General features: G+C 39.3%; 1 protein-coding gene, 1 long non-coding RNA gene and 1 pseudogene across 2 annotated transcripts; 2 read left to right on the top strand and 1 right to left on the bottom strand.

The window, feature by feature from the left end:
- The first annotated feature begins 4,995 nt into the window (after positions 1-4,995).
- On the top strand, positions 4,996-5,853 carry LOC140498482 (proteasome subunit alpha type-3 pseudogene; annotated as a pseudogene).
- A 26,121-nt stretch (positions 5,854-31,974) lies between these two features.
- Positions 31,975-49,362, bottom strand: LOC140501530 (uncharacterized). The gene is made up of 4 exons (XR_011966218.1): positions 48,153-49,362; positions 46,469-46,519; positions 40,288-40,394; positions 31,975-33,369 (listed from the first exon to the last, which is right to left on the bottom strand). It is a non-coding gene; the product is annotated as an uncharacterized lncRNA (long non-coding RNA).
- On the top strand, positions 49,345-59,913 carry C4H18orf21 (chromosome 4 C18orf21 homolog). Its single transcript, XM_072605282.1, has 5 exons — positions 49,345-49,642; positions 49,865-49,887; positions 54,962-55,161; positions 56,800-57,014; positions 58,966-59,913. Exons 1-5 carry the CDS (start codon positions 49,566-49,568, stop codon positions 59,117-59,119), a joined length of 669 nt encoding a protein of 222 aa, XP_072461383.1. The 5' UTR covers positions 49,345-49,565; the 3' UTR covers positions 59,120-59,913.
- The last annotated feature ends 12,176 nt before the right edge of the window (positions 59,914-72,089 follow it).

The following is a 72,089-nucleotide window of genomic DNA, read 5'->3' as shown; positions in this document are numbered from 1 at the left end:
GAACCAGCCCTGTAGTCCTGGTATGAATCCTACCTGATCATAATGTATTAATCTCGTGATAAGATGCTGTATTCGTTTTGCTAAAATCTTATTTAAAATTTTTGCATCTATATTCATTAGGGAAATTGGTCTATAATTTTCTTTCTCTGTTTTGTCTCTTCCTGGTTTGGGTATCAAAACCATATTTGTATCATAGAAAGAATTTGGGAGGACTCCTTCTTCCCCAATTTTCAAGAATAGTGTATGTAGTATTGGAATTAACTGTTCTTTAAATGTTTGATAGAATTCACTTGTGAATCCATCTGGCCCTGGAGATTTTTTCCTAGGGAGTTCATTGATGGCTTGTTCAATTTCTTTTTCTGAGATGGGGTTGTTTAAGTATTCAACTTCCTCTTCTGTTAATCTGGGCAATTTGTATTTTTTAAAATATTCATCCATCTCGTTTAGATTGTCGAATTTGTGGGCATAAAGTTGGGCAAAGTAGTTTCTAATTATTGTTTTAATTTCCTCCTCATTGGAGGTGAGTTCACCCCTTTCATTTTTAATGTTAGTAATTTGGTTTTCTTCTTTCTTTTTTTTGATCAGATTAACCAAAGGTTTATCAATTTTATTAGTTTTTTCATAAAACCAACTATTGGTTTTATTTATTAATTCAATAGTTTTCTTTATTTCAATTTTATTAATCTCTCCTTTGGTTTTCAGTATTTCTAATTTGGTATTTACTTGGGGATTTTCAATTTGTTCTTTTTCTAGCTTTTTCAACTGCAAGCCTAAGTCATTGATCTCCTCTTTCTCTATTTTATTTATGTAAGCATTCAGAGATATAAAACTTCCCCTAATAACTGCTTTTGCAGTGTCCCATAAGTTTTGGTACGTTGTCTCACTATTGTCATTCTCTTGAATGAAGTTGTTGATTGTTTCTATGATTTCTTCTTTAACCCAATCCATCTTTAGAATTAGATTATTTAGTTTCCAATTGATTTTTGGTTTCTCTTTCCATGGCCTTTTATTACATGTAATTTTTAATGCATTATGATCTGAAAAGGATGCATTGATTATCTCTACCTTTCTGCACTGGATTGTGAGATTTTTATGTCCTAGTACATGGTCAATTTTTGTAAATGTTCCATGTACCGCTGAGAAAAAGGTATATTCCTTTCTATTCCCATTTAATTTTCTCCAAAGATCTATCATATCTACCTTATCCAGAGTTTTATTTACCTCCTTAACCTCTTTCTTGTTTATTTTAAGGTTGGATTTATCGAGTTCAGAGAGGGGGAGGTTGAGGTCCCCCACTAGTATAGTTTTGCTATCAATTTCTTCCTTCAACTCCCCCAACCTCTCCTCTAAGAATCTGGATGCTATACCACTTGGAGCATACATGTTTAGTAATGATATTGCTTCATTGTCTATGGTGCCTTTTAGTAGGATATAGTTTCCATCCTTATCCCTTTTGATTAGATCTATTTCTGCTTTTGCTTTGTCTGAGATTAGGATTGCTACTCCTGCCTTTCTTACATGAGCTGAAGCACAATATATTCTGCTCCATCCTTTGACCTTTATCCTATGTGTATCCCCCCGTTTCAAATGTGTTTCTTGTAAGCAGCATATTGTTGGATTATGGCTTTTAATCCATTCTGCTATCCGTCTCCGTTTTATGGGAGAGTTCATCCCATTCACATTCACAGTTATGATTACAATCTGTGTATTTCCCTCCACCCTCTTTCCCACCATTTGTGCTTTTAACTCTCCCGTCTCCCTTCCCCTCCTCAATAGTATTCACTTTTCTCCCCCTCCTCCTGCAGCCTTCCCCTCCTTCTTTTAGCCCCCCTCCCTTTTACTCCCCTTTACTCTTATTGCTTCTTTCCTCCCTTTTAGCCACCCTCCCCTTTCTTCCCCCTTCCCCTCCTACTACCTATAGAGCTAGTTAGGATTATCTGCTTAAGGTTATTGTTCCTTCCTTTGAACAAATCAGATGAGAGTACCTCTCAAACAATGCTCATCTCCCTCCCCTCCTTCCCTCTACTATAGTTTTGTACTTCTTCCTGTGATATAATTTGCCATATTCTGCTTCCCCCTTTCCACACCTCCTATTACATTCCCTTCTCATACTTAAATCATATTTTTGCCATGACATCATTTACTTTATGCCCGTTCCCTCTACATATATCCCTTTTATCATAATAGCTGCACAGTTCTCAAGATTAACAGGTATCATCTTCCCTTACAGGGAGGTAAACAGATTGCCCTAATTGAGTAGCAAGTTTTTGTTTTTGTTTTTTCCCCTCTGTTTACCTTTTTATGATTCTCTGGAGACCTGCATTTGAAGATCAAATTGTCTATTGAGTTCTGGTGTTTTGGTCAGGAAGCTCTGGAAATCCCTTATTTCGTTGAATGACTTTCTCCTTGCCTGAAATGTTATGCTGAACTTTGCTGGGTAGTTGATCCTCGGTTGGAGTCCCAACTCCTTTGCCTTACGGAATATTGGGTTCCAATTCTTTCGATCTTTTAATGTAGAAGCTGCAAGGTCCTGTGTGATCCTGACTGTGTGACCTTGATATTTAAATTGTTTCTTTCTGGCTGCTTGTAGTATTTTCTCCTTCACTTGATAGCTCTGGAATTTGGCAACTATATTTCTTGGGGTTTTGAGTTTGGGATCCCTTTCCGGTGGGGAACGGTGGATTCTTTCAATGACTATTTTGCCCTCTGAGTCTAGTACTTCTGGGCAGTTTTCCTTGATGATTTCCTGGAAGATATTGTCCAGACTCTTTTCTTCATCATGGGTTTCTGGCAGGCCAATAATTCTTAGATTTTCTCTCCTGGATCTATTTTCCAGGTCAGTTGTTTTTCCATTTAAATATTTTAGATTTTCTTCTATCTTTTCATTCTTTAGATTTTGTTTGACTGATTCTTGTTGCCTCATTGAGTCATTAGTTTCTACTTGCCCAATTCTAATCTTGATCGTATTGTTTTCTTCAGTTAGCTTTCGCATCTCCTTTTCCATCTGGCCAATTTTTCCCTTTAAGGAGCTATTTTCTCCATTTAATTTTTGTACTTCTTTTTCCATTCGACCAATTTTCCCAGTTAGGTTTTGGGTTTCCTTTTCCATCTGATCAATTTTCCCTATTAGGTTTTGAGTTTCCTTTTCCGTGTGATTAACTCTTCCTTTTAGGGAATTATTCTCTCCAGTTAATTTTTGAACTTCCTTTTCCATTTCTTCAATTTTCTTTTTCAGATTGATGTTCTCATCAGTGAATTCTTTTTTTATAGTTTTAAAATCATTGGCCAGTTTTTCTTTTATATCCTTCTTCAGACGTTCCAGGTAATCTAGTTGTGCTTGCGAGAAATTCATAGTCCCATCTGAGGTTTCAGATGGAAGTACAGTCTCAGCTCTGACCTCTTTGGTGTTTGTGTTTTGGTCCTTATCCCCATAGAAAGATTCTATGGTTTTTTCACTTTTCGTCTGCTTTTTCCGATTCATGATGTTGGCTGAGTGTTGTAGCTTTTGGTTCTTTCAGTCAGAAGGTACAGATCTTTTAAGTTGAGTTGATGTTTGTCTAGGCTAAAAGCAGGCTTTTTGTTGTTGTTGTTGTTGTTGTTGTTGTTGTTGTTTCCCAGATCAACCCTGGGGTTAGCTTGATAGGTGTGTGGGAGGTGTGGTCTGGTCTCAGGATATCTCCTCAGCTGGCCTGAGGCAAAGGCAAGGTCCGGGGATGGTGATCCCAGCTTCCCTATTGTCTTCCCTTTTCCCCTGGAGGGCTGGCGCACGCCTAGAGGCTAATGCGTGTTCCCGCCCCTCCTGGGGCTCGTCTCCTGGGCTGAGGCTTGCTTCGGTCTCAGTGCGAATTTTTCTCTGCCCTGGGTCGTCTGTCCCTACAGATAGCCTCCACCACGGTAGGAAGAATCCCCCTTTGCCACCTCTCCAGCCTCTGGTGTTATGAGACCACCCGCCCCCTTCTGCTGCTCCCACTGATCCAGGATCAATCTGGGGAAGAATTTTATGGTTCCCTCACGGTCATCGGGGGGGAGGGGAGAGCACTTACTGATCACTCCGGCATCCCAGCTTCTGGATGTTCAAGTATTGACCCACTGAAGTCCCGTCTTTAGGCTGAAGATTTCAAAGGCTGTTGCGCTGATATCGTTGGCTCGGCCTGGCTTATCTCCTGCTCCGCTGGTCTCGCCCGCCACTCTCGGGCCCCTCGGGTCCCCTCCGCCCTGCCGCGCCGACCGCGCTGTGCTGTGCGCCGGGGTCTTACCCCCACGGAACAGATCCCTCCCGTGGACCTTCCAGTCCAGCCTGGGCTCCGAATCTGTCAAAGTCCGTCTCCCACTGGATTCTACACCTCCAAAGTCTGGTCAGACTCTCCCCCCAGATATATCCAGAGGAGTTTTTCCAGGAGCTTAGGTGAGTCGTTGCTTTCACTCCGCCATCTTGGCTCCGCCCCCCATAGCATCATTTTTTGAGCTAGTGAAAAACTGGAAACAAAGAGGTTCATCAATTGGAGAATGGAAAAACAAATTGCAAAATGGAATATTATTGGGCCATAAGTAGGTTTAAATACGAAGAATGCAGAGAAATTTAGGAAGACTTGAATGAAACAATACAGAGTGAAATGAACGGAACTCTCAGGCTCTACAGTGACCCTGACAACATAAGGAATATATCACTGAAAGAAATCAGAACTCTGATCGGTGCAGTCACCCAGCAAGGTTATAAGCCATGGACTTAGAACGAATGAATGAAAAAGCACTTACTGCATGCCAAACACAGTCCTAAGTGCTGAGGACACCAACGCAAAATTGAAACAGCCTCTGCCCTAATCTAACAATGAAAGAGGACACATACAAGAAAGTGGTGGTCAGGAAGGCTTCTTTTATTTTGAGAAATTTCAAGGACTGTGAGTGGTACTATAGGGAGTTTATTGACACAATCTCTTTAGAAACAATAACAGTATTGACTCAAATAGAATTACAAGGATGAAGGGGAGGGGGGCGTAGTTCGTTTGCGCCGGTCTGTGGCGTGAGGAGCGGCGGCGCTTTAGGCCTGGAAAGGTTTCTCCTCGTCTCTGTGGTGGCTGGGCGCCATGAGCTCTATCGGGACCGGGTATGATCTGTCAGCCTCAACTTTCTCTCCTGATGGAAGAGTTTTTCAAGTTGAATATGCTATGAAAGCAGTGGAAAACAGTAGGCAGTAGCAGGTTTGCTAGCAGATGCTCGTTCTTTAGCGGACATAGCTAGAGAAGAAGCCTCCAACTTCAGATCTAATTATGGCTATAATATTCCACTAAAGCACCTTGCAGACAGAGTAGCCATGTATGTACATGCTTACACACTCTACAATGCTGTCAGACCTTTTGGCTGCAGTTTCATGTTAGGGTCTTATGGTGCAAATGATGGAGCACAACTCTATATGATTGACCCATCAGGTGTTTCTTATGGTTATTGGGGATGTGCCATTGGTAAAGCCAGGCAAGCAGCAAAAACAGAGATAGAGAAACTCCAGATGAAAGAAATGACTTGTCGGGATGTTGTTAAAGAAGTTGCAAAAATAGTCTATATAGTACATGATGAAGTTAAGGACAAAGCTTTTGAACTGGAGCTCAGTTGGGTTGGAGAAGTAACCAAAGGAAGGCAAGAAATTCTTCCGAAAGATATAAGAGAAGAAGCAGAGAAATATGCCAAGGAATCTTTGAAAGAAGATGATGAATCAGATGATGATAATATGTAACAATGAGTGCTATACTTTTTTTTAAAGAAATGTTTCATGTGTAAACTATGTAAAAGTAGTGTATTGTGGATTACTGCAACGAATTACCAGTTTATTAAAAATTTATCTTGTAAAAAAAAAAAAAAGGATGAAGGGGAGGGGGGAAAGAAAAATGGTTTGTAGAGATAGTGAACAGGGAAAGGGGTATATGGGTAAAAAGTGGCCAGAATGAAATATGAAGACTGACTTCCTATAGTGTACTACAGACTATGGAATGCCCTCCTCCACTGGGACAACAAAGGTCCTACTATGCCAAGTCTAGAGCCAAGAGGGTTTAGCCCCAGGGCACAGTATCTGGACTAGAGGATGCAGCAGCAGGCAGGGCAGATGGCAAGATGATGTCCACGGTAGAATGTGAAGCAGGGCCGGGGCCAGCTAGATAAGGTTGGCCACAAGTGAAAATGAGACATCTGTTGTCAGGCATAGCCAAAGTATTGGTTCATTTTGCTTAACACTATTTCTTTGTCATAAGGAAGGGCATTTCAGGGGAGCACAGGTGAGAAAAGTGACAACAATGACAAGGGGAAAAAAGCTTAAATCTCTGATGGTGTTTTCCAGCTGAGTGGCTTACGTTAGTCAACTACTTTAGCTTCACTAAAAGTGTCAACGTTAACAAGATTCCAGCAAATTTAGAGCATCATCTGATCCTGGCAGAGAAATATTTATATCAGCACTTGCAAAATAATATAGAAGGAACAGCAATTCATTGAAGGAAGCATCATGTGACACCAGTCACACCAGTCACAGTGCCTTCTACCAGGTTCTGGAGGTCATGACAAAATGTGGTCTCAGACTGCAGCTACCCACCCACCAAATGATTAACTTATTTTGTGGGGGGAGGAAGTAGAAGGGGAAATCCTGTGGTTCACTGAGCAGAAGATCAAGCTAAGCCAGGAATAGTCTGTCCAGTGACATGTAGGGAACATGGTGAGAGCCATATGTAGAGAAAGCTATCCTTGTGTGGTTCAACAGGAGGCATCATAGACATCTCTAGGGTCTTTTCCCCCTACTCTTTTCAAAAAGAGATTTTCATTCCTGCCTGGAGAAGAAGCTGGAAGTCAGAGCCAGAGACCACTCTGATCTCCTCAGAGAGAGGGGGCAGTAGACTAGAATTATATCTTATCTGCTCCTTTAAATATTGTTCTTCTAAGGGATATGATCAGGCTCAATCTAATTTCTGATTACTTTGTCATTTGGGGGCAGGAGGAAATAGGGAATTCCCAAGCTCTATATCTAGTGCTTGACCCCTTCACCAAATACCAGTTCCACAATGAACACACATAACAACTAGTAAAGAAATCTCTTTATCCAATCAGAGAAGGTATACCTAGGAAAATATTTACCAGACAATAAAGAATGAAGGAGTTCTCCCATTGGAAGTGAAGTAACTCAGATCAATCAAGAGAGATTGTCTTTGACCTCACCTAAGGAGAAACTGCCTAATGCCCCCAGTTAAAGCAAGTTGGGGGTAGAAACATAATGGAGACTGTGAGCTCCATTTGTGCCTTCCCAGAATCTTTTTCTTCAGCAACCTCAGGTGGGGCTGTGTTCTTCCATCTCCTTTCTCAAAGCTGGAAGTCAGAAGGACCTGAAACAATTTGACACCTGAAGAGTCTCAAAGAAGACTCAAAGCTTGAAAAATCCCCAAAAAGGACTGGCCCTTGAAGAGTCCCAAAGAGGACTGGAAAAAGCTAGAGCTCTCTGGGTCCTTCTTCAGGGCAGGCCTTTACCTCCACCAATTAGGAGAAAGTCCCATACCAATAGGCTTTGGGATAGGGATTACCTAGACAAAACAACAACAACAACAAATAGAACTAAGGGTCAGAGAGTACAAAATACAAGTGGCCTATATGATGTGCCGGAGCACTCTAATTATATTGAGGCATCGACTGACTGCTGGATTTGGCTCTATTTATCATCTGCCCCACACTAACTCCAGTGACCAGCGACATTCCTAGTTAGCCTTCAAGCAGCAGCAGCTACAAAGTCATGTTTCTCTATGATCCTTCTCCATCATTTTGTTTGTATCCCCCTTGTCCCTCTCCATGTCTGCTCTTTTTCCATCCTCAACTTCTTTCCCTTTTTACTTCATCCCAGATCTTTCTCATAGGACAGCCAGGTAGCCAGTGGCTTGGAATCAGGAAGAATCATCTTCATGAATTCAAATCCAGCCTCATATATTTACTCATTGTGTGACCCTGGGCAAGTCACCTAACCTTGCTTGCCTCAGTGTCCTCATCTGCAAAATGAGCTGGAGAAGGAAATGGCAAAACACTCCAGTGTCTGTGCCAAGAAAACTCCAAATGGGGTCACAAGAGGAGGACACAACTCAACGACAAACTTTTCCTCATACCCCAGACTGATGTTCCCTGTTTTCTTCCCTATTACAAAGGCACAGATGTTCTCCAAGGTCTTTGGAGTACACTCCGGTTAGTCATTTATTCCTCCAATCTTCATTCAGCTTGATCACAACACATTGCAATGAACATTACAAATATAAGGCCCTGGTTCATGACATTACACAGAATGCTTAATTCAGGCTTCCCTGGTGTGATTCCTGCTTCAAGTATCAGAATGACATCAGAATACTTTAGTCCCTAGATGGGAATTGCACAGTCTAATTCAATAAATATTTAATAAAAACCTACCAACTGGCGAGCACTATACCAGACCCTGAGGAAGGTGCCAAGTTTATATAAACAATCTCTGCCCTCATGGAGTTTATAGTCTGGAGTGGTGAGAGAGAACGGAGACAAAATATATCTAGTGATCCTGTCCTAGACATCAGTCACAGTCATACGCAGGGAATAGATGATGCTCCTGGGAATGGGAATTTGAAAGAGAAAGCTGAGAGGGAGGGAGGAGGAAGGGCATCCAGCCCACTCCAGCTTCCTTTTGCCTCTCTTCCCATCTGCCTTTGAAGGGACCTTGACAAGGAAGCTGGCCTTCTCTTTGTAGACACCCAGCTGACTGTTGCAGGACTAAAGGGAAGGAGGTCTAGATCAGTGCGGGAGGAGACTGACAAGTAACCAAAGGGAAGATGAGCCTGATGACAGCGGCCGCTCTCCTTGCAACAGTGTGCGCACCGGCTTTCTGGAGGATCACCGCGGCACCCCGCGGGTACTGCACTCATCCGCACAGTCTGAGCACCTGCCCTGTTTGTGAAGGGACCGCCTTCTGCTCCGCTCCGGCCGGGAAGCATCGGGAGCGCAGCTTCCAGACTTCTTCGCCTCTCCTGCTGCTCAAGGTCACCGTCTGAAGGACCCACGGATCTGATCACGCTAGCATTCTAACTAAAAGCTATCCGAAGTGAAGACGGAGAACAGGTGACTCTTGGTTTGAAGGTGTGGAAGGGGCTTGGCTAGTGAGCAGAAGAGAGAGATTTTGATTGGTAGGAACAGACACACCCCTAGGTCCAGCTGTGGGAGCCTGCACGGTGGGAGGAGCTAACAGGAAGGACTTCCAGATTCATTGAGAAGCGACTGAGCTTGAGGAGTAACTAGAAAGATCATTACATGTGGGACTTTGCTTAGGGGGAAAAAATCTCTTCAGGGCAGTGGATAGAGAGCTGGGCCTAGAGTCAGGAAGACTGATCTTCCTGAGTTCAAAGCTAGCTGTATGACCCAGCAAGTCACTTAATCCTGTTTGCCTCCGTCTCCTCATCTGTAAAATGAACTGCAAAAGGAAACAGCAAGCCACTCCAGTATCTTTGCCAAGAAAACCCCCATTGGGGTCACAGAGAGACGCACACGACTGAAAACAAACAAGAATAGTTTGTTTCCTGAACAGAACTGCTATTTTTCATTGCATCTAAACTTTGTGTCATTGGGCGGATATTGGACAATCGAACAAGACTGATATTAGACAATACACATGAAGCAGACCGAAAAAAATACAGAATCTCATTGGCTGACAAATGGGCTTTCAAGCTGACCTTAACAGACCTATCTTGACCTTCTAGGAGGTCCTACCAAACTTGACAAGCTCATGGGGTTAGGTGGATGAGCAGATGTCAAAATATCTACATGAGCCCATGGGCTGGTAGAAGGACTGGTCAAAATCTGGCAACCAGAGTCACTCATTGGCTTCTTGCTTACGGTCACCTCCCCATGTTGGGGCAATAGAGGAATGACAAGACAGAGGGGCAACAAAAATAGTTAGAGGATTTTTTACGTAATTGAGTCACCTCCATCACATTGGGCTGGTTACCATAACAAGGACAAACAAGGGTGGAGGTCCTCTAGTTAGCTTCCTATGATTAAGCAAGTGAATTTATAATCTGCAGCTCAGACCTTTGAGACCTACTATCAGAACTTATAATCACCACCCCTATGGAACCATATCTAACTGATTAATATTGATTGGAATAAAATAGGAGTCCAATAAAATAGAGGTGCAAGTAATCATCTATCACAAGGGTCACACAGCTAGTAAGGTTCTGAAACTGAATTTGAACTCAGTTCTTCCTGACTCCAGGCCCAGCACCCTATATCATTCTTCCACCCAGCTGCCTGAGTTGCCTGTGGTTGCATAATTAAGTATTCATGTTTTTTGTGTTGTGTATGATTAACACTAAAATTTTTTAAATGGCTACTAAATCTTTGGAGTGTTGATATGAAGTATTAGGTTTGACTCCTCAAAGGAAACTTCTTGTTTTAAGAGGTATCTATTAACTTTGATATGAGAAGGCATTATGTGATGCTGTGGACAATCTGAGATGTGAAACACCAGCATATACTAGGAGACAGAAAAACCCTTCCCAAGTTCAATAAATTAGCTAAGTCAGTGGTACATCTCAGCATCCCTGGATGTATAACATTTGGGAAAAATGTCTGGAAACTGGTCATTAGACTTCCCACTGAGTACAAGAAGATAATAAGGAGTCTTAAAACCTTCCTGGAAAGAGAGGGATTATCTGAAGATAGAGTGAGATACCTGAATGAGAAATAAAACATCAATAGCAGCTGGAAATGAGCTGCCAGTAAAACTGCCAATACAAATTCAAGGAATTCACTGTCCCAAACTCATGATATTCCCCTGGCACACTATAGTGGTAGCAGGAAACTGAGGTGGAAATGTACAGGAGATTCATGGAAGGCCTCAAGGAATCAAAATTCTAATCATGAGATACTGAGTAAGTAACACATGGGATACTGAGAATATCTGCAAAGAGCAGAGAGGTGGGGGGGTTTTTTGTGACCTAAAAAGTGTACAGCAAGCCTATGTCCAGCATGTATCTGTAGGAGAGAGAGAAATCCTTTAGGAGTTTGGCTGTGGATGGAAAGGCTGTTTCAAAAGTCTGATAGTCACAACAGTGAAAATCAAGAGGGTAGCATCAGATTATCCCAGCAAGGCTGTGAGTTGCCCGATAAAGAGAAGTGTTGAGGAAAGTGGAGGGCAGATTGTATATAACCAGTTGCTGAAGAGATTACATTTTTCATAGGTGGTCAGAGGACAAGTAGAGAGGTTAGCAATGGAGAAAACCATTTTTAGCTGGTTTAAGAACATCTTGTCATGTCAGGGACATAAAAGGAGAATGAAAGACCACATCGAGTTGCTCAGATCTAAGTGCAGGGAAGATCAGAGGAAAAACAGCACAGTGGGCACAAAGCAAGAGGCCACCAGTAAGGGCAAAAAGCTTCAAAAACAGCACCAGTGGAGACTATCCTGGGAAGTGCAACTATATTGTGCGACAGCAGCAGAGTACATTCAAATGCTTAAGTGACATGTGCTCTTAAGACAAGAATTCAGAGTTGGTGTGCCAGGAACTCTTATGTGATCCATCCAGCTTTAAGAAACAGGGATCAGGAATGGGAGCTCTCCCAGAACCCCACAAACTTTAAGCTTTGGTTACAACCCACCAACACCCTTTTCTGGGTTCTTTTGTTCAAGATTCACAAGCTCTTATACAGAGGTAACTTTGAGGATGGAAGCAGCATTGGGGATCCCAAATGACACTCACATCCCAGTCATTTTGCCAAAAGTGTTTGTACAAGATACCTCTCTAGCCTAGACCTCTGTGGGGTGAGTGAAGACTCCCCACATTTGGGCTACATCATTTTAACATGAAGTTCTTTGAAATAGTCATGGGTGTCAGCAGAAAAGTTGACATCATAGCTGTAGTATATCCACACCTGGTCCACACCTTTAATGTCTTGGGACTGATTAGGACCCACTCCAGTTGCTTCTGGCAAGAATTCTGCAGACTAGGTGCTAGTATTCAATTTCTGAATACGCTGATAAGCCTCATGTCTCTCTCATGGAAGCCCCTGAGACAATGGGGACAAAGAGCACTAAAAGAACTTTGACTTCTCTACCTTGGAAGTGGATCCATTCAAGTCCATTCAAGTCTTCAATGACTAACCCTCCTGAGCCCCCAAGGTTCGATGATTAGGTATTCAGATTTGTTATGAGGGATGAAAGAATTGTTGGAGAAACCCAGCCTCCATTTTTTGTCTATTAAATATAAATAATGATACCAGGAGTACTTATCTCACCAGGCTGTTGTGGAGCTCAAATGAGATGTTATATGGAAAGACTTTAAAAACATTAAAGCTCTATAGAAATGTCAGTGATGGTGATGTGCATTTTTGGCATTTCCAAGTGAGTCAATCAAAAAAACGACAGAATTTCAGAACCATTTTGTTACCTTTTTTGAACAACTTATTTTTGAGCACAGCACAGCTTCTCAGGGATCTTAGGCAGCTTGATGATGCAGCGCATAGAGTGCTGAACTTAGAGTTAATAAGATCTGAGTTAAAATCTGAACCTCAGATACTGGCTGTTTGACCCTAGGCAAGTCACTTAATCTCTGGGAAAAGGAGTTTCTCCATCTGTCTAATGAGAATAATAGCTCACAGAGTTATTGTGAGGATCAAATACCATATGTAAAACACTTTGCAAGCTTAAAGTGCTATTATTATTCTTATTAGCACTATTTTGAACCCAGTCACCAAGAGGTAGCTAGCATGTGCTCCCTGCTCCCCACAAGGAGGGAAGAGGATAAATGAGAACAGGCTGTGCACATGGTAATGCTTTTGGTTCCCCCAAAATTCAATCTTTGGTGGACAGAAGATCCAATAAACTAAATAATTATTATGATTATTATCATTCATTAAATGATTATTATGTGCCAAGTACTGTGCTAAATCCTGAGTATTTGCTGTTCTTGAATTGTTTCAGAAATGCCCAACTCTTTGTGACCCCAAGTTGGGGTTTTCTTGGCAAAGATATTGGAGTGGTTTGCCTTTTCTTCTTTAGCTCATTTTAGAGATGAAGAAATTGAGGCAAACAAGGTTAAATGACTTGCCCAGGGTAACACAGCTATTTCGTGTGAGGACAAATTTTGTCTGAGGGCAAAATTTGAACTCAGGTTCTCCAGACTCCAGGGCCAGCACTCTATCCACTGTACCGCCTGGTGCTAGGGATACAATTAATAAAAAGACAGTTCCTGCCCTCAAGAACTTATAATTGCATACTCTTTGACCCAGCAATACCACTTCTAGAGCTGTGTCCCAGAGAGATCACACAGATAGGAAAAGGATGCACAAAAATATTTACAGCAGATCTTTTTGTGGTGGCCAAGAATTGGAAATTGAGGGGATGCCCATCAATTGGGGAAATGGCTGAACAAGTTGTGGTATATGAATGTAATGGAATATTATTGTGCTATAAGAAATGATGAACAGGTAGACTTCAGAAAAACCTGGAAAGACTTATATGAAGTGATGCTGAGTGAGGGAAGCACAACCAGGAGAACATTATACACAGTTACAGTCACACTCTGTGGTGACTAACTTTGATAAACTTGGTTCTTCTCAGCAATATAAGGTTCTAAGACAACTCCAAAAGGCTCATGATGGAAAATGCTTTCCACATCTAGAGAAAGAATTACAGAATCTGAATGTAGATTGAAACATACTATTTGCTCTTTTTTTTGTTTGGTTTTGTTTCTTCTCTCTCATGGTTCATTCCTTTGATTATAATTCTTCTTTACAACATGACTAATGTGAAAATATGTTTAATATGAATATATATGTAGAGCCTGTATCAGATTATATGCCATCTTGGGGAAAGAGGAGAGGGGAGGGAGGGGGAGACAATTTAACACTCAAAAGTTTGTGGAGCTGAATGTTGTAAACTAAAAATAATTAATTTTTATAAAAATATCTTACAATCTAACCTCTGAGACAAAACATAAAAGAAGGTTGGAAAGGAGGTGGGGGTGGAAACTGAATCTTTTAAAGATATCTCACATTCATCTTCTGGTTATAGAGCCCAAACTAAGATACATGCATACATACATACATACATACATACATATATATGAAGAAATTTTTTTAATTGCATTATATCTTTGAAATTATAGTGAAGGATAGTGAAGGATTTTAAAGTCGTAGATATGTCTAAGGACAGCAAAGTTGTTCTATTGATAGACAGTTCTGAGAAAGCAGGGTTAGCATATGATAATATTTTTATAATCTATTGCCTGCCAGTGTTCATCTCATTGAATCATCCTATGGACCCTCTTCAGAAAATGTTTTTATAATAGGGTTTTATAAGAAAGTTACCGAAATTATGACAAAGTTTTCAGTGTCTTTAAAATATTACAGGTGTGATTTTAAATGTTGCTTCTGTTTGGAATTGTGTTAAAAGTCAAAATGTTAAGAAAAGCTTGAAGAAAAATGCAATCTGATGCAAACCTTTACTGAGTGTCCTTTCATGATGAGATGGCAATACAAGAATCTATATGCTTTGGAGTAAAATACACTAGCAAGCATGCTGGAAATGATAAGAGATGTCTCTCCTTCACACCCTATCAACAAATTGAATGCAAGTGAGATAGAAGAAATTCAAATGGTGCATTGTGGCCTTGGCGCAGAAATCATAAACAGTGTTCTGAATACTACTGAAAATTAAAAGAAGACTGATAAAACAGAGGAATAGGAAGAGGAGTTGTCCAGAAGGATGTGAAAAGTTTCAGGAGTCTGCAACTCCAGTTTCTGATTCAGTATTTGATTTTGCAGAAAAGCAACCAGGTTGCATTGCTTAAGTGTGTCTTTTGTGGCACCCACTTTTCTGTACTTTTCTGAGGAAAGGAAAAAAAGAAAACTACAAGGAAACAAGGTGATGTCAGGGATTTTCCAGAAACAAAGTTTCTGGTTGGTACATAGTTAGTCCAATAGTCCATGCCATCATAATATAATGGATAATACTCAATTACAAAAATAAAGGAGGATTACTGTAAAATGCTCTTTGCTAAGGTAAGGGAGTAAGCATTCCATCCAAAAGGAGGGAAATCAAACAGGTTGAGCACTTAAAGGGTTAACTTCAGTTATTCAGAAAATCTTGCTGTCCGGGGGAAGTCATACCTGTCGGAACGCAGTCATTTGTGGTTGATGACTGAGACAGTTTGGACTTTTTGACATCATGAAAGTATCCCTATCCAGTGGTAAGAGAGCTAGCTCTGTAATCAGAAGACCTGGGGTAAGACCTGAATCCAGGTCCTTCTTTTTACACTTCTGCCTATACAACCTTCAGCAAATCAATTAACTTCTCTGGGTCTCAGTTTCCTCATATGAAAAGAGGAGGTGAGGTTGGACTAATTGGTCTATGTTGTGTCTCTTAGTTCTAAGATCTACGTTTGGTGAAAGAGTCAAGGAGGTGACAGACAGGAGAAACCGGGAGTGTGTTCTGGGAAGCCTAAGAACATTGGGCCAATTAGGTTTCAACCAGGGTGTTGAATGAATCATGCTCAAAGGGGAGGAAGGACCACCATATTACAATTCAGAGTAATAATATTAACAGGTAACATTTATATAGCACCTACTAAATGCCAGGCACTGTGCTAAACACTTTGCAATTATTATCTCATTTGATCCTTACAACAACCTTGCCAGCTGGGTGCTATTATTATCCCTATTTAACTGAAAAGGAAACTGAGGCAAGCAGAAGTTAAGTGACTTGCCCAGGGTCACACAGCTAGTAAGTGTCTGAGGCTGGATTTGAACTCAGGTCTTTCTGGTTCCAAAGCTGATACTCTGTCTACTGGGCCACCTAAGCTGCCCTCAAGTCAGAAAGACCTGACTTCAAATCCAGCCTCAGACACATACTAGCTATGAGACCCTGGGCAAGTCACTTAACCCTGTTTGCCTCAGTTTCCTCATCTGTAAAATGAGCTGGAAAAGAAAATAGCAAACCACTCCAGTATCTTTGCCAAGAAAACCCAAAATGGGGTCACAAAGAATCTGATATGACTGAAATGACTGAACAACAACATCTTGACTCCAGACCCACTGCTCTATGCAATGAACCACCTAGCTGCCCCCAGGATAAGGGATGGGACTTGGTAAAGCAAAGAAGTAATTTGAATGGTTCGAATCATCAGCCATCCTAGGCAGAGGCCAAAGAAGAAGAATGCAGGGGAAAAAAGTGGGGGGGAGCCGATTAATTTTAAATTTAAATCTATGATCATATAAATATCCACAAAGGCCTTAATATAAAAAGTTCTTCTGTCTCCCCACCCCCTCCTTTGCATAAAGGCTCTCAGTCCATTTGTAGGTCACCCCTGCTCCACATACTCCCCTGTACATGGGGGGGCCCCACGGACCCTTTACTCCCTAATGGACATTAAAGAGAATAACACTCATGAGTTTAATTGTTTTTAGGTTAAACCTGGGAGACTATAGAGAAATAACAGAATAAATACCAGGACACCTTCAGGGCAAATGCATTATGTGCTTTCTAAAGCGTCCTTGCATCCCTAATTGCCTGATGATTGTAGCTTTCCAAAGCTTTGGTCGCATTTACGCTGGCCACATTCTTCTGTGCAGTGGGATGGCTTTTCAGCTTCAAAGTTAGCCCTGCACCTTTTATCTTTCTTATACATTTCCTTCTAATCTTCACTCGGCATTCCGGCACTTCTAGCTGTAGGCCCTTTAATGCCTTACCTCCTTTTCAGCTCTTCCAAAGAATAAACACTGATAAGTGAAGCTAAAATGCTTTATGTAGGCTTCAGTTAGCTTTATTTGGCAATTACAGTCCTGGAATAGAACCAGAGAATCGGAGCACAGTCCTTTAAGAGGTCATAGACCTTCCTAATCTCTCCTGGATACACCCTGTTCTTTCCACCTTCACAGATACCACGCAAATCCAGGCCCTCATCACCTCGCATCTGGTATTAATAGTCTCCTAGTTGGTCTCTGTCTTTTGTTCTCCCTTCCTCCTCCACCTCCCCTCCCCAACCTCACCTCTCCCCAACCTTTCTACTCATTAATGCCTATTCATGATTTTTCTTAGCTCAATCTCTGGGATTGGCTGCAACCTTTCTGACTACGCATAAGTCAAATTGAGGAGGAAAACCCCAGAGCTGGGAATCAGGAGACTTGACTTCTAGTTCCAGCTCTGCCACTAACTATTTGTGGGAATCTAAGCAAGTAATTTAACATCTTCAGACCTCAATGTCTTCATGTGATCTCTAAGGTCTCTCCCAGTTCTAAGGGTCTATAATTCTTCTTTTGGTGTATTTGAAAGGTTGTGAAAATCCACACTTCCAGCCCTGGATCCCTTGAGTAACAGCTGAATTCGCCCATACCTAAAAGGGAGAGGGGATCCCAAAGAATTGTACCACCCCCTGTCCATCACAAGCTTCTTCCCTGAACTCTGGAAATGCATAGATTAGCCCCATAGGGATTGCTATGCTCTGGCCATAGTAGGTGACTTTGGGAGACACTGATTCACCTGTAACAGTGGGTCATAGTGGGGAGGTGGGATGGGCTCGGGGGAATGTTGGTCTTGGAGTCAGAAGACCTAGATTTGAGACACAGTTCTTCTGGTTGCTACTTGAATGACCCTGCCCACATCAATTTACCTCTGAAAGACTCAGTTTCCCCACAGGCAAAATGAAGATAATTATAACATTTGCCACCATTTTGGAGTTGTTATGTTATGTTGAAAGTTCTCTGTAAACAGTAACGTGTCATATGAATTTGGACTAGTGTTATTTACCAGGAAGGATATTACTCTCAGAAATTCTCACTAGTTACTCATCACTAAGTATAAAGCCTACAAATTGTAAATGCAGTCATTGTAAAATCATGAAAAACCTGATTTTTAGATGCTTTAGAGTCAACTTTCACAGTTAAGTATGGGTATATCCCACTTAAAGAAAACTTATGTAAAGTTTTCATTAAAGAAGTAGTAAGTTGTTTAAATACAGGAGTATCCCATGAAGAGCTAACAAGTAAGTCTCTCCTCTCTTTTCTGTTTCATGCTCTCGTTAACCTGGGTGAAGGAAAAGTGCAGGCCCTTCTTTTGGAAGCAAAAGGAGGCTGATGTTGCAGCTTCCAGGGTTTCCCTGCGTAGGAGCACAAGTTAGGGAAATTTTTGAAGCAAGTCAGACATTGAAATGCCCTGAGTCTCCCTGGATGGGGTACAGTAAGCCAGAGAGTTTGTAAAAGGCATACCCAAAACCCTGCCTCAGTCTTCACATTAGGAAGAATAAAAATACCAGGGTTATAGGGAAAAGTAATAATTAAAACATAAAATCCTTCCATTTACTGATAATTAAGGGTTGATTTTGTGCTTCTGAGAACCAATCCCAGGGTTAACTGTGATGACTGGCAGAACTGAGGCTAGGGGTGGGCAGAGGAGGCACCCAGTGAAGCCAAGGGTTCTTTGTGGCATGGAGCCCATTGGCAGTCTGGGGAAGACTATGGACCCTTTCTCAGATTAATGTCTTTCCACGAATAACATGAATGGTGTTCGACTCCTAAGGAAAATAGTTGTATTGAAATACAATTATCAAAATCTTTTTAAAAGAAAACCAAGTTCATGATTTTGAGGCTAAGATCCCCTGAATTAGAAATAGCACATAACATCACAATTAGAAAGGCTGGGCAATTGAGCTCTTGGGAAGATGGCAGCCCCTACAATAGCCTGCTTCCATATTGGGACTAACAGCACATAAAAAGAAGGAGAACTGACTGGTGTTTAAGAAGAAGAAGAATAGTAGTTAACATTTATATAGCACTTACTGTGTGCCAGGCACTGAGCTAAATGCTTTACGGTTATTATTTCATTTGATCCTCAAAACAATCCTTTGAGGCAAGTGCTATTATTACTCCCATTTTGTAGTGGAGAGAAACTCAGACAGAGTTTAAGTGATTTGCCCAGAGTCATTCAGCTAGTGAGGGTCTGAGGCCAGATTTGAACTTGGGTCTTCCTGGCCTGACTCTCTATCCACCAAACCACCTAGCTGCCATTTTGAAGATCATTCTAATCATATACTGCTGTTATAGAATTTACAGTCTTTTGTGGAGGAAGAAACAACCAAGTAGGACTTTGCTGCAGTGGAAAGGCATAACTGTGGAGGTCTGGGGTCCTGGGATAGTTTTCCTTAAATTGATGTTCACCTTTTAATAGGTGGGTGACCCAAAGTCTCAGATACAGAGAACAGAAACACCAAAGGGATATGACAGTGATAAATTAGTTCCTCAAGGTTGCTGAAATCTACACCCACATCTTGGCTTTCTTCGTACCTGTCTAGTCTCTTTATGTTTTACTCCCTTCCATTTATTTCCTTCATGACTTTTTATTGGTTGTTCTTTTTGTCTAGAATGGGGGACCTAGGTGGCCCAGTGGAAAGAGCTCTGGACTTGGAATCAATCCAGCCTCAGACACTTACTAGCTGTGTTTCTCCCAGGCAAGTTACTTTACTCTGTTTGCCTTAGTTCTTCATTTGTAGAATGAGCTAGAGAAGGAAACGGCAAACCACTCCAGTATCTTTGTCAAGAAAACCCAAAAAATCAGGTCATGAAGAATCAGACACAACTGAAACAACTGAACAACAGTGTGTCTGGAATGCCTTCCTTCCTCACCTCTGCCTCCTGGTTTCCATGGCTTCCTTCAAGACTCAATTCAAATCCAACCTTCTGCAGGAAGTCCTTCCCAGTCCTCCACTCTGCAAGTGCCTTCCTTCCCCACTCCATGAATATTACTTTCTATTTATACTATGTGTATCTCATGCGTACATGATTATTTGCATTTTAAGCAACATGATAGATAGAGTTGGGGAGTCAGGAAGACCTGAGTTCAAATCTAGCTTCAGACACTTAATAGCTATCTGATCCTGAGTAAGTCACTAAACTCCATCTACCTCAATTTCCTCAACTGTAAAATGGGGATAATAACAGCACCAACTTTCCAGGGTTGTGCCAGGCACTGAACCTCACTTTTAGTGCTGCCCAACAAGCTGCCCTCCCACCTTCTGGCCCCTTCCAAGTGGAAAATGGTGGAATGCAGGAGAATTTTCCAAGCAAGTTTGAGCTGGAATGAAAGATAAGAAACGCGACAAGATAAACACGCACATACACACACATATATATGCACAAATTTAAAGAACCATACCTTTTGATAAGGGTAACCACTTTTATCAAGATAGCAAAAATTTGAGTGGCTTGGACATGTAAATGGGCCCTCAGTGTTGGTGGGAACTCACTCAGACTACTCAAATAAAATTATTCAAGGACCTCTAACCCTGTAACTCAAAACAGATATCCCTACCCCTCTTTCTTTCCATTTTGTCCCCAAGTCCCTTCCACCTCCATGACCCTTAGATTCATACTTCTGTAAAGGAAGTCACCCTAATTTAAAGGTGAAGTCACTCGGAGGTGGCCTTCCGTTTGGCTGATTCCTATTGTCCCCAATCAAGAATCTGAGTAGACCTGAAAGACTTTTATCATGATAGGGTAAAGGAAGGAGAAAGGGACGTGTCCCAAAATGGAGTGAAGTAAAAGAAAAGGCAAAGGGAAAGGGATATTCCTGAAACATCGTCTCTAACATAAAGATGACTCTTCTTCCATCCCACCCTCCATTTCTCAACTTTAAAAGCTAAAGTTTCTTGACTCCAAACTCCATGAAAGCAGGGAGTAGAATTATCCCTGTGACTCCAAAGCATCTAGCATAGGACGTTAAGTGTACTAAGGGCTTAATTAATAACATTGGGGGTTTTTTTTTAATGATTTCATTTCTCCTTTTCCTCTTCTTCCTATTTCTCCTCTCACCCAAGGAAAAAAACTATTTGGTTTTTCAAAAGCTGATCTAAAGATAGCTGCTCCCCCAAGCAAGCTTATCATTAAGACCAGTAGCCCCAGGGGAAGAACAAGAAGTAGGCAGCTCTCTATGCTGTATGCCAATGGGGTGATAAATTGCCCCCTGACCAAAAAGATCTCCCTCAGTAGGCTGCCAAGCAATTGGAAATGCCTCACATAGATGTCACTCCTGGAGGGACCTTATTAAGGAGATGGGCATTTGAGCTTGGTTAAGATATCATGTGCTCGAACAGTAATATATGATTAGCACAGCTTTTCTTTATCTAGTATTAATATTACCACCTACTGTCATTCTGATGATCCCCTTACTTAAAATTCAGGATCTCCCTGGATTCAAACCTTTCACAAAATAATGAGTTGTTATTCTCACAGTTCAAACTACTTACAAGTCTTTGCCAGAGGTGTGGGACCCAAAGATGTCAGCTGAGCCAATTTTAATTACCGTAGGATCACAGACCTAGAAATGGAAAGGCCCTCAGAATCTATCTAATCCAAACTACTCATTTTACAGATGAGAAAACCAAGACCCAAGGGATGGTAAATGACTTGCTTGAGATCACGTAGGTGGTAAAGCAACACAGGAGAGATTCAAAGTCAGGTCCTCTAACTCTGAGAAACTATGCTGTCTTCATTATAACAGGCTACCTCCAATTACCATAAAAGCCAACTGCTACCCACCCTGCCATATCCCCTTCTTGCCAGCAACAAAGACCTGTTACCAACTGTGTGTCTTGGTGACAGGTGAAGACTCCCTTTCATTTGTGCAGAATCAGCCCTAGGGCTGGCTGAAAAATCAACATCGTCCTCCTCCTAAGATCTCTCATTCTCCAAACTTAAAGAGCCAGCTCCTTCCTCAACAGACCCTTTTTAAAAGATTGCTGAACCCTACCTAGTCTGTGCCATGACTTCTGGGAAACTATCACTTTTACATCTGTTTGAAAATTATTGGTATATTTAAATTCCCTCCCAGATTCTGAAGTATCTAGATAGGTGTAAAATGAACGGATATGCTCCAGGAATACTTTAATGTGCAGGAAGAGTTCTGCTGCAACAAAGCTCCATAATATTATTTCTACTTAATAGTAAATAATTATGATTTTTAATATTCCAATCTAGAAGGCTAGCCATATCATTCTCCTGCTTCTCTAAGCATTATATTTGAAAGGTTCTCCAGAGCATATGAAAATCACTAGGGCCATTCCTTTTAGTTATCTCCTAAATCAAGTGAATATTTGTCTCATTTCACCATCTTTATCTCAAACATTTACTGTTCAGTCTCTTCAGGGTTTTCATATTCCTGCATTCATAATCTTCAAATACATATTTACTTATGAATGACTTCCCCCTGACCCAAATGGTCTTTCTGGAGTCACTTTGAACACGGCTAAGGTCAAAGTTTATCCCTAGATAATCTGTAGCATCCTGCTGATCTCTAGCAAAGCCACTAGCTCTGAGGTTCTGCCAGTTTTTTTCTAACACAATTTTTGCTGGACTTAACTGAAGGAAAAAAAAGGCTTTTAAGAAAAACTTTTTCTTCCATTGGATCTGTTAGTCTGAAGATGATCTCTATTCTTTCCCTACAACTTACTTCCTTTGACTTTTCTCATCTTTGCCTCTTTATCTTTTCCTCCTTAGCTTGTCATCTCCTAGTGCTTCCTTAACACTAATTGCTTTGGCATCCACTGGCCACCTTTCTACCACACTTCAAACGTGGCAGCCAATGTCCTTAAATCTGCCAGTCATTTCTACCCAGGCACTTATTCAAAAGGCTTCTCCGATCCACTCACCAATATAATAGAACCAGGCTAGCAAGGGACCAGCGCCCTCCGGAGAATGACTAACAGCCACATGGCTCTAATAACATATTCCAATAAAACCACATATGTTGCCTCATTAGCTTTACTTGTTTTTATTCTGCACAGAAGCAAATATCTATACGGGCTTACCCTTCTGGAGGAGGCTTAGCCCGACATCGTGTCCCTATATACACACACACGCACAAAAATACTCCACTGTCAATCAATTTCACTCAGTCTTTAATTGACTTATTTCTAAACTGAGAGAGAGGAGCGGCACAGTTACTTACCTCAGGTACCTGCAGAATGTAGACCTTCCTCCTCCCTCTCCCTCCTGTCTGAAGGAAGCATCCTTACTCTGCTCCCGAGACCCTCCATCGAGCAACAGTAACTTTCCGTGAAGTTATTGCATGTGCCCCTGGAGATTAGAGGAAGATAGCTTTTCCACTGCCTTGGAGTATTTCGTTTTCTTGGAGACCCTTCACAGCCTGGTCTCCTCTGGTAATTGACTAGACCTTTCCTCCTGCCTCTCTATTTCTTCTCCTTTCCTTTTGGTTCTCATAGAATCAGCCGCGGCTCAGTTTTTCAATGAAGAGGAAATGCGCATCTTTGTTGCCCTCTGCTGTTGGCTGTTTAGAACAGCACACCTGGGAATAAATAACTGGCAGCAGATGCGAGCAAAGTTTTGTCTTGGGAAGCAAAAAATATCAGGCCCACAATGAACATCAGATGCCACATGGGTGAAGTTTTCTTTCATTGGCTTAGAGAGAGAGAAATAAAAAATGTTCCACCCATCCAATCAATCGACAAGCATTTATTAAATGCGTCTGGGGATGCAAAAACAAAAATAAACATAGTCCTCGCTCTTGAACAGCTTACTTACATTCTGTCAAGAGAAACGGCATGTACCATATGATGGAATTTTTATTTCACTGATATGGGTAACTCCTAAAAGAGGAAACTCCCTCTACTCGTGCAAATTGTCACTTTTCTTCTGCAACTCAAAGTCTAAGCTACTTGAGAAGGTTGAATGAATTGTCCAGGGTGACACAAGCAGTATGTGTCAAAGGCGGAACCAAACCTAGGTCTTCCTGAATCTAAGGATAGTTCTCTCGCCATATCATACAGCCTCTCTCCATGAGCAAGTATATACTAAAAAATTTAAAAACAAGTATATGTGTATATATATATATATATATAGGGATAAGATTTCATGTAGAAAGTGGTGCCTGAGCTAATTTTTAAAGGAAATTGGGGATTCTATGACATGGGAAGGAAATGCACTCCAGGCATGGGGGAATGCACTGCCAAGGCATCCAGACTAGAGATGGAATATCCTGTGTGAGGAACTACGAGAGGACCAGTTTGAACTTTACAGTGTATAAAGGGAAGCAATGTATAATAAGACTGGAAATGCAGGTTTAAATTCGTACTTTAAATTTTAAAAAGAAAAAGCAAGTAGCATAAAATTAACTCCAATAAATTGAATACCTTCCTAGTCAAGGTCCCATCCTACCTGGATTGCCACAACAATTTCCTAGCTGCCCTCCTTCTCTCCAAGATCTTCTTCCATTCACCCATTCTGTGTAACAAAAGTAGACGAAGCTTCCTTAAATATCTATTTCATCTTGTCACTCCTCATCATGAAATAGTAATTACTAGAGTAGAACAGGATGGATCTTGCCTCAGAGCATCAAACTGAGAGGGCTCTTGCAGTCTTTTAGCAGCAAAGAAATGACAGAGTTTAGTACCTAGTTAGCAAGAAGAGTTAGCTAAAATGAGAAGCTTCCTTGCCTTCCCAGTCCAGTTTCCCAGTAGTCACTTCCACTGTTGGGCCAGGGTGTAATTCATGTCATGTCACTTTCCCTGGGCATGATTTTTCATGCTTGTTCCTTTACAAAAATTCCTAATTTCTATGTTGCTAGGAGCATAGGGTTTGGAGTTGGAAGAGACTTTAAAAAGCATCTAAGCTTACACTTTCATTTTACAGATAAGGAAATGGAGGCCAAAAGAATTAGTCAATAAATATTTATTAAGGTCCTACTATGTGCCAGGGACTGTGTTAAGTATTGGGGATACAAATTTTTTAAAAAGACCATCCTTTCCTTCAAGGAGTTTATAATCTAATAAGGAAAGAAAAAACACAAAAGGGAACTAAAGGAGGGGTAGAGAATGGAAAGTACTGGCAGGGGACCAAGTCCAAAGACGCACAGCCATGAAGAGATGGCTGGTCTGGGTGTCTTCCATAAATGGAGATTTGGAGAGGAACTCCCCAATCCACCTTCCATTCAGAGGGTCCCAGGAGCACAAGGTAATGATGAGGTGTGAATCCTCAAAACTAAAGTGATCTTGAAGGATGATGAGATTTCTGAATCCAAAGGAAAGATGAAGTCATTCACCCAGGGTCACACAAATAATAACAGAAATGTAATTTGAACTCAGGTCCTTTGACTCCAAATCCTGTGATCCCTCAGTAACACCTTGTTTCCTATCATAGTGAATATGAAGTCAATCTGACTGATTTTCAATGCCTTCCATAATCTGGTCTCATTCTGTCTATCCAATCATTCCTTACCTACCCAAGTTTGCAGCATTATCTCTTTTCTACAATCAGGTCATTCATCTCACAATTCCAAAAATACACCAGGTTCATATTTCCTGCATAAAATCTTCACTGGTGTTTCCAGTTATCTTTGCTTTCCTTTTCCTCTGAAATTCTATAGCATTGATATCATCCAACCAAGCACTTAATCATGAATTATCTTGTATTGTTCCACTATCATTTCAAATGTGTTAGTCTTGTCATGTCAGCTAGTTTATAAACTCCATGAGGGCAAGGACCATCTCTTTTACTTTGGTGTGCCTTAGTGGTTTAATAGTCAAAATTCTTGCCCATCATTCAGGAAACCCTAGGTTCGACACTCGGTCTTTTAGATTATAATAACAGAATTACAGTATGGTGGCCAGATCGTAGCACTTAATGGTCATACTTGTACCCTGAGATGGTCAGACCCCATTTGGAATATAATAATATGCACTAATGATAACTAACATTTATAGTACTTTATGTTTGCAGAGTGTTTTACAAATATCTCATTTAATCCTCACAACAACCCTATGAAGTAGGTGCTATTAATATCCCCATTTTACAGGTGAGGAAACTGAGACAAATAGAGGTTAAGTGACTTGTCCAAGTTAGAAAACAAGCAATATGAGAAAATCAGGGGTGGAAAAAAGCAAAGATTCTCAGAAAGAAGAAAACTCAAGGACCTTGAAAATAAACAGAAAAAAACACCTGGGAAAACATTAACAACAGAAGGAAATGTGGCCTCCAGAACTAGTAAATGAGTTTAGGCATCTATGAATAAATACTACAAAACAAAGGAAAATGACCCAATACTTCATGAGACAAAGGACCCTGTGGAATTTGAGGAGAACTTGGAACTACAGTGTGTTGTTCTTGCATGGTTCAAAAAGGAAATGAGAATTTTGAAAGCAGAATGTATGGTCTACATAGCAAAAATAATGGGCAAAATAGAAAGATTGGAATCTGCAATGACAAGCCTCACCACAGAAAGAAAACAGAACAATAGTTTGGGAATGTAAATACAGAGAAGTGAAGGACAATCTAGAAGAAGAGAAGCCAAAAAATATTAAGAGAAAACATTTTCACTACACAAGCAAAACATACTGATCTCAAAGACAGGGTGTGTAGAGACAATGGGAGGATCATAGGTCTCCCAGAAGAACATGATAGGACAAAAACTTCAAAACCACAGCACAGTAAATAATAGAAAAGAACTACTCAGAACTTCTGAACATAGAAAATGAAATACAAATTGAAAGGATTTATAGAACATTTCTAGAGAAGAAAAAAACTCAAGGCTGCAAAACTCCAGTGTTTAAATTTAATAATTCAATTCAGAAACAAGTTCTATAAACCATCAGGGGAAACCTTCAAACACAAAGCAAAGGCAATGTTCTGCATTCATCAGAAAACATAGAAGAGGGGCAGAGCCAAGATGGCAGAGTAAAAGGACAGACCTGTAGAAGCTCTCCCCACGTAGCCCATAAAATACCTATAAAAAAATGACTCTAAACAAATTCTAGAGCAGCAGAAGCCACAAAAGACAGAGTGAAAGAGATTTCCAGCCCAAGACACACTAGAAGGTAGATAGGAAAGGTCCAGCCTTGACCATGCAGGGCAGCATGGACAGGACTGGAGGTGGCTTCAGGTTGTGGAATCATAGGCGGCAGCAGCCAAAGACAGCTTAAAAGGTCAGTTTAAAAACTCTTTCACCTGGGTGAGAAGAGAACAGAGTCCAGCCCTAGCCCAGGGCCCAGGGCAACAGCAGCCACTGCAGCAGCAGAGCCCTTGGCCTAAAGACCCTGGGGGAATCGAAGCTGCTGATATGGATTTCAGCCTTGAGTGGTAGTCCTGAGGTAAGGCAGAGCACTGGCGTTGTGGAGCTGGTGGAGGTTCTGGAGAGGGAAATCTACTCACAGATCCTGGGCAAAAAAACACTTATGTTTGCTTCCAGATCAGAGTGCAAGCCAAGGAGGGGAGTAAGCTCCTCTCCCTTGATTGTGCCACCTTGGAGGAACTGAGAACTTACAGGTCCCTAGAGTATACCCTCTACTTGACAAAGGACTCAAAAGTCAAGTAACTAGTTGGGAAAATGCCCCAAAAAAGGAGCAAAAAAATAAGACTATAGGTTACTTTCTTGGTGAACAGGTATTTTCCTCCATCCTTTTGGATGAGGAAGAACAAGGCATACCATCAGAGGAAGACATAAAAGTCAAGGCTTCTGCATCTAAAACCTCCAAACCATCATCTTTCATGAAATTATCAAGGAAAACTACCCCGATATTCTAGAACCAGAGGGCAAAATAAATATTGAAAGAAATAGAAGAGAATAGAATATTGTGTTCCAAGGAGCAATGGAGCCCAGGATACAATCCAAGTAACCAACAAATCTAAGCTGAGACAAAAATATAACACTGAGTCAAGCCAGAGGTTAAAAGGAGTGAGACCAGGGATTCCAAGATGCTCAGTTTGTCCAACAGAAATGCTCCATCTTGTGAAGGGCCCAGCAGCTGAGCAATTGCCTAGCAAATCACTCAATAAATGTTTATTAAGGTCTTACTATGTGCCAGGCACTGTGCTAAGCACTGGGGATACAAATATTAGTCTCTGCACTCAAGAATTTATAATGTAATGTCCAGTCCAATCCGAGTAGCCACAGCCTGGTGGTCTGGAAGTAACTGACCAGCAGCCCAGTGACCTAGCTTGTGTAGTCCAGTAGCAGCCCAGTTGCTGAGCAACCTACCAAGGACCGAACACCTGCAGCCAAGCCACCTGTCTGACCCAGGTATCCAGCAACAAATCTGCCCATATAACCAAAATGCTGCTCCTTATGAGTCATTTCAACTGAACAGGGGAACAACTCATCCCTCACCTATATCCATCTATATCCTGCAGCAGCCTCCAGAGAAAGAAAGGACATTGAGGTTCCACTGTTTTAGAGTTGTGAATTGACATGACCGTTGGGTTAGTGTCTGAGGTGAGATTTGAACTCAGATCCTCCTGACTCCTGCACTGGTGTTCTATCCACTGCACCACCTAGCTGCCCCCTATTCTTGTTTTACCATTTGAGCAAATGCCTTTCCTAGAGAAATAACTACACCTACTACCTGATTGCTAAAGGAAGCACTATAGTGTTAGGAGGAGAGCCACCAGAGCTTGCCACCAGAGCCCTAACTAGCAGCACCTGCCCCTGAGGGGAGCCAATGTGGATTGCTGGAATGAGCCTGGAAGGGCTGCTACACACCTGAATACAAATTCATCTCATAAACAAATATAAAAAAAAAATATGAAATACAGTCTCTACTGACCCCAATGCAATAAAAATTATAATCAATAAAGAACCTTTGAAGAAAAGGTTTAAACATATATAGCAACTAAATAAACTAATCCAAAAAACATTGGTGGGTCAAACATCAAGTCACAGAAGCAATATATAATTTCATTAAAGGAAATAACAACGAGACAATATACCAAAACTTTTAGAATATAACCAAAGCAATCCTCAGGGGAAAATGCATATGTCGGAATACTTTCATTAACCAAAGAAAGAACAAGTCAATGAATTGGGCATACACTTAAAAAAAAAAAACCTGAAAAGCAACAATTTTAAAACCCCCAAACAAACACAAGAATAGAAATTCTGAAAGTCAAAAAGGAGATAAACAAAATTGAAAACAAAAAAATCCATTTGATTAAAGTTATCAGATGAATTGGTATATAATTGGGCAGAAGGGTTGTTAATAATTTATTTAATTTTGTTGAATATTATCCTTTTTCACTTTTGACATTTACAATTTGGTCTTCCTTTCTCTTCTTTAAATAAAATTAGCTCTTTTATTAGTTTTTTTTTTAAATTATAAGCTTCTGCTATGATAGATATTCTGTGTTATATATATGTATGTAAAAGAAGTCTCAAAATGTACTTCCAAGGGATTTCCCCTTTCATAATGAGACTTTATTTTGGGAGCAGCAGGGGTTAGTCTGGTGGGGGAGGAGCTGTGAAAGCATGTATTTTTTATGAGAAAGAGAAAAATCAGGCTAATTTTAATTTGGAGAGAGTACACTTCTAGATTAGTGCCATTAAGGGGGTATTAACTAAGAAGAACTGTTATAATCAAGTTTCAAAGCCCAGGGGTTGATCAGATTCCAAGACTTGGAAGGAGAATTTTGGAGATGGTAAGGTTGTCATAGAAAGCACCAGTTTATATTACCCTGGGTCCAACGGGACTGAAATAGAGCATTTTACCCTGTGCAGAGCCAGTTAATTGCAAGGTGTGGCATAGTTGTGATTTCTAGCATTTCCAGACTTGTGTATCTAGCTCCCAGCAGGTGATTGAGGGATTCACTCCACAGGTTGAGGAGAGGAGAGAAGGAGAGAGGAGGGGAAGGGAGGGGAGCAGAGAGGAAAAAGAAGGAGCAATGGAACAGTGGGCTTTCCCCCTAAGCAGTGTTGGTACTTTCATACATTAAAGCAACAGCACACTTTGCACCATGTGGAGAGTACTCCTCCCATGGAAAAAGTGGCAGCTGTAGGGCCCTTCAACATTGTTGTGTTCATGCTAGGAGTCAGTGCCATCCCAGTACTGAGATTCCATTGTTTGTCCCCCATTTGCCATTTACTAGATTATAGCACTAAACTAATAAGTCATCACTTAGAAATAATTGGACTCACACCATCCAGGGAAAGAACATGTGACTTGAGGTAGTTTTGGGTAGCAGAGTGTTCACTGCTTATTTTAATTTCTTGCTATATAGCTTGCATTCTATTTTAAGTAAAAGTCCTTTTAAAAAAAACTAGAGAGGATTCTGGGAAGATGGCAGAGTGGGTCAGAAAACTTTCAGCTCTCCAAATTTCCTCCACAAAAAAAAAAAAAATCAAAAAAAAAAAAAAGAACATTGCCTCAGAGCAGCAGAAATAAACATTGGGTAAAGCATTTGTTCTCCTAAGACAATTTGAGAAGACCCCAGGAAATACCTGACCTCCGGGTGGAGGTCTGGCTTGAGTGAAGTGTGAACACCTCCAGGCTTGCTTTGTAGAATCAACAAACAACAAGCCCTGGGGACAGCTTAGTTGAGAGTCAGTCTCTGCCTTAGAAACTTTCATCTCAAAGACAGTGTGGGAGTCTGACCGCTGAGCAAGAAAAAATTGAAGGACCTTTCACTGTCAAGGCATGCCAAGCACAGCTGTGCTGACCAGACATCCTGAGCTGTGTAGCTGCAGGGAGCTAGTGAGTGCACTAGCAAGGGGCAGGGACTTTGTTGTCTGTGGGCACTTGCAGGAGAGCAAGGTTTCTGGAGCAAAGAGAACAGCTGTAGTTTGCAGCCACTGGAACAAGACCATTTGTGGAACAGTGTGGCTGAGGGCCCTATTCATGACTTAGGAGCAGAGAGGAGAATCCAAGGTTTGACCCCAGAACACATCTCAGAAAATAACTGTAAGAAGGACTTGAGGCTTGGGTCAACATTCCCCATACCTTGGGACTAGAAATTGATTATACTAACAACTGCTAAAAACAAAAGATGAATAAATAAAAATAAGTAAAGAAAAGAGAAAGAACTCAACCATAGATAACTACTATGAGGATAGAGAAGATCTGGGTTTATATCCAAAGTAAGATAATAGAGCTCCATTAAAAGCCACTCCTTTTTCAGTGAGAAACATCAAATGATTCCAAGCACAAAAACTTCTTGGAAGAATTTAAAAAGAACTTTAAAAGTCAAATAAGAGAAATCAAGGAAAACTTAGGGAAAAAAATAAGAGCAATCTAAGAAAATCAAGAAAATTATGAAAAGAAAGTCAACCAACTTGAAATAGAGAATCAAAAACTTAAGGAAGAAAATAATTCCTTGAAAACTAGAATTGGGCAAGGGGAAGCTAATGATGTTCTAAGACACCAAGAAATAATAAAACAAAATCAAAAGAATGAAAAAATAGAAGAGAAAGTGAATCATCTCATCACAAAAACAACTGATTAAGAGAACAGACTGAGGAGAAATAATATAAGAATAGTCAGAATACCTGAAAATTATGATAAAAAAAAAAGAATCTTGATACAATATTACAAGAAATTATTGAGGAAAATTGCCCTGAAGTTCTAGAACAAGAAGGGAAAGAAGAAATAGACAAAAATCCACTGATCACTACCTGAAAGAGAACCCAGGGAGAAAGCTGACAGTAACATAGTCAAGTTTCAAAGCTCCTGGGTTAAGGAGAAAATATTGGAGCAACAAGAAAAAAGCAATTTAAATATCATAGAGCTACAATAAGGATTACACAAGACTCAGCAACTACTATGTTATAGGACTATAGTTCTTATAATACTATATTCCATAGAGGAAAAGAGTTGGGGTTACAACTAAGGGTAATTTATCCAGCAAAGTATAAGCCAGAATGGGAAAAAAAAAATGAACATTTAGGAAACTCAAAGATTTTATGACAAAAACCCCAAAACTTAAGGGAAACATTGACATATAACATCCAGGAAAAATATTAGGTCAGCATTAAAGACCAATTATAAAGGAGTCAATAAGGTCAAATTAACTTCTTATATGTGAAAATAATAGTAGTACTCTTATGACTGTCATTATATAGGTAGTTTGAAAGAAAGACTTGAGCTTTTATGATGGGATGTGCCGTGGCCAGCACAGTCCAGCAGGTCTGGGGTGGTTATGGGCTCACAGAGCAAGGATGAAAAGACAGGCGGGACACAGCAGTCTGAACAAGCTGAGTTTATTCTAGACATACTGAGCCAATAAATTAGGGGGTTGGGGTGCTTAAATAGTAAAAAAAAACCATAGGGGTAGCAATTGAGGCATGAAACAGAACAGATTGTGATAAGTAGAAAGGGAGGCCTCAAGCCCTCTTTATCGGAATGTTATCCTGTATAGCAGGGGCCCTAATTCCTGGAACTTCAACACCCAAATTCAAAGATGTGCACCTGAGAATAATATATCACTTAACTTCTCAAGTCAGCTACTCTCTCTTGGAGGAGGGGAACTCTTGATAAGGGGCTCTTTCAAACCCCTCAAGGTTCTCTACATCTCCCCCTTTTTGTTTTACAATGACTCCTTCCTATTCATCCAAATGTTGAATGCCAGGTTATGTATAGTATTGATGATTAAGAACAGCAGGGCAGGAGCACAGATACAAATACAAAATACTCTTGCAAGGCCTATGACCAACAGTCCAAGGTCTTGTGAAAGGTCACTTAAAAGCCCAAATGCTCTATTTATCACATCTGCAATCTGTTGTGCAGCCTCAGGTGGATCCAAGTCGCTATGACTTCTGACATCATCAATAATCTGAACAATTTGTTCTAAATCATCCATATCCATAGTTACATTATTAACATTTCATAATGCTCTTAAGTGATTGGTAATTTTGGTAAAATTATAATTCACATTTAACAAACATAAATGGGTAAACCTATAATCACATTTCAATCTACTATATAAGCTGAGTATCTCAACTTGTTCATTAATTTCTATTACATCCCATAGCAATTCATCAATAGCCTTATAAAAATCCTTATTAATTTTTTCTTGTACTTGAATGCCCTTTTAATATTTCTGGACAATTGATCTAAATATTTGGCTTGTTTAACTTCTGTTTGTACTCATAATACCTTCTGTTAAAGCTATACTACTATCAATAATGGCTAGTAAAGCAATAATTCCAAAAATAATACAGGAAATACACCTTTTTTTTTTTACAAGAAAGCAATTTTCTGCGAAGCAAATTGATAGTCTGATCTCCTGAAGCTTGATACCATTGAGCCTCCTCCGCCAAAAGGAGAGCGAATGGACTCCATCTAATAACAAACACCTTTTGGCCTCCTACTTTTTCATTTATGCAAGCATTCACAGAGCAGTTCAAACAAGTGACATGGAAAGTGTTGTCCCCTCGTGCTGTCACAGTCCCATTTTTGTCAGCCTTAACCAAGTTAAGGGAATTCAGTAAAAAGAGGAGCCCAATGAGAATCTGTCTGGTATCTCCTTTAGCCTTTCCTCTTCTTGTGCGCCCCCGGCAGGTCTTTTTGTGCAGGCGCAGCTCCTCTATCGCTTGGACAGGTCTCCTATCTCTTTCTTGGACCCACACGACTTCGCCATCTGTGGAGACAGAAAGAAATCCTCTCCCTCTAGTTACCACCCTATCAGGTCCTCTCCACACCTCACTGACATCCTTCCAAAACACCTGTTGTTGCTGGGGTGCAATCTGCTTTTTACTAATAATTCTGACATCATTACGGCCAAAAAATGAAAAGAATGTTTGTGAAGGAGTAAGGTTGTCATAATCTAAGGTTAAGTTGTTAATAACATATAAGGCCTGTGCCAAGCTCCCGAGGGGACCTACCAACCATTCCCCCTTTTTGTTTTTGAAGGAACAGGTTGAGAGTTTTATTCTTCCTTTCTACTACTGCCTGACCTATAGGGTTATATGGTATTCCTGAAATATGAATGATTTGTAAAGAGAAATGTAATGTTAGAACTGGGGCCCAAGTACATCTCAAGCACCCCACCCTGTCTCCCTTTAAACAGATAGGACCCAACACATTTTTGGGATAAGGGATGAAGGTCTCGGCTTCTGAAACTGCTTCCTGCTGAAATTGGACGTAGAGCTGACCCTGTCTCACAGGGTCCCAACATTGGAGGGGTTGGGTCTTTAACCAATATGAGGAACTTGACGATTCAGAGGGTGATAGGTGATGGTCTTGAACAAAGAAACCTAGAAGACACAAATCTGGCACAGAGATTAAACGAACAAGGACCAAAAAGGAGTAAGAATAAAATAACTAGAAGTGCGGTGGGTATGAGAATACTGTCAGACTTCCTCACACTCTCTTGATATACTTAGTAACTATCTAGGGATAGGAGAGCTTTGGATGATCCCCATTTGTCCCCAACGTCCTTATCTGCTTTCTATATGTTTTGATCAAGCTTGTATTTAGCTTTCCAAATCTCTAGAACTGATCATTTAGACTGCTTCATATTCCTTTATATTTCTACTATAGACAAGATAGTGCATAAGTTGTTACTGTTCACTAACATGGCTGTATTGTCTTCAACAAAAGAGATTTCTAAGTTGAATCTCACAACTGAATAGATGATCATTGTTGTTTCATTGGCTTGTTTATCTTTTTCTGATTATATTCAATCTGGAAGAAAAAACTTTAGAAATTAAGTTGTTAATAAGTTCACACATTAATTTTAACTTTTGCTTATTAAAACAGCAAGATCTTTTCTGCTTTATAGGTCATTACATATTAAGTAGCAATGCCTTCTCTTGAAAATGAAAATTTTAGTAGGCTTTAACCTTATTTTGAAAAACATTTCTTCTAAAAATATTTCTTGTTCTTTTTTTTTATCAGTTGACATTTTATCATAATGTTAAGAGAGTTACTAAACTTTTAAAAAGAAGATTAGGTGAAACCTTTTAAAATGATAGTTGTCTTTTCACTTTGAAACAAAAATAAACCTTTTAAAATTAAAATTTATTAAAACTTAGTTGGTATAAAAATATCCTAAGGAATATGAATTCCCAAAGTATTATAACAAACCAAATTCTTAGGTATTACAGAATTCCTAGATATCATAAAATGCTTTAATAAAAGTGCATAATAGAATCTTACATTGGTAACAGTAAGAGACTGATTACAGAAGAAAAATTAGTGCGTTTAAAATCTTTTAAACAACAGGGACATCTTAAGGTGAGTCTTAAGTCATTTACATAAATTTCTGAACATGTTCCAATTTCAGATAAAAATAATATCGTTTTCCAGTAAGATTACACAAAGGAGCTCACATGTTATACTGACTACTTGTAATTGATCATAGAAGTTTGCTATAGAAGGAAAAAATAAGGACATGTGATATAACAAATATGATAGGACAAAACATCTTTGACTCTGTTTGAATTCAGATAGGAGTGAAATTTTCCAATCATACAGTATCTGTATTATAGCCAGACTCAGGAACAGTCAGGTAGGGAAACATTCCTTTATAAAAGGACACAATGGGGGAACTGACCAGGAGGATCCCATCCTAGATTGAGTCTAGAATTGTCCCCTCGGTGTTTCCTCTCCAGGTACAAATTTCACCTGATAACAGTACAGGATGCAGGATCACAGTGCCTCTGAGTAACTTGTGGCATATTCTTTCAGATACTGATTTAATGCAGACAACTATACCCAAATTCAAACTTAAACAAAAATATTTATGGTCCCAAATGCTTTTACCTTAAACAGCAAATTTCACTAATCACAACTTAAAGCCAAATAGAGTTATTTGTATTCCCATGGAGTTGCAATAAGCAATGAAGATTAACAGGACTCACATATATAAGAGATTCCATTTAACATTCTTCCTTCTCTTGTCCTGATATAAAAGTCAATTATTAAAAATCCTTTCTATTTATTACATTTGTTACAACTTTTGAGCAAGTCACATTCATTGTTTATGAATTATATAAGCCAAACAAATTTCTTTCTTAGGACTGATGACCTTGTCCACATGAAAGGGGCCTTGGCAGTTTTACAAAATAAAAGGAATTGGCATGAATCCCATGCCTGCCAACCCCCAAACATACAGGAGGACTGTTCTGAATAGGCAGAACCAGTCTAGATAAAATTTTTACTCCATTCATTTCTTTCCACACATTGTAATCAATTAACAATTTTAAATTTAGCATTAAAACAGCAACTTCAAAAACTAGTTAACAATCTTACAACTTTTATAAATGATAACCAAATTATTTTAGCTGCAACTTCTTTAACAGACAAAGGTGAAAATAGCGGGTTTTCTAAATGGCAATTACAAAACATTATAAGATAAAGTTAGTAGGACTGATAAAATTGTTAAATAACATAACTGGCTACACACAATTTTTCCAACATCTTTTAGTTTCAACAAAATTCAGATTACAAATTGCTTTCTCTAACATCATTTCTGGATTAAAAGTTTTACATCTGTGTCCACTCCTTAAAAATGTTTTTGAAAGAAAAAGTTGTGAAACTGCAAGTGGAAGTGAGGGAGACTCTGGAACAAAGTCCAGTGGCGCCTAGTCCCCTCCTTTCCACTTGGGAGTTCAAAGCTCTATCTCTGAGGTGTCTTTTTTCATTTTCAGATTTATGCATTTTCTCAATTTGCCTTAGTGCTAAATAATACAACAAATTCTGACCTGTCTTAAACATCCAATTAGGAGTGGCATGTATCACTTAAAATGTGACCAAAATAACTACCTTTTAGTTGTATCCCATATACAAAAACTTTTCTCTTTTAGGTGAGCCATGAGATAATTAAAATGCTATTCAATCTGCCTTTCTGATATGAGGGGAAAAATTTCCCCAATTTCTTCTCGTCTTTCTCTCCACCTTCACAACCTGGCCAGGGTTAGAAGATAGAAAGAGAGACAGAATTTTACCAACAACTTTCCAATAATTTCCAAAACTATTATGCTTTCCTTAAACTTCATACCTGTGTTGTACTCCTAGTGGGCTTTGATTAAAGTCCCTTTAAAACTTCACATATTATTTCCTTGTATTTCTTATGTAAAACTGCATTTAGCAGTCATATAAACTAAATAGTATTAGTTTCTCTCTTTCTCTCTCCCATTCTCCTCCCTGATGCTGCAGCCATCAGAGAGAAGGGAGGAGGAGGAGGGAAAGAGATAATATTCCAAATTCCAGCTACAATGGAGCTGGCCATAATAACTCACAAACACACACACACAGAACATGTAAAGACAGAACACATATACAGACAATAAAAGAAAAGAATCCAAAAACTGAGAAAAACTGTCAGAAATTCTCTGCACAAATGATAACTTTGGCTTACTTTCTATCACTGTGTTCCAAACATCTTTCATACAATTCAGATTTCCAACTAAGTAGTCTCATCCTTCAAGGGTAGTTTCACTATATTGCACCAGTCAGTGGGGTATAGGGCTGTCTGAGAAATGCTGTCTAGAAGAGACTGAATGTAAAGATTATCTGGTCCATAACTGAGTAGTTTCTTTGAGAATTTAAAATCCAGAGGGGTATGTTCTCTTACAGCCACTCGGGTTATAGGGATGTGGGGTTTCTATTAACACCAACATTAGCCTCATTTCCAGAAGTATTTCTTCTCCTCTTTCTGTGGCTTGCTGAAGGAATTTTTTGTACAATCCCTTCAGGCTCCTGGATTTTTTTTTTCTCACAAACTTGTGATCTAGACTTGTAGAATGGAGGAGCAGTGGGAGGAGGAGACTCTATTTTAAATTTTTGTGTGACACACTCCATCAGGTCTTCCTTCTCTTTTGTACTAGAGGCTGCACCTACCTTTATTGTTTTTGTGGCTAATGATTTGGGGTTTCTGTAGACATATTTTAAGTACATTCCAAATTGAAAATATTGTAGCAGGAGAAGCATTTGGTCTGACCTCTCTGTAACACTCACTCCTTAGATCGCCTACTGTTTCCCACTTTTCAAGATTTATAGTCCCTTCCTCCGAATCCTTCATGCCTTTCACCACATGAATTACTTCTTGACCCCATGATTACTTCACTTGTCTCTTTTAAATGCCTGGGCTCTAGCCTATTGCTAAAGTGAAACTAATTTTGCAGAGCTCAAAGCAAAAATGACCGCGTTGAAGAAGCGGCCCCTTCCAGGCCTTCCCCTCACCTTTTACCTGCACACTACTTTCCTCTTCGGCTCTAGGGGTCCTCCTCTGGTCTTGCGACACGAACTAGGCTCTCCTGTCTAGAAAGGGCGGGGCCCCACGTTGGGCGCCAGATGCTGTGGCCAGCACAGTCCAGCAGGTCTGGGGTGGTTATGGGCTCACAGAGCAAGGATGAAAAGACAGGCGGGACACAGCAGTCTGAACAAGCTGAGTTTATTCTAGACATACTGAGCCAATAAATTAGGGGGTTGGGGTGCTTAAATAGTAAAAAACCATAGGGGTTGCAATTGAGGCATGAAACAGAACAGATTGTGATAAGTAGAAAGGCAGGCCTCAAGACCTCTTTATCAGAATGTTTTCCTGTATAGCAGAGGCCCTAATTCCTGGAACTTCAACACCCAAATTCAAAGATGTGCACCTGAGAATAATATATCACTTAACTTCTCAAGTCAGCTACTCTCCCTTGGAGGAGAGGAACTCTTGATAAGGGGCTCTTTCAAACCCCTCAAGGTTCTCTACAGGGATGAGTCTAAAAAAACTGTATACGGAGAGATAAAAAGGAGTAATTATCTCATCCAAATGAGTCATGAAAGGAAAAACTGATACAGAAGAAGTTAAAATGGGGAAAGGGGGATAATGCTAGAACCTTACTCTTATTGGGAATGGGATAAAGAGAGGGGAAATGTGTCTATCTAGAAGGGTATAAAAGTCTTCTAAATTTTGAAAGAAATGAGAGGGCAGAGGAATAGGGTGTAGGGAGAGGATAAAGGAGGGACTCTTGAAGGGGTGGCTAGGTTAAAGAATAGGAGGGCAAGGTAGCAGGTAGAAGTAAAGTAAGGGCCATCCCCACTTGTCCTGATTTATATCTTGCCACTGGACCCAGATTGCTCCAGAGGAGAAGGTGAGGCTTGTAACTTTACACGATACGATATTACATATATGTGGATGAGTGTATATGTGTATGTTTATAGATATCTGTGTGTATGTAGATAGAAACATCGACTTATCCATGCTGAATTGTAGCCTTCTTTAGAGTAGGGAGGGGAGAGGGAAGGGGAAAAATAAAGTAAAAGCGCACAACAGAAAACAAAAGAAACCTACAAGGAAGCAAAGAAAAGCTGGGGAGCTTTGAAAACAATGTATTGTATTTATTATATAGGTTTTCTTGAAATGGAAATGTATTGTTTTGTATTGAATACTCTCCTGTGTTCTGCTGTGCTCATGGCAATTTTTTTCTTTTTTCATTTTGTATTTAAGTTTAAAACAAATTTAAAATTTATCCCAAAAAAAAGTTTTTAAAAAAACTATGATGTCACATATGTAATTCTGACTGATAGGGGCAGGGTAAGATCCTTTGGGAAATCACAACCAGTGTTTTGAACTTTGTTCCCTTCTTTATTTATTCTTCTATCTAGACAATTTTAAATTCTAGTCTTATATTAGTTTGTCTAATGTTACTTATTCTCCCTGGGTTTCTCATACAAGGTAGGGCTTCTAGAAGAGAAAATAGGTTCAAGTCCTGCCCCAGATACTTACACCTATATACCTTGAAGAAAATCACTTAATTTCTTTGAGCCTCAGTTTTTTTCTCCTGCAAAAAAGAGGTTGAGCTCTTAATTTGTGGGGCTACTTCAAATTTTAATTTGTAATCAGTATGTAATCAGGTTTTCCTGCCCCACATTTGGCAACTAATGCTGACTAAACAAATAGCTTCTACAAATGTTACCTCTGCACTACTAATGGGAGAGAGTAAAACCTAACATACAATTCACTTATATTCCAGTGATATTTATCAAAAGATAAGTTACTACAAAGATAAATTACAACAGTTCATATCTCAGATGGACAGCAAGTACTGGAAGTGTGAATGCTAACTGCGGCTCCCTAGACTACTTCCAGATGAAGGGCACTCTCCTTTGGATGTGGAGAATTTCTTCTAGTTCTACAGAAGCCTCTTCAATGCCAATACAAGCACCAGTATCTCATGGTTTCAAGATAAGACTAAAAAAATTACTATGCCTTCTCTCCTTGCCCCTAGGCCAGGTCAGAGTGTATCTCCAATTCTCGTCTGCTTCTTACCTACTTTTCTACTCATACAGCTTTCCTCTGTGCTACTCTCCCCACCCTACTCTGCAAAAAATATTGATTCACTTATTACAGAAATGGTTTTTAGTCCATGGAATATTAATTAAGTTCCTCTTCCTTTTCTCCTTAATCTTTGAGCTTCCCAGATCTTTAGCCATTGAGATCTTTTTTTGTCCTTGATGATCATTTTGAGACCTCCATCATTTTTTTTTAAAAGCTTTGTCTTTCTCTAGAAGCATTAAAGAATATATTTCATTGTTTAGTATTTTCTTAAGTGTACTCACTTACCTTGTATTTCTCTTGTTTGAAGTATTCACAAATAAAATACTCTACTAACTTCTCTGGACCATTGCTAATCATCTTGACTTTTGTCTTGCCAATGGACTCTGATGACCCTGGAGGAGAGATGGAGGCTGATGACTTTGTGAAACTCTACTTCACTTAAACCCAATTCACAAGCAAGTCAGGATATCACTCTCATGATGTCATTGGTCCTTTTCTAGAACAGTGAACAACAACCCTACTAACTTCTAGTTTCTTTTGGAGAAATTACTCAGATGCTTCCCTTTTGTGGAGACCCCATTATTTTATATTTATAATTAGTGGTTCAGTTAAAAAAAAATGCTCTCACTTCTGTAGGATTTGTTCACTTGGAGTGTAGCCTGTGAGAAACATGCTCACTCTAGAAAAAATAATACTCGTGAAACCAGGAGAGTTCTCCTTATATTTATTTTACATTCATTCATTCATTCTGAATGGGTAGCTCTCAAATGGAGAGTGTACTTGCTCAGACAAATGCAAGATTTTTTTATGCTGTTCCCAATTTGAATTTCCCACCCTTGCCATTCATTGGTCAGCATTTCAGGTTTCACAGCCCACCTAACAATACCCAAATCCACCCCTACATAGGTCTCCATTCCTGTTTACATTTCTCACTTTCTTTATATTTTGTTGTTGTTGTTGTGTTCATCCTTCATTTTCGAAGAGGACCATGACATTGGAGAAACAATCACATGACTTGTACTTGACTTTGTTTTGAGTGAGGGAGGGCTGTGCAAGGTCACCAGCCTCACTTTCTCCTCCTGAGCCACCTGGATCCAGTGACCAGATATTCATCAGGTTGACTGGAGACGGTCCAGGATGCAATGGGAGACCTTGGCCTTTTATGCTAAGGCCCTTTCAGATACTCACTTAAAGTGAGGTAATGCCCATTCAGTGAATAGGCCTCTTTAAAAAGTAGTCAGGAGGATGACCCCTTTGAAAGAAAACAAACCAAAAAAAAAAAAAAATAGATAAATCACACTGGGAGGGGCAGGAGCCTCAGGGTTGTTGTTTTGAAGAGAAACTTTTACTACTGTCATTCACTCTAAGGCAAGAGGGTACAAAAACAGCCATTGAGTGGAGGTTGGGCAGGGACCCATTGTTGTTGAATCCATGAGCTTCAGAGCTCTCTGGTTCTAAGGTTTTAGGGGAAGAAAGAAAGGAGAGGAGAGAAGAGGAGAGGAGAGGAGAGGGAAGGAAGGAAAGAAATCTTTATACTTTACTTAGTAAAAGAATTGACATGTCACAAATTCTTTTAAAGGAATTTCCTCAGTTTATAAGAGATTGAACCTAGGATGTTTAAGTTTCCTTCACCATTAACCCAACAAGAGTCCAAATGATGGGGTATGAGCCCAAGCAGAGGCCTTTGTCTCTTGGACTGGGAGGGTTTTGGTCCCATTTGTCTGAAGGGCCCCAGAAAGCCTGGCCTTTGGGGGGCTCCTTGGATTCCCTTTATTTGATTTAGCATTCTCTTGGGGTCCTGGTTGCCCAGCCTGGTGCTCCCTGCCTTTGATCCTTGTTCTTACCAGGGTCCTATTATCAGGGACTACCAGCCACACCCATCAGATCCTCCCCGGACTCGATCTACATTCCAGACCATCCCTGGGGCCTCCAGACTGCTTGGTGACACCTGGATTCTTCCCAAAGTCTTTTTCTGTATTTAAGTTCCATCTCACCTCCATGAAGGCACTCAGATTCAATCCAGCTCAGACTGTCTAGCTGAGATTCTATCTGGCCTACTTGTTAAAACAAGCATTACAAATGCTTAGGCTCCTTAAGAGTCAACCCAGTATGGAGAATCTTTAATAAACTTTGTTTTTCTTTGTCTTTAAGAAGGCTTGTGTCGAATTCATTAGAGCAGACCCTGGTGTGTCAGTATTTTGGGGTCCTCAGCACCCCAAACCTTAATGCTAACATTCAAAGTAGTGTTGTGAAATGAAGTTCTCCTGCCTTTGGGGTTGTAGATTTTATCCAAAGTACAAAGGAGATGTAGACTTTGGATATGCCGATAAACAGGATATGCTGATAAGCAGGAGCCCACTTCTGGTTGAGTGAAGTGCCCAAGACTTTCCATTTGTTTTCCTGCATTCCACAGTAAATAAAAAACTTCCTGGTTTACATTACACATTTTCTGTGGGGAAAAAAAAGTTTGATTCATCTCTTACAATCCCAATCTACTTTGCTTATTGCAATATGATAGTCCAATCTCTTCTGTGTTTTATCATAGCTGGAGAGTAGTTCTGGTCTCTATAAATTGATTTTCATTGATGGCTAAAATCTCTTGGTTGCTTGCAATATTTGCTGTTAGGTATTGAAATTCTAAAACTAACAAACTATATGCTTTGGTGTTTTAATTAGGCCTGAAGTTTTCACAGTCAGTAATTTATGGATAGTATTAATAAATACTTTGTATTCTTTTCAATAATTCTAGGAAATCATCTTATATTATTTCCTACAATATGGAATTAAGAATTTTTAATTTATTGTGTTTCTCTTAGAGACTTAAAATCCTTAAGTTATCTACATAATACTACCTTCAATATCAACAACTTTGGTTTCTCTAGAATTCATGTGTTCTTCCAAGCTTGCCTCTTGCATCTCTTTTGTGAATGTGTCTTCTTGTATATTTTTTGAGTTCCAAATTTGTTGTTCTTTTTTTCAAAGCTTTTACTATTTTGGAGAAATTCTCTACTGGATATTGTATTCTTTATTGTTAATCTTATTGAGTTCTTTCTTGATTACTCTGATTTCCATCCTTAGGGCCACAATAATTTCTTCTTTTAATAATTATACTTCTCTTTTGATCCGTTCCAGAATTTCTTATTGTTCCATCATTTCTGGAGATCTTTATTAAGCACATATTAAGTGCAAAGCATGGTGCTTTTGCAATGGTACTATAAAGGCAAAAATGAAACAGTCCCTGCCCACAAGGAGCTTAAGTTCTATGGGAAGATGTTAGCATAAGCATAGATAAGTACAAAGTAATTTCAGGTATGCGGAGACTTCTGATAACTGGGGTGATCAGGAAAAGTGCTTTTTATTTTGGGCTTTCTGGTTCACTTTCCTTAATGACATAGGATTTAATCATTTAATTGTGATCTTTTCTGGAGTTTTTGCATTTCTTCCTACTTGATGAGTTTTAATATTAACTGACTTGCATAACCCCAGTCTTTCTTAGCTTTTTTTGTCTTTTATCCTTTCTCTTTTTTTTCTGGTAGGTTTTATTGACCATTTGCAGGCCCTTTCTACTTCTTTTTCTGTAGTGGCTCTTTTCTCCTTAATCCTCCTTCATTTGAAGGGCATGGAGGCTCCATTGGTTTCTTATCATGTGGCCACTCCATAGAGGACCACAACCGCATTTATAACCCCCTTTATTTTAGGGGCAAAAGTCCTTTCCTCTATAGCCAGCACTAGATGACTGGACCTTCTTTCACATCTCACATTTGAATCCCCTTTGGAACACAAAACTGAGTGAGTTCAATGTTTTCCATCTGTTATGGGCTATAGGAGGTTTAGACTGATTTAATGCTGTAAAGGGACAGGATTGAGGACATTAGAGTCAGAGCCTTTAAGACAAGTCATTTGCATTGAGTAGTACCCTATTGGGTAGGCTGGGAAAAGGAAGGTCAACTCTCTCAAGGTCTCTCTAAAGAACTTTGAAATCTGACACTGGCATGGTATTCCCCATCAAAGAAGGCACTCTGCTCTCTGAATGAAACAAAATTGCGCTAAGTCAAAAGAAACAGGGATGCACTAATTTAGAGACATCTCCACTATAAATGTTCCATGTGGACCATTTGTGTCTTACCTGTGGCAAAGTATTCCAAGCTCACATTGGTCTGATCAGTCACAGTTGGACGGACATATTATAACTTGACTGCAACACAGTGCTGTCATTTTGGTCCTCTGACAATTAAGGACAACAACCATGTGATGGTTCCTTTTGTAGAAGCATTTTCCATCTCTCCTCCTTGTTTAAGTTTACTTTATTATATATTTGGGCATTTCTTGTTCTTCTGAGGTTGTTAGACAGAAGAACTTTGCTGAAAATCATTTATGCCACCATTCTGCCTAGCTCACCTCTTAAAGGGTTTATACACGAATCTCATGAATTTTATTCATCTTCCCAATATTCCAATAACTGGAACTAGAGTGAGGATGGCATAATTAATCACTGAAGTATTAAATCAAACACTTTGACAATAGGAACAATTTAGTATAGTGAGCACAGCTGATACTGGGTAACAGCCATATTCTGATAGTATAGACTCAAAAGGCTACATAATTCATTTCTGAGAGTGTATCTCAGAAGTAAAGACAAGTTTTATTATTACTTTTATAACTTTGTTCTAAAAGGTACATCTTATTCAGTTTATATTATATTTACTTAGTGTTATTTGATTACAGGTATAGATATTTCTTATAAGGTTAAAATTCTTATTTATGTTCTCTCTGAATTTATATTATACATTCCTGAGATCTCCACAGTATTCAGTTAAAATTATCAAAATAGCTGCCTCCAGGGTTTTGCTGAAGTCAAATCAAACTGATTCGAGAAAGCCAACTGTTAAATTTTCAGTTTCAGCATTTGTGCTTCAGAATTTAGCCAAAGATACAACTCAGGGCTTGATTTATTGTTTTGTTGTTTGTCTAAAGTTACGAAAAGGTGGAGAAAATTAACAATGCAAATTAAACTTATAAGTGTCACATGTATTCCCCCCCCCCCCCAGCTGATTGTTAAACATTTATCAGCACACCATTGCCTGGCAGTAACTTGTACCTCATTTCAGCAAAACCCAACAGCTGGAAAAAAACAATTCCTCAGCTCAATTATGCAAAATCTAGTTAAGTATTATCTCAAACTCATAAATTACAACTAAGCAATACCTAGGATATCACACAAGCATTCTTGAAATCCTTGATTTTTCTTATTTTAAGAAAAAACTTTATTTCCTGTTCTAGAAAGTGACAAGTAAAAAGATAAGAGTTTTCAAAGGATAAGAATATCACTTTGTGATATTGCCACCAAAGTGTTTTAAAATAGTGTTACAATTTTGCAATCATCACTTTTTGTAGGACAATAAGCTGACAACCAAATTAACCCATAGTGTGAAGTTTCTCAACTTCTAGCTGAAATCAGCAATTATATTCCATGACTAAAGATCACTACAGATCTCTGGATCCTAACAGTAAATTACTTAATGTACAAATAAAAAGGCAAAACTAATGAAATAGAATGAGAGACTAATAAGATTTCATTTCCAAAATTAATTATAAACTGCTGAAGTTTTTTAGGAGTTTTTAGTATGGAAAAGAAAAGACCCAAGATGACTATCATAGCTATTTTGAATACTGAACCTGTCAGACTTCTTCTACATCATTCCAAAGGGTAAAATTAGGACCAAAGTGTGGAAGTTACAACAAAATATCATAGTATATTGGATATTGTACTGGATGACCTTTTCAAATTCTGACTCCACCAGTTACTAGTTACATGACATTAAGTTGAACATCTCTGTCTCAGTTTCCTCCTCTATAAAAAATGGCCAATAATCATTAAACATTTATTAAGCATCACTATGTGCCAGGTACTGTGCTAAGTTCTGGGGATGCAGATATGAAAAAGAAAGATAGTTCCTGGTTTCCAGGAACTTACAATCAACTTGAGAAGAAACATATAAAAGAGGAGAAGGGAATATTGGAGAAGCCAAAATAATGCAAAATTAGTGCAGCCAGTGTGAAATGACACAATGTCTGTCCTGTCCCTTCTCCTTAAATGGAGGAGTTTATTGCTCAGAGAGACAGATGATACTGATGAGGTGTGATTGGATCTTGCAGGGTGATGAGACTTCCCAATGATGAGTTTACTAGGGGCATAGTGAAAAAGTCAAAGAAGATAATACTTGTACTACCTACATCACGGGGCTGTTGTGAACATTGTATGAAACCATTTTTATAAGTTGTAAGGCACTATATAAACGTAAGGAACTTTATTATTTTTGTTACATCGGGCAATGTATAGAAGATCCTTTAAAGCTATGGAATGTCTAGCTTGTGAGGTCATGAAAGAAAGTATAGTTTGGTGGAGAAAAAAAAGTTGAACTTGTAGTCATAGGATCTGAGTGCGAATCCTGATTCTGTAACTTACCTGTGTGACCTTAGGCAAGTCCCTTACTTCTCTGAACTTTTGTTTCTTCATCTGTAAAATGAGAGCATAGGACCAGATGAGCAACAAGGTCTCTCCCAGCTTGACCACTGACTGTGGATATAGAAGAGGAATTATTCCCTGAGGTAGGAAGTTAGGATAAATAACTTGTAAGGTTCCCTCCAAATCTGAGTTTCTGAGACCACAGGAAAATCAGTTCACCTCTCTGGTCCCCAGTAGCCATATATGTCAAGTAAGAAGCACTATATTAAATGATCTTTAAGGTTCCTTCCAGCTCTGACCTTCTATAATTCAACAATTTTTTTTCCTACATAAAAATCCAGATTTGTTTTTTTTTACATAAAAAGCCACATACAGTTAAGTATTTCCAAAGGACTTCCCCTTTTCAATAGATGAGTTTTTCAAATCATGGACAGTTCTATTTATGGGCTCAGCTGAAGGACTAGTAGAAAAGAAAATTTGAAATGTCATTTCAAATATGAAATATGAACTGTTAAATGTAGGATGTTATACTGTCTGGTACACTGACTAATAAACATCTTTTTTTCTTCGTAAAAGAAAAGAAAGAAAAAAACGCTCCAAGTCAATTTGAATCATTTTACAGACTAGAAAGGGTAGCTAGGTGGCACAGTGAAGAAGACTCTTCTTGAGTTCAAATATGGCTTCAGAAACTTATTAGCTGTGTGACCCAGAGCAAGTCATTTAAACCTGCTGCCCTCAGTTTCTTCATCTGTAAAATAAGCTGAAGAAGAAAACGGCAAATCACTCCAGAATCTTTGCCAAGAAAACCCCAAAATAAGGTCACAAAGAGTCCTACACAACTGAAAACAGATAAAAAATAATACTAGAAGTGTTTTGTACTGTGTACACAAAAATTATTTGATAAATCAGTGCCTTTCAATACTTGTTTTGAAACAACCTAAGCATCTTCAAACATCTCAGGGAGATGTCATGATATTTTCAAACTTTCAAAACAGAATTAATTTTATCTGACTTTAATTTCAAAAATAAATATGTGCTAGACAACATATTTTGGAGAGAGGTTTGTTATAATATCAAACAGTAGCGTGTCATCATTCCCAAAAGGTGAGAAATTCCTCTGATAAGTATTTGATGGGGATGAAGAAGATAGAAAGAAAGTGAGAGTCTAGAAATTCAAATGAAAAGGTAATTTATTTTAAACCGTCTGTGGGAAATTCACCTTTTAGGAAAGGTTATGCAAACAACTAGGGAAATCAGTTTTCAGTAATATTTCCCTATACTAATAAGAATATTCACAGATTTATTTCTCACTTAGATCCAGGTCTCCCAAAGTCTTCAAAACTACTGGATGACACAGTCATTGGTCCTTCAGGTCCAGTAATATAGCATTACTGGGGTAAATCTTCCTTCGTTTTATTTTAAGATGAGATTTTTTTTTTACTTTCTTTTGACTCTGTGGGAATGTCAGAAAAGGACTTCTGTAACCAACAACTTCATATTTTGTTTGCCAAGTGTTTTGTGTTTAACATGTCTTTCTAACTTCTTATTTGGGTAGCACAAGTCCCAAATGAATATGAAACCCTTTACAACCTACCTCAGTTTCATTGTGGATGCTTTAGGACCTAAAGATTACTTAAAATTTAGGTCATCTCAAATCAAGGAGTTTACATTTAATGATGATTACCTTCTGGAACAGATGAAGTCATGTAGTGAAAATGGTTTTCGAAGTCTTATTGAAGAATCCAGGATTTAGAGTTAATTCCATCAAAAAGAAAGTACAAGCCAAGCTTTTAGAGAGATGCAGAATTCCTGGCTCAGTAAGAAGGCAGATGAAATTCAGTTGTATGCCGACGGTAACAATCCAAAGCACTTTTATGATTCCCTGGAAGCTATTTATGGACCAAAGACCTATGGTGCATCACGACTACTCTATGCTGATGGAGCCCCATTGATTAGTGATAAGGACATGATCCTAGGGAGATGGGCTGATTCACTTTACCATAACAGTATAGTTCTAAACACTTAACCTACCACATGAGAACCATAACTCCCTCACTCCAACTTCTGACCTCCCTGACTTTAAGTCCCAACTAAAAATTCACCTTGGAGGGGAAGCCTTCACCACCCTCTCTTAATTCCAGCACCTTTCCTCTTTTCACTATTTCCTGTTTATCCTGCACACTGTTTGCTTGCATGTCGTCGCTCCCATTCAGTTGTGATTCCATCGAAGGGCAGGGACTGTCTTCCGTCCTCTTTGTGTCCCTAGCACGTGGCCCGCTGCCTGGTAACAAACGTCTGCTGAATTTGTACAGGGCATAATTCACACGACTCGTTTACTGACACTTCGCAAAGCCATAGGGTCTGGGTCAGGGGTCCTCCTCGGGATCTCGGGCTCCTCCCCAGTAAAATGAGGAAGCCCACCCGCGGGGTTCAGGAGGTCCTTTCCGAGGATAACCTGTAACCGCGGGGCCCGGCTGGAGCGCTGGCTCTGTCAGTAACTAACCGGCCAGTGAGCAAGGCTTCCTGCAGAAGGCGAAGCTTTTCGTTGGAGCTTCCATCGGGCAAGCCAATTAACCCGAGTCTTAATTTCTTCACTTGAGAACCGTCAGGCATCCAGCAGCGCCGGATCACCCTGCGAGGGGAAGCACTTTTCTACTTTGGATGATGGATACTGGTGGGCACGTCTAGGCCGCACAGAGCAGGGCGTGAGGGCTAGCCTGATGACCGAACTAACCTTCCCGATCTGGGCTCGGGCGGGCAGGGACCGTGCCTTCCGTCTGCAACGGTCCCCTCCCCCAGTGCTCGGTACACGTGGCAGCGTGCCCTCCCACACTTCCAGCAAGCCTTCCAGCAGAGACACCCGCCGGCGCATCCCAGGGGGCGGGGACAAAGAGGGAGGGGCTCAGCGCCGAGCCAACGAGTCCCCGCCCCGGATGTGCGCTCGCGTGATCATTCCTCCAGCCAAGAACGCTGGAACTCGCGCGCCGCCGGCAGTTGTTTCCGGCCGCCCCCGCAGGGCGGAAGTGAGCGCGAAGAGGGGCCTCCATTTCCTTTTTTCCTCTGGCTGGCGTGGAGTTTGTCCCGGGCGGCGGCAGTCATGAAGAATAAGCATTTCCTCAGAGTAGCGGCCGAGAAGCTAATGGAAGCCTGCCCGGGCCAGGCCCGGTATCTTCTGTAAGAAAAAACGAGACCGACTTCAGGGGAGAGAAGGGGGAAGAAAGGCTCCCCCGCTGTGTAGGTGGGAGGGCGGAGAGAGCATGCGCAGTGACCCAAAGGGGCGTGGCTAGAGGCTGACTCCAGTTCGCTCCCCCTTCTACCCCCTCGCCCCCGTGCGTCTCTGTTCAATTTCGTTCGTCAGTAAATAAACTTTTTTCTTTTTCTTTCTTTTTTATGAAGCTGGGTGTACAATTCTTCACACGGTGAGTACGTAGAATTCTCAGGAAGAGGGTTGGGGGCGTGTATCTCGGAATGAGCCGATCCCCGCCCCTGGTGGAGGGAAGCGCGGCGGGGACGAGGGCCGACCTTTGTGCGGCTTTGGGGCCCGGCCTAGAGCGCCGCAGTGCGGCAGAGTGGGCAGCGCCGTGCGGTGTCACCCCCGAGCCGCGTGGTGCGGTGGGCGCGGGGGCAGGGAGCGTGTTCCCCAACCGCCACCAGCCCCGAGGCAGCTGGTACCCACAGCCGTGGCGCCTGAGCGCCCCTAAATTCTTTGTCGGCTCCTCCCCAGCCCCCCACTCCTGGGCTCTGTTCGCTCTGCTTCCCTCTTCGGGTAGCCCTGTCCCCCTAACCGCGGCCTGCACTGGATGGCACTACCCTCTGATGCCAGATACGGCAAGAGGCTGCCCGCTCTACCAGCCCCACTCAATTTGAATGGAAGTTCGAGAGCCTGCCATTCGCAGAAAGCTTTTTCTTGTCGCTAGTTCTCCCACTGTGGGCCATCTCTCACCTTCCTTACTCTGCAGCCCCACGTTCAGCATCAGAATCCACCCTGCCCCCTACCCCATGTCTGCTGATAGAGAAACCAGGTTAAGCATGGCTCCTCTGCCCACTGGAGCCGGGGTCCCCTCTGGACCGTCCTGCAGCATCTGGTCTTGCCCCAGCTGGCCGTAGCACCCAGCCACTTCTGGGTGCTGTACAAGGCTGCCCCAGGGGATGGCCAAGGGACAGGGAGAAGTCCCAGGACCAATACACAAGCCATAGCCGTGGGAGGGGTAAGGATTTTCCTTACCTAGACCTAGTCTCTATGAAGGGGTACTGTCTCTCCCTTGTGACACCTTCCATTAAGGCCAATTATTTATCCCCCCAACCCCACACTCTTTAGAAGTGGTAAATGGACTTTGTGCCAGGGATGCACTATCCTTCTCTCCCCCACTCCATTTCCCCATTCCAAGACTGTTATTTTCTGCACCACTAGTTCCAGGGACATGCTTTAGTCACCCCACCTCTGCCAAATGACATAAAAACCACCCTGAGCCTAGAGTCAGGAAGATCTGAGTTCAAATCCAGCCAAAAACATTTGCTAGTTGTGTGACCCTGGTCAGATCACTTAACCTCTGCCACAGTTTCTTCATTTATAAAATGGAGATGATAATTAGCATATGTCTTCTAGGGTTCTTGTAAGGACCAAATGAGATAATAATTGTAAAGTGTTTAGTACATCTGGTAAGCTTTATATAAGTGGTAGCTGTTACTACTAGACAGATGTTCTCCCACTTAGAGATTTAGAGGGTTGTCTGGGGCAAAAGGAGGTTGAGCCACTTGCCTAAGGTCATATAGGTAGTGTGTGACAGAACCAGAACTGGAACTCAAAGCCAAGAAACTTCAGACACATAAGCCATGCATTAATTTATTGAGCAAATAAGAGTGATACATAGGTCAGTTAAAAAATATTGAATATGCCTCTGTGAAGTACAAGTGTCTGTGCTGGGCCCTTAGGAAAGTAAAAAGGATAAATAAGATAATTGGTTTTAAGAGGCTTTCCATTTAGTAGGAGATGAGATATATGCAGTTAACTGATAGGAAATACGATATCACAAGTTCAGAAGAAAGCTATCAACCAAAATATTAAAGTTTGGAGGAGGTCAGTAGCTCGAAAATGAGGAATGCCTTCATGGATTGGATTTTAAAGCATTTTTTTAAACGTAATAAGATAGCTATTTATTCGAGGGAAATTGTTGGTAAATTTTTGTGGCCCATGTTTGTATATCAGGTTTTTTAAAAAGTAGAACTTCCCTTATGTAATATTTTTAAGCTGGTAGTTTGCCTTTGTAATTATGGCTTACTATTTAAATTAATTTGCATGTCTTGAGCTTGCCAATATGTAGCAAGGAAAGAAGCCCCAGGAGCAGTTGAGTAGAATTGAGAAGCCAGTTTTTTAGTCCAGTTGTGTTTTCCTTTTGAAGTAATCTGTCTTCTAAAGATAACCAGTTTCTGTAAATGTTATCAAACCTGAATAAGATTACTTAGCAACACCTCCAGCATGGAAATTGTTTACCAGAGTGCGTTTCTGTGGGATGAAATCAAGCTACAGACCAAATGAGGCATCATTGGTATGGTAGTTTAAAAAAAAATGTGCAAACACAGAATTTCAAATCAGAACTTGGTGTTGTATCATGGATCTAGTACTTAATACATGTATGATATTGAGCAGATCACCCTCTGACACTCAGATTTTTCATCTGTAAAATAAGGAGATATGTCTAGGTCATTTCTAAGATCCCTTCCAACTCTGAATCCTATGTTCTGGTCCATAAGATAAAAGATTCATCATCTCTAGGATTTTTTAAATCGTAATTTTACAAATGTTAGTGTAATAGAAATGTACCAGATTAGAGCTCATAAACCAATGTTATTACTGAGTTATTAGCATTGCATATTATCCATCTTGATAGCAATGATGTTGTTCACCTCCAAAATGTTCTAAAGAGAAAAAAGAATAATCTAGGTTTTATTATTTTTATTCCTCAGAAGATCCCAGTATGGATCCTCCTGATCAAGTTGATCATATGTGCCTGTTGTTGGAATGCAAGGCCACTGTAGCAGGTGTTTCCAAGGGATTGTCACCAAAATATGTTAGATTCCCATAAATTGTCCAATTAGTGTGCAATTAGAGCATTGGACTTGGAGTCAAAAATACCTGGGTTCATATCCTGCCTCAGACACTTGATAGTTGCGTAACCATTAGTAAGTCACGTACTCTTTCTCTAAGCTTTAGTGTCTCCATCTATAAAATGACTTCTGAGATCCCAACTCTAGCTCTATGTTCCTAAATTAGTATTGATTATCCCCTTTGATTTATATGTATTAAAATAATTCTTAAAATTATGTTTTTCTAGTAATGTTGTTAGTGACTTAAACTTGTCACCTACAGTATTGGGATCACTGGATTACATTTAATTTCATAAGAAAATATGGAGGATCATCTTCATTTGTCCTCAGTTACAAATTATGTTGGACAAGATTCCTAAGAAACAATGTGATTCTTCTGAGGTTGCTTAGAATGAATTGTTCTCTCCGTTAAGAATTTCAGTGTACTCAAATAAAAACATTTCAGTTTGTACTGAAAAGTACTTTTGAAAGGAAATTAAATCATTCATAATATTGGCCTTGAAAATGCATTCCGAGCATTTCTAATGCCCCTGCTTACTTCTGCCATCACTTTTTATTTAAGATGTAGAGAGGAGGTAGGACAGGAAGAACAGGCATTGGAGGCCATACAGTCTACTTCCTGAGAAATTCTTGGCCAAAGTCACACGGGTAGTAAATGGCAGAGCCAGGATTTGAACTCAGTTCCTCTAACCCCAAATTTAGTGAGACCCCTTTGAATTCTTAACTTTATTATGCCTGCTAACATGTCCCTCTCTACTATTTTCTTATGGTCTAGTGGGGGAAAGAATAAGACGTATAAGAACATGACTGTAGATTTTGAAAATCTTATTTGTGGTAATGTTGCAGGGTATCTTCTTCAAATCTGGTACTTCTTTTATGAAGCAGGTAGATGCAGGTAGTACCTCGTTTTGACTGCATCTGATTCTCACTAATAGGGAGGAGCTGGTTGTTGAAGTGGAGTGATGGAGACACTGGAGGGAAGTAACCATTTATTCCTAGAGTTGGTGACAGAGAAGAAGAATTAATCTAGGTATAACTAATAATCCTGTTAACAAATTTGCATAGCATCTGCTGTGTTGTGAGCACTTTACAAATTATTTGGTCCTCACAACAACCCAAAGATATTGGTATTATTAGCCTCATTTTCAAGCTGAGGAACTGAGGTAGAGGTTGTGACTTGCTCAGGGTCACTCATCTAGTAATTTCTGAGGTGGAATTTGACTCTAGGTCTTTGTGACTCCAAGTGTAATGCCCTATCCTCTGTGCTATGAAATCTCTTATATTTGGGTACGAAACCAATGTTTTTACCAGTACAAGATAGGGAGTATGTTTAAATAGCAGTTTGGGGTTTGTTTGTTTTTTTAATTCAGTTTTATTTTCCATTTTGAATTCTTTCCCTCCATCCTCCCCCTTCCCCATTCATTGAGATGGCAAGAAAGATAAAACCCATTACAAATATGTGTGGTCATGCAAAACAAATTTCCACATTAGCCCAGGCCAAAACAAAAATTAAAGAAGAAAATGGACTTGAGTGCATCAGATCTTTATCTGCAGATGAATAACATTTTTCATCATGAGTTCTTTGGAATTACGGTTGGTAATTATTTTGATCAGTTACTAAATCTTTCAAAGTTTATTGTCTTTACAATATTGCTGTTACTGTCTAGGTTGTTCTCCTGGTTTTTTCATTCTTTCGGTGTCAGAAGGGCTAGAATGCGGAAGAGATTTTAAACTTGTTTGGCCTCAGTGAGTACAACCAGGAGCAAGAGGCAAATGTAACCCAGATGGCAGGAAACATTTTCTAATGATTAGAGCTGCCCAGAAATGGAATTCCTTGAAAGATAATGGACTCCTCTTCCTTGTACATATTCAGGCTGGATGCCCATTTGTCATATATGTTATATATAGTCAGGATTCCTTTAGTGTATGGGCTGGACTAGATGGCCCCTGAACTCCCAAATCTCAAATTCTGTGATTTGAAGATTGTCACAAGTCTGTGTATTCCTTGTGAGTGCATGCACCCATGGGTTTGAACATTAGAAGAAACTGAAACGAGTGTGAAGGACGACTTAAAGCAAAGCACAAATTTTTATAAGCAAAATGACAAAAACAAGGCACTTTCTATACATTACTGAAAGAGCATGTAAATTGAGTCACCTTGTGTTTCAGCTTTATCACCCCTACTTCTTTTTTGTAAAACTAGATCTTCATTTATTGCATGTAGTTCTTTATCGTTCATGTTGCCTGTTGATAAGCCTCAGATGAATTTTTTTTGTTTGAACATATTTTTTCCTATTTCTAGTTTGGCAAAAATCTTTAAAAAGTAATATGTTGAAATTAGTTGTGATTTTGGCTGTCTTAAGAGTTGCTCCATTTCTTAAATTACAGATGAGAAGTCTGTTTCAGAAGGCCAGTGTCCGTATTGTTACCAGTTTCTCGTGCTGGACAGATACAGAGTCCGCCTGAAACCCAAGACAAAACTAAGGCCAAAAGTAAAGAAACTTCTTAATCGAGAATCAAGAAATTGTAGACTCACTTTTAAAGAAACAAAGATTCTTAAAAAGTACTGGGACTCCAAAAGTGTTCTGGTAAGTATCTTCTTTTTCTTTTTTAACATAAATATTTTTCTAAAGGAAATAGTTTCATATTGAAGAATCTTTATTTTTTTGCTTTCATGATTATTAAATTATAGAAGATAAAAATGCTTTTTTCTCAAGATTGGCTTTACCTGAAATATCAGAATTGTGTCTTAAGACTTAAGTATTTTTAAAACTGAAGTTCAGGAAAAAACAAAAACCTCAGTGATTATCAGTTTTTTATTTTATCATTCATGATCATCTAAAGTCAAGTATCTTGAGCACTAAAAAACAAATTAAAAATATAGTAACAGAATTGTTCCCAGAACTGAATAGTGGTCAGTTACTTTCACATATGCTCACTAATACTAACTTTTAGTTTTCACTTAATTTATTTTCCTATTTGTCTCCTTTTTCCTATGAACAGTAGTAGCTTGATTATACGTCTCTGAATTTTCCGTATTTTTAGTTATTTCTGTTATGCATGTGTTGCCTTTTGTCTATAAAATAAAAATAAGTAGATATGCTTGTTTTGACATTTCTGTTCTCAACTTAATGGTTTATTTACTAGGGAACTACCAGTACAAAAGATAAGGGATGTAATGTGGTCTAATAATAGCCATACTAGATAGGTACCTGGCATGCAATAAATGAAATGCATTTACTTTTGTAAATAAATATATTTATAACACCAGAAAATTTTAAACTCTGGCATTTTTTTTATGACAAGTCTCCAAGTCCCAAGTATCACAAAGGCTCAAATCCTTCAGTGAACAGTTTTCACACTTTATCTAGGCAAATAAATACTATGTCCTGCCTTTCCAAGAGGACAGGTTATATCGTTGACCTGGTTTCAGACTCACTACTGAAAATTTTAGAACTGAACAGAAGGAAATAGCAATGCCAGCCGTCAAGAGAAGGTGTTTGTTATGATTTCTTGATTGTCAGATCCTTTGGATGTTATTTCTTTGCCTCTTGAAATGGTATTGAGACAAGATCATAGAAGATTTCCTTGCCTAGAAATGAGGAAATGATAAATTACGTAAAGGGAAAAACAGGTGATAAGGTTGATTTTTTGAAGGTATTGTGGTAGAGAGGCTGAACTCTGGGCTCAGGACCAGGAAAGCCTGGGTCTCTGGTTCCACTCAACATGTGCAAGTTACTTAACCTCTTAGTCTTCTAGGCACCTCTCTGATTCTAGGTTGTAAAGAACATTAATAGTGGGAGCTCCCTATGCCTTAAGGTAGATTTTAATGCCATCTTCCTATTCTATTTTTACCTAAATATCATAAAAAAATGGTTGTATTAGTACTTTAAAAGTGAAATTAGGAAGCCCAACTATGATTTTCTCTTCTCTGAGAACTGTTAACAAAGCACATTGTTAGTTTTATTCCCCTTAACTTGGAGGATCAAATTGAGAGAACGTGTGTAATACTCTAACAAAGAGATCAATTTAGACAGCACAGGTAAGTGCTAGCTAAATTTTAAAACAAATATATGGAGGATGGGAGTTAAACTTTTAACATGATCATAGGATCATAGATTTAGAGTTAGAAGAGATCTTAGAGGTCATCATCCAGTCAATCCCTTTTATAGTAAACTGAGGTTCAGTTTGTACATAACATAAATTTTGTGTCTTTCTCTTTGTAGTTGGTTACCTGCAAAGCATGCAACAAAACAGTGAGGTATAATGGTAAAAGCAGAAGCTTCTTGGCAGAAATGAAAAATAATCTTAGCACTCCCAAGATCAAACCTGGCATGAATACACCGGATATAAAAGCTTCAGGATCTACAAAGAAAAAGAAGAAATCCTTCAGCAGTAATAAATCTGGTTCCAAAGACAATAGTCCAGCATTAATTTTCAGGTATCCGAAAACTTTATTTGAAGTGCCAATATTAAATCTTAATGGACTAGACAGATTGCTTGGTCCCACAGGGCTTCTCAAAGAAATCTTAAAATCACAAAGTTGAAATTTTTATGTTGGTGTTTTCAGAACTGAAACAAATTAAAATGTAACTCTCTCCGCAATGTAGATTGAAGTGGGTGAGTGATAGCATAAAATGTGTGTCCTGGCCCTGACATCACTGGATTTGATTGAGAAATAGAGGATCTAACATCATCATTTTGGCTAACATAGACCTTCCCATTCAGCAAACATTTACAAAGTGCTTGTTTGAAAGACCCTGTTGCATGCCAGGCCTTCCATAGGCTAGCTCAAACCTGTCCTTGCAGACTTTGCTTATATCACTGCTCTTGTGATATTTTGCTGTCCAGTCAAATTAATTAGTGTTTGCCAACCCTGAGCACTTCGCATCTTTCCCTGCTTCTTATTGCCTACAAGATGGTGGGTGGCATGGCTCAGTGAGTTAGGCCCTAGCTCTATAGTCACAACTTCCCAGACCTTAGTCTCTTCATAAGTAAAATGAGAGGGTTAGAGTATATGGCCTTTGAGTTCCCTTCTAGCTCTGAACTGGGACTGTTATCCTATGCTTGCGAATGCCTTTTCTCACCCATTTTCTACTTATTAAATAGGACAATTTTCATGTTCCATGAGTATCATTGCTATATCCAGAAAACAAGAAATGCCCCAGCATGTTGGGTGGACTCCATCTTGTGAACTTAGGGGGGACATGGACAAAAGTCTCACAGGATGGGCAGACACAGATGAATTGTGATCTATGTTAGTGGAGGGAACACTTACTTTGATGAGATCCTAGATCTATTTGTTATACCCAACTCACATGCCATTTTTCTCCCGAAAACTTTTCCTGATTCCTGTCCTGCATCTCAAAGCCAGTCATCCTAAAGCCCTCCCCATAGCATCAGGCAGCCAGGTAGAATAGCAGATTCAGCAGAAGACTTAGGCCTGAGTTCAGATCTTACACAAATCACTTAACCTCTCTTTGTCTATTCCCTTAACTGTAAAATGGGGGCAAGATTAGCACCCACCTCACAGGGCTGTCATGAGGAGTAAATGAGATAATACTCATGAAATCATTTAGCCCAGTTCTTGGCATGATTAATGCTCCTTTCCTTCCCCTTCCTCTTGAGCTTCTTTTATTTTCTGTCCTAGAGACATCTATGCAGACAGCAGTGAGCTAAGGGATGTGGGAACAAGTCCTGTGCTCTGTGTCAGGGGGTAGGATACCACATACCTGCATCAAGTGAAGTGTCAGAAGCACTCACGCACAGAGATGCACATACACATACACACAGAGATACAGCTGTAATGGCCATAAAAATGATTCATTGACATGCATCTATATGTGCACTGTTGGTCATATTCCCTAACAGAGTAGAAGTTAGTAGGGTCCTGAGCAAGGAAGGAGAGACAATGTGATTTCAGGGTTATTGTCAAGGATTCTCTTTCCACGTTGGCATCGTCATATTTTCAGAGGAGATGCTGCCTGAAGTGCACTGTTTACACCAGCCAGCCTTTTGAAGTGTCCTAGAGAAGCTGTAAGAGTCACCTGATTAGCTGAGACTATTAAAATAAAAAAGAAGAAAAGCGTTTCCTTGTAAAGTAAAAATGCCAGCATATGGATCTGATATAATCATTGCTAGAATGCTAAAATATTGGGCATCCTAAAAACACTTAGTGCAGTTTTAAGGTGTTAAAGCTGAAAACTTCACTAAAACTTGGGACATCCTGGAGAAGAATGGGGAGCCTAAAGAATAACAAATCCAGTGCCTACAGCCCTGTGGCATATTAGCAATGTTCTAGGCTAAGCAGAAGATAGAATTTCAAAAGTAAAAACAATTGCTCCCCTTTGATCAGCAGTGATTTGCACTTAGTTTTTGTTTTTTTTTTTCAGAACCCCGACATCAGGACAGTCAACCCCCAGTTCCTCCTCAAAGAGTCTGGGTAAAATGAAGCGTCATCTATCTCAGCTGAAGATGATGCTTCATAGTGAAGAAAGCCAAAGGACCCCAGCGAAGGGTCTCAGAGACTTCCTGTCCTCACTCTGAACAGGAAATCCAGGTGTTGTGGACATTGGAGCAGCTGCTAAAGTGGGGAGGCCTGCTTTGCCTTCACAGCAGCAAACAGTTCTCTTCGACATACTTCTCAGTACTTTTTAACATGTTTCTGAAGTGCTGGGCACATAGTAAGAACTTAGTAAATACCCACTGAGTTGTGCTTGGTGTCCCTGGGAAGGATAACACCAGGAAACTGTATAACTGACATCTTTTCCAGCTGTTGGAAATCCCATTCCAATTTTAATGTTATATATTTAACATATGTGGTATGGTGGGGGCATTAATTAAAATTGTGATGTCAGATCAGTTACCAACATTAGTCATTTACGTACTTTTTGTTTTTAAGAAAATTGACACCTACTGCCAGGGTGTACTCATTCTTAAGCAATTCTTCTAAGAATTAAATTTCTTTCTTTTTTTGTTCTACTGCATCAGTGGTACTGATTCAGTTGTGCTGAAAATATGCAATGTGTTAACTTTGAGTCATCTCTTTGCTGAAGATAGAAATGTACTGTCTGTACATTTTCCTTTGGAGAGAGATGTAAATACGTGCATCTTTTAGTCATATTTCTCTTCCCACCACTAATTTATTCTTGGAAAAATATATAGTAATATTTTACTCAAGAAGATATATTAATTTCTAGGTCTAGACAATTTCTGGGTCTAAAAAGTTATGACATAATATAGTAACTTCTAATTTTTTTCAGTAAAATACATCCTAAGTTAAAATGGTACCTAAGCTTTCTTTTGAAGTTATTTACATGATTAAACTGCTTTGGACTATGTGCTGCTTTCTGTTATCTTACAGTTAAAAATCTCACTGCTTTTTATAATTCACAACTTTCTAGGTCAGGAATTAACAACTTTTCAAAAGGGGTTTCCAGAGATTGGCTTTATTCACAATCAGATTCTCACAAGTTTGGGGATATATTTGCACCAGGTTTTTAAGGCTGAGGTGGCTGATTCTCTTACTCTTTGAGATGGGAGTAAATTGTGAAGACTCCCACAACTGGATATAAGTTTACTACACTTGGCAATTTTTCTCCCTCTTTGGAGAAAAAGAAATTCTAAAATAAGGCAGGAGAACTTGTATAGATAATTATGCAGATAAATATGAAAATGTTATGCTGGAGATCTGCTATGGGATTATGTTCATTTGGTACAGAATTGGACATGGCAGGAGAGAATGATCACGGAACTTTCCCTTTAGTCTTTCTTGAAACCAGAGGTCCAATCATCAGAACCAAACAAAGCTAGATAAAACCAATCTGTTTTTTTCAGGAAGGTCTCCAAAGTGAGGCAAGGCTGCCTCAGGCAGGAATCTCCCACAAAACTAGTTAGGCCAGCACCTAGAAGCTCTTGCATTTTAACAATTTGTTTCACCAATTGAGCCCAAGTACATTTTCTCTCATCAGAAGAGTCCTCAACCTTTATATTGCCATCTGTGCTTGTCAGGTTTGATCTAGGTCAAGGTTATTGGACGTGAATGTGGGCAGTCATTTCCCTTGATTGTCCAGACCAAATTCTACCCAGTAGTAGTTCCCACCTTGCACTTAATTTTAAGAATCCCGGATATAGGTCCTTGGTTAGCCTTCATCCCACTTCATTAGCACAGATAAAGCTAAGAAGCCAAGGAATAGGATCATAGATCTTAGAACTTAGATCATCTAGTCCAGTATTTTACAGATGAAGCAGTCCTAGGTGGGGTGAATCGAGAGGTCCCCTTTTTCTCTGAATCAGCAGTTGAAAGGGACTTAAGTCCAGTTTATGCCTAAACAAGAATCTGCTTATAATTTCCCAACAAGTTTTCATCCAGCTTTCACTTAAAGACCTTATGTAAAGGAGAACCTTCTACCTCCGAAGGCATCCCGTTTCACTTTGGGCATCACTCCCAGACCTAAATCTACCTCTGCAGCTACGGCCAACCAAGATCAGTCCAATCCTATATAATAACCCTTAAAATACTAGAAGTCAGTTATTTTCTCTACTCCCCTCGCCACCCCAATCTTTTCCAAGTTAATCACGGTTTCTGAGACCAATTCTCATAGTTTGAAATCAAGGCCCTTTATTCCATTCGGTCCAACTAAACATGTAAGTGGTTACTACATAGTGGTTCCTAGGGATTTTTTTTTTAAAGTCTTAACTACAATGAACTACATGTATACCACATGTATACAAATATGATTTAGTACAAATCACATCAAGTTAATTTGAGGAGGATGAGGTGGTTAACTGGGTCAGGAAAAGTTTAAAATGTGACACTTGGTTTTTTTTCCATGAAGATAGGCAAAGTACAAGAGAGATGAGGGATTCAGAACATCTAGTCCTTCAGACTGACTGGAGTGGTATGTGTAAAGGGAGGTAATAACTCCTTAAAAGTGGACATGGTGGTGGAGAAGAGGGTGTTATGTCCAGGGGGAGTGAGGATTTACTGAAGGTTTTTTGAGCAAGTCAGTAATGTGGTCAGACCCGTACATAGGAATACATTATTTTGGCAGGTGGGTAAAATTAGCACAGGAGAGATTTTTTTAAATTAAAGGAGAAATAGAATGGAGACTAAAAAATGAAAGAAATGATTAATAAACAGATTTTTTTTAAAAAAAGACTAATAAAATTGATAAACCTTTAGTTTTCAAATGATTAAAAAGACTGAAAATCAGATCAACACAATAAGAAATGTAAATGGAAAGAATAATCATGAAATCAAAAGTGAATGTAGCAAAATTATAAAGAATAAATATGACCTGAAAGAAAAGATATGAGAGGGTACTCCTAACTCCATGCCTTTGCGAAGAGGAGTGGTCTGCAAGTGTTGCACACAATGCCCATCCTTCAGACTTATTTTAGTTTTGCCAATTTTCCCCTTGTTATTTTTTTCTTTAAAAAAACACTTTCAAGCATTACAAATGCTTAGGTTCCTTAAGAGGCAACCCAATTAGGTGAATCCTTAATAAACTTTGTTTTATTTGGCTTTAAAAAAAAAACTATTATATGAGATGACTCTTTGGGAGAGAGAGGAGACACATTGGGGAAAATCAAAATAATGTGGAGAAATTTTTTTAAACTATCAATAAAAACATTTAAAAAGAAAAAGCATTAGTGTCTATAGCACTCTTCCTGGAACAAACGAAACAAAAATTGGATACTTCTTCCCTGGAGTTCCTTTTGAGGGGAGCTCAGAGACAGAACAAGTCTATCACCCTTCAAGTTAACCCTTATAAGATTATTGACTCTCTTTTTAAGTTATTTGCTGAGGAGTTCACTATCCCAGTGAGGGTGTCTTCAGATAAGACCCATAATTGACAGTACAGTCCCCTTAAGTAATTTTTCCATTTATTAACTCAACAGATATTTGTAAAGGGTCTCCTATATGCAAGGCATTTTATTAAGTGAAGGATAAGATCCAAAATTGAAACTTGCCTGCTCTCAAGGAATGTATAAGCCGGTCCTAAATCTTAAATATTCTCTACCATTTGGTCAGGTAGCATTTATATACTTTATCACATAAAAGATGGGTCTCAGATTATCTCTGTGTAGCACCCCTCTCCCAAAAGATTTACACATGCTTAGATGGAGCCTACTGGTCAGTATGGAAATTTTGCTTGTTACAACACACCTACATAGACAATGCTACATCTAAATATATGGAAAGCTAATCTGAAGGCTTTCAGATCCATGTGGTTGACATGAAATGCATTCATTCCTTGAGACTATGAGTCCCATGTCCCAAAGAAGCACAAAGGAATTTCCTCAGTCAAGGGGCTTAATTTCTTTGGCCAATCTAGTGTTAGAACGTATTGTGCTATTAGTTTGGGAAATGATGAGTTTTCTGTAACAGACCCCAACTCCAGTCCAATACTGAGTTCTTACATAAAGTTGATTTATATTCACTTGGATGGATAAGAGAGAGCAGAGGTTGGAAGCAGAGAGAGCAATTAGAGGTTTTGAGATTATTTGATTCTATGGGTGGAGGGAGAATTGGGTTCCTTGCGTATGTCTATAACCTAGAAGGCATGGTATTCAAGAAAGATGCCATATGTCAAGTAGCCAAAATTTGCTGGCTAGAGCCTGAATAGCCAATTTAATCTCAAGTGCCAGTGGGACAAAGAAGGAAAGATCTCTGATGACTAAGACCAGGAGGATCACTAAGGACTACTTTTGGGGTCACTTTCAGAACTCCCTTATCAACTTAGGAAACAATAACTCTTTCACAACTGTTTTCCCTAGGAGAGTTGGGGTTTTACCAATATGTTTTCTGATAAAAGTAAATCATTGTACAATGTAAGAAGAGTCTTAAAGAAGGAGCTCAATTCAATAAATCAACAAGTATTAATTAAGCATCTACCATGGGGCCAGGAACTATGCGAAACCCTAGAGATACAAGGAAAAAAATGTCATCTTTCCAAATTTAGTGTGTAAGTTGAAATCTTAGGGTTTTGTTACATTTCTCTTCTTATTAATGATTTGGTGAGTTTTAAATAATTGTGAATGCCACTCTTCTTTTGAGACATGTTTGTTCATATCTTTTCACCACTTCTCTGTTGCAGAATGGCATATACATATGTGTGTGTGCACACGTGTGTGTATGTGTGTGTTTTGTATCCCCTGTTTGGTTAAGAATATATCTCCTGCCCATAGCAGTAAGAAGTATGTTTTGATCTGTTTTTCTTCTAATTTTTAAAAAATAGTGTGATAATAATACTAAGATCACATATCCATTTAGAATATATTGTGGAATATGGTCTAAGATTAAGATGTTGGTCTAATCCTAAATTCTGCCAAACTGCTTTCTAGTTTTCCTAGCAGTTTTTATCAAATAGGGAGCTCTTTCCTAGGTATTAGGTGTTTTCTGCTTTTGTCAAACGCTGGTTTATTGACTTCCATTGTTCAAATTATACAAATTTGCATACCTTCCAGTGTTTCTCTTGGCCATTTCAAAATGTCTAATCATTACTGATCTTTTCTTCAGGAATGCTTGGAATTCTTCTATTCCATTAAAGTTCTATTGAGATGGCTTGTAAACTTTTACCTCTTGCCTTTTGGATATCATTGCAAGCTTTCCTCTTGTTTTAAGAAGCAACTACTAAGTCTCATGTAATCTTTATTGGAGTTCCTTGGTATTAGAACTCTTTCTTTCTGGCTATATGGTGCATTTTTTCTTTCATCTGGAAGTTCTAGATTTTGGATAGGCTATTCCTGGAGGTTTCCAGGGCATATCTGTAAATGACCAGTAGATGTTTACCCCCACTTTCCCCTCTAGTTCTAAAAGTTCTAGGCAATTTTCATTTGTAATTTCCAGAAACAGGGTATCCAGACTTTTTTTTCTGATAATTTTTGGGGAGTCCAATAACACTTTTTAAAATTTTTTTTAAATTTTATTTATTTCAGTGTTCTACAATCACTTCCATATATCTTAGACTTTTCTCCTCCCTCCCCCACTTTCTCCCTATCTTTCCACTCTTTCCCTGAGATAGCATACAGTTTTATATAGGTTCTACACATGCATTCCTATTAAATACATTTTCACCTTAGGTTGCATAGAAGAACTAAAATGAATGGGAGAAATCATAAAACAAACCAAAACATAATACAAAAGAAAATGATCTTCTTTATCCTGCAGTGGAATTCCATAGTTCTTTCCCTGGATATGGAAGGCATTTTGCCTTAAGAGACCATTGGGAAATATTTAAGTCCTTGCATTGCAATGAAGCACTAAGTCTACCAAAGAAATTCCTTGCACACTGTGGTTGTTGCTGTGTACATAGTTCTCCTGGTTCTGCTCCTTTCACTCAGCATCAGATCATATAAGTCTTTCCAGGCCTCTCTGAAGTCTTTCTGTTCATCATTTCTTATGGCACAATACTACTCCATTACATTCATACACAATTTATTCAGTCATTCCTCAATTGATGGGCATCCCCTTCATTTCCAGTTTTTGGCCACCACAAAGAGAGCTGCTATAAATATTTTTGTACATGTGGGACCCTTTCCCATTTTTATGATCTCTTGGGGATACAGTCCTAGAAGCACTATTGCTGGATTAAAGGGTATGCACATTTTTGTAGCCCTTTGGACATAATTCCAAATTGCTCTCCAGAATGGCTGGTTCAGCTCACAACTCCACCAACAATGAATTAGTGTTCCAACTCTCCCACATCTTCTCCAACATTTATCATCTTCCTGTTTTGTCATCTTAGCCAATCTGAGAGGTGTGATGTGGTACCTCAGAGTTGTTCTGATTTGCATGAGACTCCAATAATACTTAAGATTCTCTTCTTGATCCGTTTTTCAGGACAGATTTTCTTCTGTTTGGTTTTTTTTTTTGTCTGTTTGTTTCGATATTGCTTGTTTTGTTGAATCATTATTTTTTGTGTGGTCCATTCAATGAACCAGAATTGTAAGCTAGGCCTACCAGGGATTGAATATAATGAGCCAGACCAGGCTCCATCTTTAAAGGATTCCAGGGCTCTGTCTGGGGACTTCCTCTTGTCACTGGGCTCTTGTTGTTGGCTCCACTTGGGCTCTTCCACCACTTGTGCTGAGCTGCCACCCCATAGGACAGGCCTGGATTTTGCAAAGGGCCTTTCTCCTTCAGCCTAGCTGAGGCCACTAGTGAACAAATAAAACCTTCATTAAATGTCCTGAGGCTAGGTGTGTTGAGTCCATCAGCACTGGGCTAGCTTCAGGCTTGGTTTACATTTTGTATCAAATGAGATATTTCTAAAGTCCTTAGCCCCCTGCCTGGCACGCAGGAAGTGCTGTATAAATGCTTGTTCCCTTTCCCTGTCCTTTCCAGGAATGCAATGCTGAACTGCCCAAAATGCCTCAAGTTGCTCCTTCAAGCAGGAAGGGCTCTCAACCAGCTGGGCAATTTGTCTATCCTAGGAACTCCACGGGAGGATCTGCACAGAACTCTGACGGTCCCTCTGTAGAATTTTGGATTGGATGTGGAAGCACAGAAGTGACTCCTTCCGTAAACTAATAATGTGGTACATTAATGTGGTGTGGTAGCACCAGTGGAGTGCTTTCAGAGATATGGAGTCCTCAGTGTTGTAACATGCCACCATCTTCCCACGATCCCCCACCACTTCATTTTATTTTTTAAAACAAAAAATTGATTAAAAATTTTTGTATCAACTTTGCTTTTTAGCGTAGCTCTTTTCTGCCTCCACTCAGAGAAACTTTCCTCATAACAAAGAATAAAAAAGAGAAGAAAAAAGTGTTTTAGCAAAACTAACCAACATGTCAAGTTTGACAGTACATACAAATGCACTCATAGTCCTCCACTTCTGTGAGGAGAGAGGGAGGTATCCTCCTTCATCTTAAGACATTGTCAACACAATTATTTTCTATGGAAAATAAATTGCATCATCAAGAGACAGCACTTAATAATGAACCCCTGTCCATGATGGTGGACTGACCTCACAGTCAGAAAGATCCAAGTTCAATTTCTACTTCTGACATAGATTTCATCGGGCATCTTTGGGGAGTTATCAAACTCTTCCCTGCCCCCAGGAAACTCTGAGTCTATAAATTGCTGAGATGGTACAGGACTAAATTGTGAGGGGAATGCCAATAAAACAGTAGGTCCAAGTTTTTTAAAAATCTCACAACTATTCACCATCTTATGTGCTGATTCATTCAAAGACCAATATTAATGGAAGTTTGTGACAGGTTCATGGCATTGGGTTGGTTTTATTGCCAATATACATGTCCATGTTGATACCTACTTCCTATGTGTCAGTGTTGGTGGCAATTTGTTTGCTTAAGTCCAAAGAGCTGGAAGAAGTTAAAGAAGAAAGCATTTAATAAGTGCTTTTAAGAAATGATAAACTCTGAAGGACTCAGCATTGGTCAGTTGGCTTCATGTTAGGGGCTATGCCACCTAACTGATTCATTATTTCAGTCACCTGTTATGTGATTCATCAAACTTTTCATCTGAAGGGAAAGTGAAATAGACACAGATTGGATCACAGAATATTAAAGTTAGCAAGGACTCAATGATTATTTAGTATTTCAAACACACACACACACACACACACACACACACACACACACACACACACACACACACCAACATCCAATCTCTGCTTAAAAATCTCTCTGGGTGATGGGGAATTTATTATCTCAGATGGCAGTTCATCCTATTTGTTTAATTGAAACTTCATTCCATGTAAATTTTGCCCACTGGGGCACTGGTCCATGATTTGGTCCAGTATCTCCCAGGACTACACTGAATTGGATAAAACTCATTTTAAACAGATAATTCATATTACTAAGTTATGTTGGAATATATTGACAATTTTAATAGCAAATCTGCTTGCAGGGTAACATTTTGCTTTGTTTTTCCTCAGTAAGAATTCTGAAGATAATTCTTGAAACATCACTTTTCCTTTTTTATGCATTTTATTCTTTTCAATATGAAAAACCATTATACAGAAGTGTTCTTAAAGGACATGAAATACACAAGAATCACAAATCCAGGGAGTAGCATACGATGAAACAATAGTCTGTACATTTTTAATATTGTGTCTCCTTTTTTAACAACTTGAAACAAATGAGATTTGTTACAAAGAAGTTACAAAGTGCTGCATTATGTTTGTACAGATTGCAACCTAAAAACCATGCTGTAAGTAGGGAATTGTTGTAATAAAGTTCGAAATGATACCAAAGTCCAAAACACATCACAACAGGGCTGAAGAATTTTAGTTAAAAGATGTTCATAATTGGTTTACTCATCTCAAAACAAAGTTAGAACTTTTTTTCTATTAAAAATTGGAGAAAAGTTTCTTTTGGTTAAAAACAAAAGTGATAAAAAACACTTCTAATAATAACCATATAATTTCTAGAGCAATAGAAAACAAGCACTTAGAGACCTCTTTATCTTCACTGATCCCACTAGTATTTTAAGATCACAATAAATTATTACAAGGGTGTTATCTGTCATGTGTTTTTGTTTTATGTTTCCTAAAATAGGAGTGCCATTAGGTAGAGCCAGAAATATGAAACATATAAACCTGTTATTTCTTTTTTAAAAAAACTAACCATTGTTATTGAACAATAATTTCAATCTTTCAAAAACTCATGATTCCAGTGATGTGGGTAAACATCAGGGAAGACTTCCCCCCTCCCCCTTTCATGCCTTAGGACATAATTCCATGAATTTTTTAAATCAAAATTCATCACTTGACAGACATTTAGACAGTTTCAATCAAGTTCTTGTTAGTTTAATCTTAATTATCTGAAGTCACTAATGTAATCCTTCATTATTAAGAGTTCATTTGCTGATGAACCCTTCTGAATGTAGCTAGCCTGGTCCTTGAGTGGCAGTCTTGAATGGCAGGGAAGTACTCAGAGCCTTTCTAGTTTGAGAGAAGCTGCTAGATCCACTTCTGAATCACTGGCATAGCCATCAACAGTCTAGGGTCAACTCCACCAAGATGAAGCACTGGAGGACGACTTTACACAATATAATATTAAACCTAATATAAATTACATATCAGCTTTTAAAAACTGTGTGGTGAAAATACTTTTATCTCTTCATTTACAAACCTAGTCAAGTTTTCCTTTTCAACATTATTTTTAAATAGTTCACTCTGGAATAATTATTCTGGAGGAAAGGAAGAAAAGTTTTTTTGCTAAAAACTTCAACATTCCTAAATCCAAGAACTATACCAAAATTTTGTTTTAAAGGTTTCTAATTGATAGGGACCACTGTATAGGTGACTCAAAAATCGCAGTTTTAAACTATTAAAGCTTAATAATTTTTCAAAGACTTTTGAGCTACCCTGCACTTATATTAAACCTCCTTTGAATAGAAAAAGGCACATAAGATCTTTTTTGTAGAAATGCCACCTGGATGTAATTAATCACTTTCTGTTTTTGCTGATGGATGAAGAAGCAAAAAAATGCTAAGGGCAGGGAACTAGGGAGGAGATGCAATTCTTTCACACCACCACCAGTTTCCTGTCAAAATACCCTTGGCTAGGGAGCTTAGAGCTATCAGCTAAAAGATGCTATGGGAACACTGGATGCCTGGTTGGCACTATACCCATCTACTGTGACCGTAGATGAGTCCCAAGAAGCATGTCACTTTAAGACAATAATTCGGTCACAATTACTCTTCACATGGTCAGAGCATATCTTAATCACAAACACAGCAACTAAAAGGAAATAACAGATTCTTGAGTACTAAGCTGGCATATCTAACTATAGTGTGGTGGAGGGCAACATCATTACAACCTAAAATATTAACAGCTAAGTAAAACCAGAAAATAACACCTGTTTAAGCGTACTTTAATAACCCTTGAAAATCATTCATCTCCAAATTTATACTTCTCTAAGTGAAATGCAAATGCAAGTTCAATACATGTGACTAAATGAAATAGTAACATAGGGAAAACTGACTATAAAGATGGTCAAAACGATACCTCATTTGCAGGGCTGGCCTTAACAATGATGGATTAAATTAGTGGCTTTCAATAATGATTATATTAACAAGCACTTGATTGTCATTGGCTAAAGACTTTCATTTTCTACATTTTGACCAGCAAACCACATTTAGAAATGTGTGTGGTTCCAAAATTCATTTATAATTCTTAGGACTGGGTCCTCATTAGCCAGTCCATCCCTGCTTTATCCCACAGTCCTACCCTCCCACCCCACCATTACACTTCAGTCAACAGTCAATCTACAAGAGAAATTCCAAAATATAGAAAAATATAGAATTTGAGGGATGGGAATTGGGTACAAAGCCACTTTGGGATTTAGCTATTTATTGTGGCTAAAACTTTTTCAAGTGTAACTTGAAAATACAGGGAGTGAATACAGGAAGACTATTACAAATGTGGGAGATGAAAAATGGCTTGGGGGAAGGAGACAACAATGAACCCAGGTTGTAGGACCTTGAACAGTTAGTAATTCTGCATCCCTGAGCCAGCTCCTTCCCTACTACCAAGGGTAGTGTTATCATACTACTACAAAGTGAAATCTAACCACATTCCTATCCAGGAAAAAGGAGGGTTGAAAGAAGAAAGAGAGGCAAAGACGGGGTAGGTACAACACAAGCTCTCTTCCAGGGGCCCTGGGGTGAGGAGGAATGGCCCAAGGACAGGTATGAAACTTTTTACTTAAGAAATATCAAATTTGTATTCCCTCTGTGCCAATATATATCTCCCTTACATAAAGAGATTTCTTTGAGGTACATAGTTGTATGTCTAGAAAAAATATCTAAGTTAAACAAAAAGACATTTGAACCATTATAGCAGGTATTGGGCTCCTTGAGAAACTGTGGGCATTTTTAAGTCACTGCTATGTGGACACAACAAAGTCTTCTGAATGAGAAATTCTTATCAGCCAACTAGATGGTAAAAAGATGTTGTCCTTTTGGAATAGTATGTGCTACACTGCAACATCTTAATGCCTGTGCAATTTATTTAATGTAAATTTATGTTTTCCAAAAGACTGTGTTGGTGACTTGAGGTATGTGTACATAAATATATATATATATACACACATACAGATAAAGAGATATTGAGAGGAAGATACTTCTTGCTGATGATCATAAAACATTTTTTTATTTTGCAGGGAAAAGATGAGGTGGGATTTGGAACTGCTGGATTTGGATTAAATAATAAACCAGGTTTGTATAAATTTCCACCAGATGTGCACTTTGAAGGGATGTCTAATATCCCACAGAGCAGCTTTGAGTACAATGAGTGAAAGATGTCTCCCGTACAGGATAGGAGAAAGCAGGCTCCAAGCAACATCTCTTTCTTGTTCACCTACTATGTTCCTAACACTGTGTTAGGTGCTAGGGGAGAAAAAGGAAGGGTATGATCCCTTACACAAAGATATCTAAATTAAAATCTTATCATCTATAGATTCATCATTAGTATAAGTAAACAACATGGGGAAGAGGAGAAGGCAAGGTTGGGGTGGGTAGATGGGTAGAGACATTGTCTTTCACTATTCTAATGGACTAGGAGCCACCTAAACAACATAACCCTCAAATAGTTTAGATGGGGTAAAGCAACTTATGCACTTTACTGTATCTACAATCATGAGTCTCTTTCAGAGTCACTCAAGAATGTTTCCTTAGAATACCTTGAGTACCAACAGCCTTCAAGCACCACTAGCCCTACAAAAACAAAAACATAAAACCCACATTCCAATTTATAAAACTTTTCATCATCACCAGCACTTTTAATTTAAAAAAAATAAAAAAGGAATTTTATTAAGAACACTGTATATTGTATTCAAATGCAGTTATGACAGACAAGTTAAGTAAAGGCAGAGAATTCATCCTCAGATGTTATTGCTTTAGAACAGGCAAAACATCCCAATTTTTTATAGCATACAATTTGTTATTGGCTTAAAATAGTGTATGTCAAACATAGTATTTTCTATAAATGTATTTTAAACCAATAAATAATGTGCAATGTCTATCCACTGTAGCAACAGGTTTCCATCTCAATGAGGTTTGGATTTAAAGTAGCAATTCTGACATCTGAAGCAGTTAAATAGAGAATCTATAATAGGACTTACCACTGCATTAGAGAGTTTTGCCTGTAGGTTCTGTATAATCACTTATCAAAAAGTCCCTTTATTTTATGTTCTTTCATCCTAATGGTATTTTTGACTGGAAAATCCAATAAGGATGGAGTATCATTTAAAAAGAACTAGCCGATAAGGGCTTATGATTGTTTTTTTCTCTATAGATACTTCTTAAAGAAGCTTGATTCCAAAACTGAGGTCTAATTTCTAAATTGTACTAATTATTGCTATATCATCTCTTTTAAGAAGAGTGCAGGTGACAAGGTCAAGGCTTGGTGTTGGTTCTCATTAACTTCTTATAGAACTGCCTTCCCCCCTAGACCCCTACTCAGATTTGAGATTATGTTGAGGAGATATCAGGGGAATTGTTGAGGGAGGACAAAATGATTCCTTAGCAGAAGGACCA

The sequence above is a fragment of the Notamacropus eugenii genome, chromosome 4, assembly GCF_028372415.1.
Source record: "Notamacropus eugenii isolate mMacEug1 chromosome 4, mMacEug1.pri_v2, whole genome shotgun sequence".
NCBI classification, from domain to species: domain Eukaryota; kingdom Metazoa; phylum Chordata; class Mammalia; order Diprotodontia; family Macropodidae; genus Notamacropus; species Notamacropus eugenii.
Note: the sequence above shows the minus strand (reverse complement) of the source record. Positions and strands in the feature narration are given on the sequence as shown.

Bases quoted from the DNA above. Each gene is read 5' to 3' on its own strand.
- C4H18orf21 (XM_072605282.1), top strand. From the start codon at position 49,566: ATGAAGAATAAGCATTTCCTCAGAGTAGCGGCCGAGAAGCTAATGGAA. The intron at 55,162-56,799 runs GTAAGTATCTTC...TTCTCTTTGTAG, and splicing joins GGGACTCCAAAAGTGTTCTG to TTGGTTACCTGCAAAGCATG. The intron at 57,015-58,965 runs GTATCCGAAAAC...TTTTTTTTTCAG, and splicing joins AGTCCAGCATTAATTTTCAG to AACCCCGACATCAGGACAGT.